A 72,089-nucleotide genomic window follows, 5' to 3' on the forward strand; every position below is an offset into this window, starting at 1 on the left:
ACACACGCAGGGAAGAGCAGACTGACCCCACTCTGTCAATGTAAGACACCCAGTGAAGAGTAGACTGACCCCACTCTGTCAATGTAACAAACCCAGGGAAGAGCAGACTGACCTCACTCTGTCAATGTAACACACCCAGGGAAGAGCAGACTGTCACCACTCTGTCAATGTAACACACCCAGGGAAGAGCAGACTGACCCCACTCTGTCAATGTAACACACCCAGGGAAGAGCAGACTGACCCCACTCTGTCAATGTAACACACCCAGGGAAGAGCAGACTGACCCCACTCTGTCAATGTAACACACCCAGGGAAGAGCAGACTGACCCCACTCTGTCAATGTCACGCACCCAGGGAAGAGCAGACTGACTGCGCACTTTCAATGTAACACACCCAGGGAAGAGCAGATTGACCCCACTGTGTCAATGTAACACACCCAGGGAAGAGCAGACTGACCCCACTCTGTCATTGTAACACACCCAGGGAAGAGCAGACGGACCTCAATCTGTCAATGTAACACACCCAGGGAAGAGCAGACTAACCTCACTCTGTCAATGTAACACACCCAGGGAAAGTCAGACGGACCCTGTTCTGTCAATGTAACACACCCAGGGAAGAGCATACCGACCCCACTCTGTCAATGTAACGCACCCAGGGAAGAGCAGACTGACCCCACTCTGTCAATGTAACACACCCAGGGAAGAGCAGACTGACCCCACTCTGTCAATGTAACACACCCAGGGAAGAGCAGACTGACCCCACTCTGTCAATGTAACACACTCAGGGAAGAACACACTGACCCCACTCTGTCAATGTAACGCACCCAGGGAAGAGAAGATTGACCCCCCTTGGTCAATGTAACGGACCCAGGGTAGAGCGGAATGACCCCACTCTGTCAATTTAAATCACCCAGGGAGGAGCAGACTGACCCCACTCTGTCAGTATATCACACCCAGGGACGAGCAGACTGACCCCACTCTGTCAATGTAACACACCCAGAGAAGAGTAGACTGACCCCACTCGGTCAATGTAATACACCCAGGGTAGAGCAGACTGACCTCACTCTGTCAATGTAACACACCCAGGGAAGAGCAGACTGTCCCCACTCTGTCAATGTAACACACCCAGGGAAGAGCAGACTGACCCCAATCTGTCAAAGTAAAACACCCAGGGAAGAGCAGACTGACCCCACTCTGTAAATGTCACGCACCCAGGGAAGAGCAGACTGACCCCACTCTGTCAATGTAACACACCCAGGGAAGAGCAAACTGACCCCACTCTGTCAATGTCACGCACCCAGGGAAGAGCACACTGACCGCACTCTGTCAATGTAACACACCCAGGGAAGAGCACACTGACCGCACTCTGTCAATGTAACACACCCTGGGAAGAGCAGACTGACCCCAATCTGTCAATGTAACACACCCTGGGAAGAGCAGACTGACCCCACTCTGTCACTGTAACACACCCAGAGAAGAGCAGAATGACCTCTTCTGCAAAGTTACTCACACAGTGAACTGCAGACTTACCCCACTCTGTCAATGTAACCCACCCAGTGAAGTGCACATTGACCCCACTCTGTCATTGTAACACACCCAGGGAAGAGCAGACTGACCCGACTCTGTCAATGTAACACACAATGGGAGAACAGACTGACCCCACTCTGTCAATGTAACACACCCAGGGAAGAGCAGACAGATACCACTCTGTCAATGTAACACACCAAGGGAAGAACAGACTGACCACACTCTGTCAATTTAACACACCCAGGGAAGAGCAGACTGACCCCACTCTGTCAATGGAACACACCCAGGGGAGAGCAGACTGACACCACCCTGTCACTGTTACACTCCCAGGGAAGAACAGACTGACGCCACTCTGTCAATGTAACACACCCAAGGAAGAGCAGACTGACCCAACACAGTCAATTCAACACACCCAAGGAAGAACAGACTGACCCCACTCTGTCAATGTAACACACTCAGGGAAGAGCAGACTGACCCCAATCTGTCAATGTAACACACCCAGGGAAGAGAAGACTGACCCCACTCTGTCAATGTAACAAACCCAGGGAAGAGCAGACGGACCTCACTCTGTCAATGTAACACACCCAGGGAAAGTCAGACGGACCCTGTTCTGTCAATGTAACACACCCAGGGACGAGCAGACTGACCCCACACTTTCAATGTAACACATCCAGGGAAGAGCAGACTGACCCCTCTCTGTCAATGTAACACACCCAGGGAAGAGCAGACTGACCCCACTCTGTCAATGTAACACACCCAGGGAAGAGCAGACTGACCCCACTCTGTCAATGTCACGCACCCAGGGAAGAGCAGACTGACCGCGCACTGTCAATGTAACACACCCAGGGAAGAGCAGATTGACCCCACTGTGTCAATGTAACACACGCAGGGAAGAGCAGACTGACCCATACTTTCAATGTAACTCACCGAGGGAAGAGCAGACTGACCTCTCTCTGTCAATGTAACACATCCAGGGAAGAGCAGACTGACCCCTTTCTCTCAACGTTATAAACCAAGGGAAGATCAGACTGACCCAACTCTGTCAATGTAACACACACTGGGAAGAGCAGACTGACCCCACTCTGTCAATGTAACACACCCAGGGAAGAGCAGACTGACCCCACTCTGTCATTGTAACACACCCAGGGAAGAGCAGACGGACCTCAATCTGTCAATGTAACACACCCAGGGAAGAGCAGACTAACCTCACTCTGTCAATGTAACACACCCAGGGAAAGTCAGACGGACCCTGTTCTGTCAATGTAACACACCCAGGGAAGAGCATACTGACCCCACTCTGTCAATGTAACGCACCCAGGGAAGAGCAGACTGACCCCACTCTGTCAATATCACAGACCCAGGGAAGAGCAGACTGACCCCACTCTGTCAATGTAACACACCCAGGGAAGAGCAGACTGACCCCACTCTGTCAATGTAACACACCCAGGGAAGAGAAGAATGACCCCCCTCTGTCAATGTAACGCACCCAGGGTAGAGCGGAATGACCCCACTCTGTCAATTTAAATCACCCAGGGAAGAGCAGACTGACCCCACTTTGTCAGTATATCACACCCAGGGAAGAGCAGACTGACCCCACTCTGTCAATGTAACACACCCAGGGAAGAGCAGACTGACCCCACTCTGTCAATGTAAGACACCCAGGGAAGAGTAGACTGACCCCACTCTGTCAATGTAATACACCCAGGGTAGAGCAGACTGACCTCACTCTGTCAATGGAACACACCCAGGGGAGAGCAGACTGACACCACCCTGTCACAGTAACACTCCCAGGGAAGAACAGACTGACGCCACTCTGTCAATGTAACACACCCAAGGAAGAGCAGACTGACCCAACACAGTCAATTCAACACACCCAAGGAAGAACAGACTGACCCCACTCTGTCAATGTAACACACTCAGGGAAGAGCAGACTGACCCCAATCTGTCAATGTAACACACGCAGGGAAGAGAAGACTGACACCACTCTGTCAATGTAACAAACCCAGGGAAGAGCAGACGGACCTCACTCTGTCAATGTAACACACCCAGGGAAGAGCAGACAGATACCACTCTGTCAATGTAACACACCAAGGGAAGAACAGACTGACCCCACTCTGTCAATTTAACACACCCAGGGAAGAGCAGACTGACCCCACTCTGTCAATGGAACACACCCAGGGGAGAGCAGACTGACACCACCCTGTCACAGTAACACTCCCAGGGAAGAACAGACTGACGCCACTCTGTCAATGTAACACACCCAAGGAAGAGCAGACTGACCCAACACAGTCAATTCAACACACCCAAGGAAGAACAGACTGACCCCACTCTGTCAATGTAACACACTCAGGGAAGAGCAGACTGACCCCAATCTGTCAATGTAACACACGCAGGGAAGAGAAGACTGACACCACTCTGTCAATGTAACAAACCCAGGGAAGAGCAGACGGACCTCACTCTGTCAATGTAACACACCCAGGGAAGAGCAGACTGACCCCACTCTGTCAATGTAACACACCCAGGGAAGAGCAGACTGAACTCACTCTGTCAATGTAACACAACCAGGGAAGATCAGACTGACCCCACTCTGTCAATGCAACACACGCAGGGAAGAGCAGACTGAATTCATTCTGTCAATGTAACCCACACATAAAAGAGCAGACTGAACCCACTCTGTCAATGTGACACGCCCTGGGAAGAGCAGACTGACCCCACTCTGTCAATGTAACACACCCAGGGAAGAGCAGACTGACCCCACTCTGTCATTGTAACACACCCAGGGAAGAGTAGACGGACCTCAATCTGTCAATGTAACACACCCAGGGAAGAGCAGACAAACCTCACTCTGTCAATGTAACACACCCAGGGAAAGTCAGACGGACCCTGTTCTGTCAATGTAACACACCCAGGGAAGAGCATACTGACCCCACTCTGTCAATGTAACGCACCCAGGGAAGAGCAGACTGACCCCACTCTGTCAATATAACAGACCCAGGGAAGAGCAGACTGACCCCACTCTGTCAATGTTACACACCCAGGGAAGAGCAGACTGACCCCACTCTGTCAATGTAACACACTCAGGGAAGAACACACTGACCCCACTCTGTCAATGTAACGCACTCAGGGAAGAGAAGATTGACCCCACTCTGTCAATGTAACGCACCCAAGATAGAGCGAAATGACCCCACTCTGTCAATTTAAATCAACCAGGGAAGAGCAGATTGACCCAACTCAGTCAATGTAACCATCCCATAAAAGAGCAGACTGACCCCACTCTGTCAATGTGACACGCCCTGGGAAGAGCAGACTGACCACACTCTGTCAATGCAACACACCCTGGGAAGAGCAGACTGACCCCCACTCTGTTAATGTAACACACCCAGGGAAGTGCGCACAGACCACACTCTGTCATTGTAACACAATAAGGGAAGAGCAGACTGACCCCACTGTGTCAATGTAAGACACTTGGGGAAGAGCAGACTGACCCCAATCAGTCAATGTAACACACCCAGGGAAGAGAAGACTGACCCCACTCTGTCAATGTAACCCTCCCAGGGAAGAGCAGACTGACCCCACTCTGTCAATGTAACACACCCAGGGAAGAGCAGACTGACCCCACTCTGTCAATGTAACCCACCCATAAAAGAGCAGACTGACCCCACTCTGTCAATGTAACACACCCAGGGAAGAGCAGACTGACCCCACTCTGTCAGTATATAACACCCAGGGAAGAGCAGACTGACCCCACTCTGTCAATGTAACCCACCCATAAAAGAGCAGACTGACCCCACTCTGTCAATGTAAAACAGCCAGGGAAGAACAGACTGACCCCACTGTGTCAATGTAACACACCCAGGGAAGAGCAGACTGACCCCACTCTGTCAGTATATCACACCCAGGGAAGAGCAGACTGACCCCACTCTGTCAATGTAACACACCCAGGGAAGATCAGACTGACCCCACTCTGTCAATGTAACACACCCAGGGAAGAGTAGACTGACCCCACTCGGTCAATGTAATACACCCAGGTTAGAGCAGACTGTCCCCACTCTGTCAATGTAACACACCCAGTGAAGAGCAGACTGACCCCACTCTGTCAATGTAAAACACCAAGGGAAGAGCTGACTGACCCCACTCTGTCAATGTCACGCACCCAGGGAAGAACAGACTGACCCCACTCTGTCAATGTAACACACCCAGTGAAGAGCAGACTGACCAAACTCTGTCAATCTCACACACCCAGGGAAGAGCAGACTGACCCCACTCTGTCACTGTAACACACCCAGGGAAGAGCAGACTGACCCCACTCTGTCAATGTAACAAACCCAGAGAAGAGCAGACTGACCCCACTCTGTCAATGTAACAGACGCAGGGAAGAGCAGACTGACCCCACTGTGTCAATGTAACCCAACCTGGGAAGAGCAGACTGACCCCACTCTGTCAATGTAACACACCCAGGGAAGAGCAGACTGACCCCACTCTGTCAATGTAACACACCCAGGGAAGAGCAGACTGACCCCACTCTGTCAATGTAAAACACCCAGGGAAGAGCAGACTGACCCCTTTCTGTCAACGTTTCACACCCAGGGAAGATCAGACTGACCCAACTCTGTCAATGTAACACATTCTGGGAAGAGCAGACTGACCCAACTCTGTCATTGTAACACACCCAGGGAAGAGCAGACTGACCCCTCTCTGTCATTGTAACACACCCAGGGAAGAGCAGACTGACCTCACTCTGTCAATGTAACACACCCAGGGAAATGCAGACTGAGCCCCCTCTGTCAATGTAACACACCCAGGGAACAGAAGATTGACCTGGCTAGGTCAATGTAACATACCCAGGGAAGAGCAGACTGACCCCACTCTGTCAATGTAACACACCCAGGGAAGAGCAGACTGACCCCACTCTGTCAATGTCACGCACCCAGGGAAGAGCAGACTGACCGCACTCTGTCAATGTCACGTCCCCAGGGAAGAGCAGACTGACCCCACTCTGTCAATGTAACACACCCAGGGAAGAGCAGACTGACCCCACACTTTCAATGTAACACATCCAGGGAAGAGCAGACTGACCCCTCTCTGTCAATGTAACACACCCAGGGAACAGCAGACTGACCCCACTCTGTCAATGTAACACACCCAGGGAAGAGCAGACTGACCCCACTCTGTCAATGTCACGCACCCAGGGAAGAGCAAACTGACCGCGAACTGTCAATGTAACACACCCAGGAAAGAGCAGATTGACCCCACTGTGTCAATGTAACACACCCAGGGAAGAGCAGACTGACCCCATACTTTCAATGTAACCCACAGAGGGAAGAGCAGACTGACCTCTCTCTGTCAATGTAATACACCCAGGGAAGAGCAGACTGACCTCTCTCTGTCAATGTAACACACCCAGGGAAGAGCAGACGGATCCCTTTCTCTCAACGTTATAATCCCAGGGAAGATCAGACTGACCCAACTCTGTCAATGTAACACACACTGGGAAGAGCTGAGTGACCCCACTCTGTCAATGTAACACACCCAGGGAAGAACAGACTGACCCCACTCTGTCATTGTAACACACCCAGGGAAGAGCAGACGGACCTCAATCTGTCAATGTAACAGTCCCAGGGAAGAGCAGACTAACCTCACTCTGTCAATGTAACACACCCAGGGAAAGGCAGACGGACCCTGTTCTGTCAATGTAACACACTCAGGGAAGAGCAGACTGACCCCATTTGTCACTGTAACACACCCAGGGAAGAGCAGACTGACCCCACTCTGTCAATGTAACAAACCCAGAGAAGAGCAGACTGACCCCACTCTGTCAATGTAACAGACGCAGGGAAGAGCAGACTGACCGCACTCAGTCAATGTAACCCACCCTGGGAAGAGCAGACTGACCCCACTCTGTCAATGTAACACACCCAGGGAAGAGCAGACTGACCCCACTCTGTCAATGTAACACACCCAGGGAAGAGCAGACTGACCCCACTCTGTCAATGTAAAACACCCAGGGAAGAGCAGACTGACCCCTTTCTGTCAACGTTTCACACCCAGGGAAGATCAGACTGACCCAACTCTGTCAATGTAACACATTCTGGGAAGAGCAGACTGACCCAACTCTGTCATTGTAACACACCCAGGGAAGAGCAGACTGACCCCTGTCTGTCATTGTAACACACCCAGGGAAGAGCAGACTGACCTCACTCTGTCAATGTAACACACCCAGGGAAATGCAGACTGAGCCCCCTCTGTCAATGTAACACACCCAGGGAACAGAAGATTGACCTGGCTAGGTCAATGTAACATACCCAGGGAAGAGCAGACTGACCCCACTCTGTCAATGTAACACACCCAGTGAAGAGCAGACTGACCCCACTCTGTCAATGCCACGCACCCAGGGAAGAGCAGACTGACCGCACTCTGTCAATGACACGTCCCCAGGGAAGAGCAGACTGACCCCACTCTGTCAATGTAACACACCCAGGGAAGAGCAGACTGACCCCACACTTTCAATGTAACACATCCAGGGAAGAGCAGACTGACCCCTCTCTGTCAATGTAACACACCCAGGGAAGAGCATACTGACCCCACTCTGTCAATGTAACACACACAGGGAAGAGCAGACTGACCCCACTCTGTCAATGTCACGCACCCAGGGAAGAGCAAACTGACCGCGAACTGTCAATGTAATACACCCAGGGAAGAGCAGATTGACCCCACTGTGTCAATGTAACACACCCAGGGAAGAGCAGACTGACCCCATACTTTCAATGTAACCCACAGAGGGAAGAGCAGACTGACCTCTCTCTGTCAATGTAACACACCCAGGGAAGAGCAGACTGACCCCACTCTGTCAATGTAACACACCCAGGGAAGAGCAGACTGACCCCACTCTGTCAATGTAAAACACCCAGGGAAGAGCAGACTGACCCCTTTCTGTCAACGTTTCACACCCAGGGAAGATCAGACTGACCCAACTCTGTCAATGTAACACATTCTGGGAAGAGCAGACTGACCCAAATCTGTCATTGTAACACACCCAGGGAAGAGCAGACTGACCCCTCTCTGTCATTGTAACACACCCAGGGAAGAGCAGACTGACCTCACTCTGTCAATGTAACACACCCAGGGAAATGCAGACTGAGCTCCCTCTGTCAATGTAACACACCCAGGGAACAGAAGATTGACCTGGCTAGGTCAATGTAACATACCCAGGGAAGAGCAGACTGACCCCACTCTGTCAATGTAACACACCCAGTGAAGAGCAGACTGACCCCACTCTGTCAATGTCACGCACCCAGGGAAGAGCAGACTGACCGCTCTCTGTCAATGTCACGTCCCCAGGGAAGAGCAGACTGACCCCACTCTGTCAATGTAACACACCCAGGGAAGAGCAGACTGACCCCACACTTTCAATGTAACACATCCAGGGAAGAGCAGACTGACCCCTCTCTGTCAATGTTACACACCCAGGGAAGAGCAGACTGACCCCACTCTGTCAATGTAACACACACAGGGAAGAGCAGACTGACCCCACTCTGTCAATGTCACGCACCCAGGGAAGAGCAAACTGACCGCGAACTGTCAATGTAACACACCCAGGGAAGAGCAGATTGACCCCACTGTGTCAATGTAACACACCCAGGGAAGAGCAGACTGACCCCATACTTTCAATGTAACCCACAGAGGGAAGAGCAGACTGACCTCTCTCTGTCAATGTAACACACCCAGGGAAGAGCAGACTGAAACCACTCTGGCAATGTAACACACCCAGGGAAGAGCAGACTGACCTCTCTCTGTCAATGTAACACACCCAGGGAAGAGCAGACTGACCCCTTTCTCCCAACGTTATAAACCCAGGGAAGATCAGACTGACCCAACTCTGTCAATGTAACACACACTGGGAAGAGCTGAGTGACCCCACTCTGTCAATGTAACACACCCAGGGAAGAACAGACTGACCCCACTCTGTCATTGTAACACACCCAGGGAAGAGCAGACGGACCTCAATCTGTCAATGTAACACTCCCAGGGAAGAGCAGACTAAACTCACTCAGTCAATGTAACACACCCAGGGAAAGACAGACGGACCCTGTTCTGTCAATGTAACACACTCAGGGAAGAGCAGACTGACCCCACTCTGTCAATGTAACGCACCCAGGGAAGAACAGACTGACCAAACTCTGTCAATAGCACAGACCCAGGGAAGAGCAGACTGACCCCACTCTGTCAATGTAACACACCCAGGGAAGAGCAGACTGACCCCACTCTGTCACTGTAACACACTCAGGGAAGAACACACTGACCCCACTGTGTCAATGTAACGCACCCAGGGAAGAGAAGATTGACCCCACTCTGTCAATGTAACGCACCCAGGGTAGTGCGGAATGACCCCACTCTGTCAATTTAAATCACCCAGGGAAGAGCAGACTGACCCCACTCTGTCAGTATATCACACCCAGGGAAGAGCAGACTGACCCAACTCTGTCAATGTAACTCACCCAGGGAAAAGCAGACTGACCCCACTCTGTAAATGTAACACACCCAGGGAACAGCAGACTGACCCCACTCTGTCAATGTCACGCACCCAGGGAAGAGCAGACTGACCCCACCCTGTCAAAGTAACACACCCAGTGAAGAGCAGACTGACCCCACTCTGTCAATGTAACCCACCCAGGGTAGAGCAGACTGACCCCACTCTGTTAATGTAACCCACCCAGGGAAGAGCAAACTGTTTCCACTCTGTCGATGTAACACACCCTGGGAAGAGCAGACTCACCCCACTCTCTCAATGTAACCCACCCAGGGAAGAGCAGACTGACCCCACTCTGTCAATGTAACACCCCCAGGGAAGAGCAGACTGACCCCACTCTGTCAATGTAACACACCCAAGGAAGAGCAGACTGACCACATTCTGTCAATGTAACACACCCAGGGAAGAACAGACTGACCCCACTCTGTCAATGTCACGCACTCAGGGAAGAGCAGACTGACCGCACTCGGTCAATGTAATACACCCAGGGAAGAGCAGATTGATCCCACTGTGTCAATGTAACACACCCAGGGAAGAGCAGACTGAGCCCAGTCTGTCAATGTAACTCACAAAGGGAAGAGCAGACTGACCCCACTCTGTCAATGTAACCCACCCAGGGAAGAGCAGACCGACCCCACTTCGTCAATGTAACACATCCAGGGAAAAGCAGACAGACCCCACTCTCTCAATGTAACAGACCCGGGGAAGAACAGACTGACCCCACTCTGTCAATGTAACGCACCCAGCGAAGAGCAGACTGACCCCACTCTGTCAATGTAACACACCCAGGGAAGAGCAGGCTGACCCCACTCTGTCAATGTAAGATACCCAGGGAAGTGCAGACTGACTCAACTCTGTCAATGTAACTCACCGAGGGAAGATACGATTGACCCCACTCTGTCAATGTAACACCCCACCGGGAAGAGCAGACTGACCGCACTCTGTCAATGTAACACACACAGTTAAGAACAGACTGATCCCACTGTGTCAATGTAACACTCCCAGGAAAGTGCACACTGACCCCTCTGTGTCAATGTAACACACCCAGGGAAGACAAGACTGACCCCACTCTGTCAATGTAACGCACCCAGCGAAGAGCAGACTGACCCCACTCTGTCAATGTAACCCAGTCAGGGTAGAGCAGACTGACCCCACTCTGTTAATGTAACCCACCCAGGGAAGAGCAAACTGTTTCCACTCTGTCTGTGTAACACACCCTGGGAAGAGCAGACTCACCCCACTCTGTCAATGTAACACATCCAGGTAAGAGCAGGCTGACCACACTCTGTCAATGTAAGACACCCAGGGAAGTGCAGACTGACCCAACTCTGTCAATGTAACTCACCGAGGGAAGATACGATTGACCCCACTCTGTCAATGTAACACCCCCTGGGAAGAGCAGACTGACCCCATTCTGTCAATGTAACTCACTCAGGGAAGAGCAGACTGACCCCACTCTGTCAATGTATCTCACAAAGGGAAGAGCAGACTGACCCCACCCTGTCAATGTAACATATCCAGGGAAGAGCAGACTGACCCCACTCTGTCAATGTAACACACCCAGGGAAGTGCAGACTGACTCCACTCTGTCAATGTAACACACCCAGGGAAGAGCAGGCTGACCACACTCTGTCAATGTAACACACCCAGGGAAGAGCAGACTGACCACACTCTGTCAAAGTAAAAACACCAGGGCATAGCCGACTGACCCCACTCTGTCAATGTAACACACCCAGGGAAGAGCAGACTGACCCCATTCTGTCAATGTAACGCACCCAGCGAAGAGCAGACTGACCCCACTCTGTCAATGTAACCCAGTCAGGGTAGAGCAGACTGACCACACTCTGTTAATGTAACCCACCCAGGGAAGAGCAAACTGTTTCCACTCTGTCTGTGTAACACACCCTGGGAAGAGCAGACTCACCCCACTCTGTCAATGTAACACATCCAGGTAAGAGCAGACTGACCCTTCACTGTCAATGTAAGACACCCAGGGAAGTGCAGACTGACCCAACTCTGTCAATGTAACTCACCAAGGGAAGATACGACTGACCCCACTCTGTCAATGTAACACCCCCTGGGAAGAGCAGACTGACCCCATTCTGTCAATGTAACTCACTCAGGGAAGAGCAGACTGACCCCACTCTGTCAAAGTAACACCACCAGGGCATAGCCGACTGACCCCACTCTGTCAATGTAACACACCCAGGGAAGAGCAGACTGACACCACTCTGTCAATGTAACACACCCAGGGCAGAGCAGACTGACCACAGTCTGTCAATGTAACTCACAAAGGGAAGAGCAGACTGACCCCACTCTGTCAATGTAACCCACCCAGGGAAGAGCAGACTGACTCCACTCTGTCAATGTAACACACCCAGGGAAGAGCAGACTGACCACACTCTGTCAATGTAACACACGCAGGGAAGTGCAGACTGACCCAACTCTGTCAATCTAACACACCCAGGGAAGAGCAGACTGACCCTAGTCTGTCAATGTAACTCAAAAAGGGAAGAGCAGACTGACCCCACTCTGTCAATGTAACACACCCAGGAAAGAGCAGACTGACTCCACTTTGTCAATGTAACACACCCAGGGAAGAGCAGACTGACCCCAGTCTGTCAATGTAACTCACAAAGGGAAGAGCAGACTGACCCCACTCTGTCAATGTAAATCACCCAGGGAAGAGCAGACCGACCCCACTGCGTCAATGTAACACACCCAGGGAAGAGCAGACTGATCCCACTCTGTCAATGTAACACACACAGGGAAGACCTGACTGACCCCACTCAGTCAATGTAACACACAGGGAAGAGCAGACTGACCTCACTCTGTTAATATAACACACACAGGGAAGGGCAGACCGACACCACTCTGTCAATGTAACACACCCAGGGAAGAGCACACTGACCTCACTCTGTCAATGTAACACCCACAGGGAAGAGCAGACTGACCTCATTCTTTCAATGTAACTCACAAAGGGAAGAGCAGACTGCCCCCACTCTGTCAATGTAACACACCCAGGGAAGAGCAGACTGACCTCACTCTGTCAATGTAACACACCCAGGGCAGACAAGACTGACCCCACTCTGTCAATGTAACGCACCCAGCGAAGAGCAGACGCACCCCACTTTGTCAATGTAACCCACCCAGGGTAGAGCAGACTGACCCCACTCTGTTAATGTAACCCACCCAGGGAAGAGCAAACTGTTTCCACTCTGTCGATGTAACACACCCTGGGAAGAGCAGACTCACCCCACTCTCTCAATGTAACCCACCCAGGGAAGAGCAGACTGACCCCACTCTGTCAATGTAACACCCCCAGGGAAGAGCAGACTGACCCAACTCTGTCAATGTAACTCACCCAGGGAAGATCCGACTAACCCCACTCTGTCAATGTAACACACCCAGGGAAGAGCAGACTGACCCCACTCTGTCAATGAAACACACCTAGGAAATAGCAGTCTGACCTCACTCTGTCAATGTCACACTCCAGGGAAGATCCGACTGACCCCACCCAGTCAATGTAACCCACCCAAGAAAGAGCAGACTGACCCCACTCTGTCAATGTAACACCCCCAGGGAAGAGCAGACTGACCACACTCTGTAAATGTAACACACACAGGGAACAGCAGACTGACACAACTCTGTCAATGGAACACACCCAGGGAAGATCAGATTGACCCCACTCTGTCAATGTAACACATCCGGGGAAGTGCAGACTGTCCCCACACTGTCAATGTAACACACCCAGGCGAGATCAGATTGACCCCACTCTGTCAATGTAACACACCCAGGGAAGAGCACACTGACCCCACTCTGTCAATGTAACACACCCAGGGAACAGCAGACTGACCACACTCTGTCAATGTAACACACCCAGGGAAGTGCAGACTGACCCCACTCTGTCAATGTAAAACACCCAGGGATGAGCAGACTCACCCCACTCTCTCAATGTAACCCACCCAGGGAAGAGCAGACTGACCCCACTCTGTCAATGTAACACCCCCAGGGAAGAGCAGACTGACCCCACTCTGTCAATGTAACACACCCAGGGAAGGGCAGACTGACCACATTCTGTCAATGTAACACACCCAGGGAAGAACAGACTGACCCCACTCTGTCAATGTCACGCACCCAGGGAAGAGCAGACTGACCGCACTCTGTCAATGTAATACACCCAGGGAAGAGCAGATTGATCCCACTGTGTCAATGTAACACACCCAGGGAAGAGCAGACTGACCCCAGTCTGTCAATGTAACTCACAAAGGGAAGAGCAGACTGACCCCACTCTGTCAATGTAACCCACCCAGGGAAGAGCAGACCGACCCCACTTCGTCAATGTAACACATCCAGGGAAAAGCAGACTGACCCCACTCTCTCAATGTAACACACCCGGGGAAGAACAGACTGACCCCACTCTGTCAATGTAACGCACCCAGCGAAGAGCAGACTGACCCCACTCTGTCAATGTAACACACCCAGGGAAGAGCAGGCTGACCCCACTCTGTCAATGTAAGATACCCAGGGAAGTGCAGACTGACTCAACTCTGTCAATGTAACTCACCGAGGGAAGATACGATTGACCCCACTCTGTCAATGTAACACCCCACTGGGAAGAGCAGACTGACCGCACTCTGTCAATGTAACACACACAGTTAAGAACAGACTGATCCCACTGTGTCAATGTAACACTCCCAGGAAAGTGCACACTGACCCCTCTGTGTCAATGTAACACACCCAGGGAAGACAAGACTGACCCCACTCTGTCAATGTAACGCACCCAGCGAAGAGCAGACTGACCCCACTCTGTCAATGTAACCCAGTCAGGGTAGAGCAGACTGACCCCACTCTGTTAATGTAACCCACCCAGGGAAGAGCAAACTGTTTCCACTCTGTCTGTGTAACACACCCTGGGAAGAGCAGACTCACCCCACTCTGTCAATGTAACACATCCAGGTAAGAGCAGGCTGACCACACTCTGTCAATGTAAGACACCCAGGGAAGTGCAGACTGACCCAACTCTGTCAATGTAACTCACCGAGGGAAGATACGATTGACCCCACTCTGTCAATGTAACACCCCCTGGGAAGAGCAGACTGACCCCATTCTGTCAATGTAACTCACTCAGGGAAGAGCAGACTGACCCCACTCTGTCAATGTATCTCACAAAGGGAAGAGCAGACTGACCCCACCCTGTCAATGTAACATATCCAGGGAAGAGCAGACTGACCCCACTCTGTCAATGTAACACACCCAGGGAAGTGCAGACTGACTCCACTCTGTCAATGTAACACACCCAGGGAAGAGCAGGCTGACCACACTCTGTCAATGTAACACACCCAGGGAAGAGCAGACTGACCACACTCTGTCAAAGTAAAAACACCAGGGCATAGCCGACTGACCCCACTCTGTCAATGTAACACACCCAGGGAAGAGCAGACTGACCCCATTCTGTCAATGTAACGCACCCAGCGAAGAGCAGACTGACCCCACTCTGTCAATGTAACCCAGTCAGGGTAGAGCAGACTGACCACACTCTGTTAATGTAACCCACCCAGGGAAGAGCAAACTGTTTCCACTCTGTCTGTGTAACACACCCTGGGAAGAGCAGACTCACCCCACTCTGTCAATGTAACACATCCAGGTAAGAGCAGACTGACCCTTCACTGTCAATGTAAGACACCCAGGGAAGTGCAGACTGACCCAACTCTGTCAATGTAACTCACCAAGGGAAGATACGACTGACCCCACTCTGTCAATGTAACACCCCCTGGGAAGAGCAGACTGACCCCATTCTGTCAATGTAACTCACTCAGGGAAGAGCAGACTGACCCCACTCTGTCAAAGTAACACCACCAGGGCATAGCCGACTGACCCCACTCTGTCAATGTAACACACCCAGGGAAGAGCAGACTGACACCACTCTGTCAATGTAACACACCCAGGGCAGAGCAGACTGACCACAGTCTGTCAATGTAACTCACAAAGGAAAGAGCAGACTGACCCCACTCTGTCAATGTAACCCACCCAGGGAAGAGCAGACTGACTCCACTCTGTCAATGTAACACACCCAGGGAAGAGCAGACTGACCACACTCTGTCAATGTAACACACGCAGGGAAGTGCAGACTGACCCAACTCTGTCAATCTAACACACCCAGGGAAGAGCAGACTGACCCTAGTCTGTCAATGTAACTCAAAAAGGGAAGAGCAGACTGACCCCACTCTGTCAATGTAACACACCCAGGGAAGAGCAGACTGACTCCACTCTGTCAATGTAACACACCCAGGGAAGAGCAGACTGACCCCAGTCTGTCAATGTAACTCACAAAGGGAAGAGCAGACTGACCCCACTCTGTCAATGTAAATCACCCAGGGAAGAGCAGACCGACCCCACTGCGTCAATGTAACACACCCAGGGAAGAGCAGACTGATCCCACTCTGTCAATGTAACACACACAGGGAAGACCTGACTGACCCCACTCAGTCAATGTAACACACAGGGAAGAGCAGACTGACCTCACTCTGTTAATATAACACACACAGGGAAGGGCAGACCGACACCACTCTGTCAATGTAACACACCCAGGGAAGAGCACACTGACCTCACTCTGTCAATGTAACACCCACAGGGAAGAGCAGACTGACCTCATTCTTTCAATGTAACTCACAAAGGGAAGAGCAGACTGCCCCCACTCTGTCAATGTAACACACCCAGGGAAGAGCAGACTGACCTCACTCTGTCAATGTAACACACCCAGGGCAGACAAGACTGACCCCACTCTGTCAATGTAACGCACCCAGCGAAGAGCAGACTCACCCCACTTTGTCAATGTAACCCACCCAGGGTAGAGCAGACTGACCCCACTCTGTTAATGTAACCCACCCAGGGAAGAGCAAACTGTTTCCACTCTGTCGATGTAACACACCCTGGGAAGAGCAGACTCACCCCACTCTCTCAATGTAACCCACCCAGGGAAGAGCAGACTGACCCCACTCTGTCAATGTAACACCCCCAGGGAAGAGCAGACTGACCCTTCTCTGTCAATGTAAGACACCCAGGGAAGTGCAGACTGACCCAACTCTGTCAATGTAACTCACCCAGGGAAGATCCGACTAACCCCACTCTGTCAATGTAACAAACCCAGGGAAGAGCAGACTGACCGCACTCTGTCAATGAAACACACCTAGGAAAGAGCAGTCTGACCTCACTCTGTCAATGTCACACTCCAGGGAAGATCCGACTGACCCCACCCAGTCAATGTAACCCACCAAAGAAAGAGCAGACTGACCCCACTCTGTCAATGTAACACCCCCAGGGAAGAGCAGACTGACCACACTCTGTAAATGTAACACACACAGGGAACAGCAGACTGACACAACTCTGTCAATGGAACACACCCAGGGAAGATCAGATTGACCCCACTCTGTCAATGTAACACACCCAGGGAAGTGCAGACTGACCCCACACTGTCAATGTAACACACCCAGGCGAGATCAGATTGACCCCACTCTGTCAATGTAACACACCCAGGGAAGAGCACACTGACCCCACTCTGTCAATGTAACACACCCAGGGAACAGCAGACTGACCACACTCTGTCAATGTAACACACCCAGGGAAGTGCAGACTGACCCCACTCTGTCAATGTAAAACACCCAGGGATGAGCAGACTGACCCCACTCTTTCAATGTAACTCACAAAGGGAAGAGCAGACTGACCCCACTCTGCCAATGTAACACACCCAGGGAAGAGCAGACTGACCTCACTCTGTCAATGTAACACACACAGGGAAGCGCAGACCGACCCCACTCTGTGAATGTAACACACCCAGGGAAGAGCAGACTGACCCCACTCTGTCAATGTAACACCCCCAGGGAAGAGCTGACTGACCCCACTCTGTCAATGTAACACCCCCAGGGAAGAGCACACTGACCACACTCTGTCAATGTAATACACCCAGGGAAGTGCAGACTGACCCCACTCTGTCAATGTAACACCCCCAGGGAAGAGCAGACTAACCCCACTCTGCCAATGTAACACACCCATTGATGAGCAGACTGACCCCACTCTGTAAATGTAACTCACAAAGGGAAGAGCAGACTGACCCTACTCTGTCAATGTAACACACAGGGAAGAGCAGACTGACCCCACTCTGTCAATGTAACACACCCATGGAAGAACAGCCTGACCCCACTCTGTCAAAGTAACACAACCTGTAAAGAGCAGACTGACCCCACTCTGTCAATGTAACACACACAGGGAAGGGCAAACCGATCCCACTCTGTCAATTTAACACAACCAGGGAAGAGCAGACTGACCCTACTCTGTCAATGTAACCCACCCAGGAAAGAGCAGACTAACCCCACTCTCTCAATGTAACACACACAGGGAAGAGCAGACTGACCCCACTCTGTCAATGTAACACACCCAGGGAAGAGCAGACCTACCCCACTCTTTAAATGTAACCCACCCAGGGAAGAGTAGACTGATCCCACTGTGTCAATGTAACACTACCAGGAAAGTGCAGACTGACGCCTCTGTGTCAATGTAACACACCTAGAGACGAGCAAACTTTTTCCACTCTGTCTATGTAACACACCCTGGGAAGAGCAGACTCACCCCATACTGTCAATGTAACCCACCCAGGGAAGAGCAGACTGACCCCACTCTGCCAATGTAACACACCCAGGGAAAAGCAGACTGACCCCACTCTGTCAAAGTAACACACCCGGGGAAGAGCAGACTGACGCCACTCTGTCAATGTAACACACCCAGGGAAGAACAGACTGACCCCACTCTGTCAATGAACCACAAACAGGGAAGAGCAGACTGACCCCACTCTGTCAATGTAACACCCCCAGGGAAGAGCAGACTGACCCAACTCTGTCAATGTAACCCACCCAAGGAAGAGCAGACTGACCCCACTCTGTCAATGTACCACACCCAGGGAAGAGCACACTGACCCCACTCTGTCAATGTAACACCCCCAGGGAAGAGCAGACTGACCACAAACTGTAAATGTAACACACACAGGGAAGAGCAGACTGACCCGACTCTGTCAATGTAACACACCCAGGCGAGATCAGATTGACCCCACTCTGTCAATGTAATACACCCAGGGAAGTTCTGACTGACCCGACTCTGTCAATTTAACACCCCCAGGGAAGAGCAGACGGACCACACTCTGTAAATGTAACACACACAGGGAAGAGCAGACTGACACAACTCTGTCAATGGAACACACCCAGGGAAGATCAGATTGACCCCACTCTGTCAATGTAACACACCCAGGGAAGTGCAGACTGTCCCCACACTGTCAATGTAACAGACCCAGGCGAGACCAGATTGACCCCACTCTGTCAATGTAACACACCCAGGGAAGCGCAGACTGACCCCACACTGTCAATGAAATACACCCAGGGAAGAGCACACAGACCCCACTCTGTCAATGTAACACACCCAGGGAACAGCAGACTGACCACACTTTGTCAATGTAACACACCCAGGGAAGTGCAGACTGACCCCACTCTGTCAATGTAAAACACCCAGGGATGAGCAGACTGACCCCACTCTGTCAATGTAACTCACAAAGGGATGAGCAGACTGACCCCACTCTGTCAATGTAACACACCCAGGGAACAGCAGACTGACCTCACTCTGTCAATGTAACACACACAGGGAAGGGCAGACCGACCCCACTCTGTGAATGTAACACACCCAGGGAAGAGCAGACTGTCACCACTCTGTCAATGTAACACCCCCAGGGAAGAGCTGACTGACCCCACTCTGTCAATGTAACACCCCCAGGGAAGAGCAGACTGACCACACTCTGTCAATGTAACACACCCAGGGAAGTGCAGACTGACCCCACTCTGTCAATGTAACACCCCCAGGGAAGAGCAGACTAACCCCACTCTGCCAATGTAACACACCCATTGATGAGCAGACTGACCCCACTCTGACAATGTAACACACAGGGAAGAGCAGACTGACCCCACTCTGTTAATGTAACACAACCTGTAAAGAGCAGACTGACCCCACTCTGTCAATGTAACACACACAGGGAAGGGCAGTCCGGTCCCACTCTGTCAATTTAACACACCCAGGGAAGAGCAGACTGAACCCAATCTGTCAATGTAACCCACCCAGGAAAGAGCAGACTAACACCACTCTGTCAATGTAAGACACCCAGGGAAGAGCAGACTGACCCCACTCTGTCAATGTAACACACCCCGTGAAGAGCAGACCTACCCCACTCTGTCAATGTGACCCACCCAGGGAAGAGTAGACTGATCCCACTGTGTCAATGTAACACTACCAGGAAAGAGCAGACTGACGCCTCTGTGTCAATGTAACACACCCAGAGACGAGCAAACTGTTTCCACTCTGTATATGTAACACACCCTGGGAAGAGCAGACTCACCCCATACTGTCAATGTAACCCACCCAGGGAAGAGCAGACTGACCCCACTGTGTCAATGTAACACACCCAGGGAAAAGCAGACTGACCCCACTCTGTCAATGTAACACACCCGAGGAAGAGCAGACTGACGCCACACTGTCAATGTAACACACACAGGGAAGAGCAGACTGACCCCACTCTGTCAATGTCCGACACACAGGGAAGAGCAGACTGACCCCACTCTGTCAATGTAACTCCCCCAGGGAAGAGCAGACTGACCCAACTCTGTCAATGTACCACACACAGGGAAGAGCACACTGACCCCACTCTGTCAATGTTACACACCCAGGGAAGAGCAGACTGACCACAAACTGTAAATGTAACACACACAGGGAAGAGCAGACTGACCCCACTCTGTCAATGTAACACACCCAGGCGAGATCAGATTGACCCCACTCTGTCAATGTAACACACCCAGGGAAGTGCTGACTGACCCGACTCTGTCAATTTAACACACCCAGGGAAGAGCAAACAAACCCCACTCTGTCAATGTAATACCCCCAGGGAAGAGCAGACTAACCACACTCTGTCAATGTAACACACCCAGGGAAGGGCAGACTGACCCCACTCTGTCAATGTAACTCACAAAGGGAAGAGCAGACTGACCCCACTCTGTCAATGTAACACACCCAGGGAAGAGCAGACTGACCCCAATCTGTCAATGTAACACCCCCTGGGAAGAGCAGACTGACCCCACTCTGTCAATGTAACACACCCAGGAAAGAGCAGACTGACTCCACTCTGTCACTGTAACACACCCAGGGAAGAGCAGACTGACCCCACTCTGTCAATATAACATCCCCACGGAAGACCTGACTGACCCAACTCTGTCAATGGAACACACCCATGGAAGAGCAGACTGACCCCACTCTGTCAATGTAACACACCCAGGGAAGAGCAGACTGACCCCACTCTGTCAATGTAACACCCCCAGGGAAGTGCAGACTGACCCCAGTCTGTCAATGTAACACACCCAGGCAAGAGCAGACTGACCCCACTCTGTCAATGTAACACACCCAGGGAAGAGCAGACTGACCCCACTCTGTCAATGTAACACACCCAGGGAAGAGTAGACTGATAACTCTGTATCAATGTAACACTACCAGGAAAGAGCAGACTGACCCCTCTGTGTCAATGTAATGCACCCAGGGAAGAGCAAACTTTTTCCACTCTGTCAATGTAACACACCCAGGGAAGAGCAGACTGACCCCACTCTGTCAATGTAACACACCCTGGGAAGAGCAGACTCACACCACTCTGTAAATGTAACCCACCCAGGGAACAGCAGACTGACGCCACTCTGTCAATGTAACACATCCAGGGAAGAGCAGACTGACCCTTCTCTGTCAACGTAAGACACCCAGGGAAGTGCAGACTGACCCCACTCTGTCAATGTAACACACCCGGGGAAGAGCTGACTGAACCCACTCTGTCTATGTAACACACCCTGGGAAGAGCAGACTCACACCTCTCTGTAAATGTAACCCACCCAGGGAAGAGCAGACTGACCCAACTCTGTCAATGTAACACACCCAGGGAAGGGCAGACTGACCCCATTCTGTTAATCTAACACACACAGTGAAGAGCAGACTGACCACACTCTGTCAATGTTACACACAGGGAATAGCAGACTGACCCCACTCTGACAATGTAACACACCCAGGGAAGAGCAGACTGACACAACTCTGTCAATGCAACACACCCATGGAAGAACAGACTGACCCCACTATGTCATTGTAACACACCCTGTAAAGAGCAGACTGACCCCACTCTGTCAATGTAACACACACAGGGAAGAGCTGACTGACCCCACTCTGTCAATGTAACACACCCAGGGAAGAGCAGACTGACCCCACTCTGTTAATATAACACACCCTGGGAAGAGCAGACTGGCCCCACTCTCTCAAAGTAACACACAGGGAAGAGCAGACTGACCCCCTCTCTCAATGTAACACACCCAGGGAAGAGCAGACTGACCCAACTCTGTCAATGTTACACAACCAGGAAAGAGCAGACTGACCCCACTCTGTCAATGTAACACACAGAGGGAAGAGCAGACTGAACCCACTCTGTCAATGAAACACACTGGCAAGTGCAGACTGACCCCACTCTGTCAATGTAACACACCCAGGGAAGAGCAGACTGACCCAACTCTGTCAATGTAACACACCCAGGAAAGAGCAGACTGACCCCACCCTGTCAATGTAACACACCCAGGGAAGTGCAGACTGACCCCACTCTGTCAATGTAATACACCCAGGGAAGAGCAGACTGACCCAACTCTGTCAATGTAACACACCCAGGAAAGAGCAGACGGACCCCACTCTGTCAATGTAACACACCCAGCGAAGAGCAGACTGACCCAACTCTGTCAATGTAACACACCCAGGAAAAAGCAGACTGACCCCCCCCTGTCAATGTAACACACCCAGGGAAGAGCAGACTGACCCGACTCTGTCAATGTAACACACCCAGGAAAGAGCAGACGGACCCCACTCTGTCAATGTAACACACCCAGCGAAGAGCAGACTGACCCAACTCTGTCAATGTAACACACCCAGGAAAAAGCAGACTGACCCCCCCCTGTCAATGTAACACACCCAGGGAAGAGCAGACTGACCCGACTCTGTCAATGTAACACACCCAGGGAAGAGCAGACTGACCCCACTCTGTCAATGTAATACACCCGGGGAAGAGCAGACTGACCACACTCTGTCAATGTAACCCACCCAGGGAAGAGCAAACTGATTCCACTGTGTCGATATAACACACTGAGGGAAGAGCAGACTCACCACACTCTGTCAATGTAACACACCCAGGGAAGAGCAGACTGCTCCTTCTCTGTCAATGTATCACACCCAGGGAAGAGCAGACTGATCCCACTCTGTCAATGTAACACACCCAGGGAAGAGCAGACTGACCCAACTCTGTCAATGTAACACACCCAGGGAAGTGCAGACTGACCCCACTCTGTCAATGTAACACCCCCAGGGAAGAGCAGACTGACCACACTCTGTCAATGTAACACACACAGGGAAGAGCAGACTGTCCCCCTCTGTCAATGTAACACACCCAGGGAAGATCAGATTGACACCACTCTGTCAATGTAACACACAGGGAAGAGCAGACTGACCCCACTCTGTCAATGGAACACACCCAGGGAAGAGCAGACTGACCCAACACTGTCAATGTAACACACACATGGAAGAACAGACTGACCCCACTCTGTCAATGTAACACACTCTTTAAAGAGCAGACTGACCCCACTCTGTCAATGTAAAACACACAGGGAAGGGCAGACCGACCCCCCCGCTGTCAATGTAACACACCCAGTGAAGAGCAGACTGACCCGACTCTGTCAATGTAACACACCCAGGGAAGGGCAGACTGACCCCACTCTGTCAATGTAATACACCCGGGGAAGAGCAGACTGACCCCACTCTGTCAATGTAACACACTCTGTAAAGAGCAGACTGACCCCACTCTGTCAATGTAAAACACACAGGGAAGGGCAGACCGACCCCACTCTGACAATGTAACACACCCAGGGAAGAGCAGACTGACCCTTCTCTGTGAATGCAACACATCCAGGGAAGGGCAGACTGACCCAATTCTGTTAATTTAACACCCCCAGGGAAGAGCAGACTGACCCCACTCTTTCAATGTAACACACACAGGGAAGTGCAGACTTAACCCACTCTGTCAATGTAACCCACCGAGGGAAGAGCAGACTGACCCTTCTCTGTGATTGCAACACATCCAGGGAAGGGCAGACTGACCCCATTCTGTCAATGTTACACACAGGGAATAGCAGACTGACCCCACTCTGTCAATGTAACACACCCATGGAAGAACAGACTGACCCCACTATGTCAATGTAACACACCCTGTAAAGAGCAGACTGACCCCACTCTGTCAATGTAACACACACAGGGAAGAGCTGACTGACCCCACTCTGTCAATTTAACGCAAAACGTTTTGAGCAGACTGGCCCCACTCTGTCAACGTAACACACACAGGGAAGGGCAGACCAACCTAACTCTGTCAATGTAACACAACCTGTAAAGAGCAGACTGACCCCACTCTGTCAATGTAACACACCCAGGTTTGAGCACACTGACCCCACTCTGTCAATGTAACACACCCAGGAAAGAGCAGACTGACCCCACTCTGTCAATGTAACACACACAGGAAAGAGCAGACTGACCCCACTCTGTCAATGTAACACACCCAGGGAAGAGCAGACTGACCCCACTCTGTCAATATAACACACCCAGGGAAGAGCAGACTGGCCCCACTCTATCAATACAACACCCCCAGGGAAGAGCAGACTGACCCCACTCTGTCGATGTAACACACCCAGGGAAGATCAGACTGACCCCATTCTATCAAAGTAACACACCCAGGGAAGAGCAGACTGACCCCACTCTGTCACTATAACACCCCCAGGGAAGAGTAGACTGACCCCACTCTTTCAATGTAACACCCCCAGGGAAGAGCAGACTGACCCCACTCTGTCAATGTCACACCCCCAGGTAAGGGCAGACTGAGCACACTCTGTCAATGTAAGACCCCCAGGGAAGAGCAGACTGAGCACACTCTGTCAATGTAACACACCCAGGGAAGAGCAGACTGACCCCACTCTGTCAATGTATCAGACCCAGGGAAGAGCAGACTGACCCCAATCTGTCCGTGTAACAAACCCAGGGAAGGGCAGACTGACCCCACTCTGTCAATATAACACACCCAGGGAAGAGCAGACGGACCCCACTCTGTCAATGTAACACACCCAGGGAAGAGCAGACGGACCCCACTCTGTCAATGTAACACACCCAGGGAAGAGCAGACTGACCCCTCTCTGTCAATGTAACAAACCCAGGGAAGAGCAGACTGACCACAATCTGTCAATGTAACTCAAAAAGGGAAGAGCAGACTCACCCCGCTCTGTCAATGTAACACACCCAGGGAAGAGCAGACTGACCCCACTCTGACAATTTAACACACCCAGGGAATTGCACACTGACCCCACTCTGTCAATGTAACCCACCCAGGAAAGAGCAGACTTAACGCACTCTGTCAATGTAACACTCCCAGGAAAGAGCAGACTGACCCCACTGTGTCAATGTAACACACCCAGGGAAGAGCAGACTGACCCCACTCTGTCAATGAAACTCACAAAGGGAAGAGCAGACTGACCCCACTCGGTTAATGTAACACACCCAGGGAAGAGCAAACTGATTCCACTCTGTCGATATAACGCACCCAGGGAAGAGCAGACTCACCCCACTCTGTCAATGTAACCCACCCAGGGAAGAGCAGACTGACCCTTCTCTGTCAATATAACACACCCAGGGAACAGCAGACTGACCCTTCTCTGTCAATGTAACACACCCAGGGAAGGGCAGACTGACCCCATTCTGTCAATCTAACACACCCAGGGAAGGGCAGACTGACCCCACACTGTCAATGTAACACACGCAGGGAAGAGCAGACTGACCCCACTCTGTCAATGTAACACACAGGGAAGAGCAGACTGACCCCCCTCTGTCAATGTAACACACCCAGGGAAGAGCAGACTGACCCAACTCTGTCAATGTAACACACCCATGGAAGAACAGACTGACCCCATTCTGTCAATGTAACACACCCTGTAAAGAGCAGACTTACCCCACTCTATCAATGTAACACATACAGTGAAGGGCAGTCTGACCCCACTCTGTCAATGTAACACACCCAGCGAAGAGCTGACGAACCCCACTCTGTCAATTTAACGCACCCACGTTTGAGCACACTGACTCCACTCTGTCAATGTAGCCCACCCAGGAAAAAGCAGACTGACCCCACTCTGTCAATGTAACCCACTCAGTTTAGAGCAGACTGACCCCACTTGGTCAATGTAACCTTCCCAGGGAAGAGCAAACAAACCGCACTCTGTCAATGGAACACACCCAGGGAAGAGCAGACTGACCCAACTCTGTCAATGTAACAAACTCAGGGAAGAGCAGACTGACCCTTTCTGTGAATGCAACACGTCCAGGGAAGTGCAGACTGACCCCATTCTGTTAATTTAACACCCCCAGGGAAAAGCAGACTGGCCCCACTCTTTCAATACAACACCCCCAGGGAAGAGCAGACTGACCCCACTCTGTCAATATAACACACCCAGGGAAGAGCAGACTGACCCCACTCTGACGATGTAACGCCCCAAGGGAAGAGCAGACTGACCCAACTCTGTCAATATAACACAGCCAGGGAAGAGCAGACTGACCCCATTCTATCAAAGTAACACACCCAGGGAAGAGCAGACTGACCCCACTCTGTCAATGTAACACCCACAGGGAAGAGCAGACTGATCCCACTCTTTCAATGTAACACCCCCAGGGAAGTGCAGACTGACCCCACTCTGTCAATGTAAGACCCGCAGGGAAGAGCAGACTGAGCACATTCTGTCAATGTAACACACCCTGTAAAGAGCAGACTGACCCCACTCTGTCAATGTAACACATACAGTGAAGGGCAGACTGACCCCCCTCTTTCAATGTAACACACCCAGGGAAGAGCAGACTGACCCCAATCTGTCAACGTAACACACCCAGGAAAGGGCTGACTGACCCCCCTCTGTCAATGTAACACACCCAGGGAAGAGCAGACCGACCCCACTCTGTCAATGTAACACACCCAGGGAAGAGCACACTGACTCCACTCTGTCAACGTAACCCACCCAGGAAAGAGCAGACTGACCCCACTCTATCAATGTAACACCCCCAGGGAAGGGCAGACTGACCCCACACTGTCAATGTAACACACGCAGGGAAGAGCAGACTGACCCCACTCTGTCAATGTAACACACAGGGAAGAGCAGACTGACCCCCCTCTGTCAATGTAGCACACCCAGGGAAGAGCAGACTGACCCAACTCTGTCAATGTAACACACCCATGGAAGAACAGAATGACCCCATTCTGTCAATGTAACACACCCTGTAAAGAGCAGACTGACCCCACTCTGTCAATGTAACACATACAGTGAAGGGCAGTCCGACCCCACTCTGTCAATGTAACACACCCAGGGAAGAGCTGACGGACCGCACTCTGTCAATTTAACGCACCCAGGTTTGAGCAGACTGATCCCACTCTGTCAATGTAACCCACCCAGGGAAGAGCAGACCGACCCCACTGCGTCAATGTAACACACCCAGGGAAGAGCAGACTGATCCCACTCTGTCAATGTAACACACACAGGGAAGACCTGACTGACCCCACTCAGTCAATATAACACACAGGGATGAGCAGACTGACCTCACTCTGTTAATATAACACACACAGGGAAGGGCAGACCGACACCACTCTGTCAATGTAACACACCCAGGGAAGAGCACACTGACCTCACTCTGTCAATGTAACACCCCCAGGGAAGAGCAGACTGACCTCATTCTTTCAATGTAACTCACAAAGGGAAAAGCAGACTGCCCCCACTCTGTCAATGTAACACACCCAGGAAAGAGCAGACTGACCCCTCTGTGTCAATGTAACACACCCAGGGCAGACAAGACTGACCCCACTCTATCAATGTAACACACCCAGGGTAGAGCAGACTGACCCCACTCTGTTAATGTAACCCACCCAGGGAAGAGCAAACTGTTTCCACTCTGGCGATGTAACAAACCCTGGGAAGGGCAGACTCACCCCACTCTCTCAATGTAACCCACCCAGGGAAGAGCAGACTGACCCCACTCTGTGAATGTAACACCCCCAGGGAAGAGCAGACTGACGCTTCTCTGTCAATGTAAGACACCCAGGGAAGTGCAGACTGACCCAACTCTGTCAATGTAACTCACCCAGGGAAGATCCGACTAACCCCACTCTGTCAATGTAACACACCCAGGGAAGAGCAGACTGACCCCACTCTGTCAATGAAACACACCTAGGAAAGAGCAGACTGACCTCACTCTGTCAATGTCACACTCTCAGGGAAGATCCGACTGACCCCACCCAGTCAAAGTAACCCACACACGGAAGAGCAGACTGACCCCACTCGGTCAATGTAACCCTCCCAAGAAAGAGCAGACAGACCCCACTCTGTCAATTTAACACCCCCAGGGAAGAGCAGACTGACCACACTCTGTAAATGTAACACACACAGGGAAGAGCAGACTGACACAACTCTGTCAATGGAACACAACCAGGGAAGATCAGATTGACCCCACTCTGTCAATGTAACACACCCAGGGAAGTGCAGACTGTCCCCACACTGTCAATGTAACACACCCAGGCGAGATCAGATTGACCCCACTCTGTCAATGTAACACACCCAGGGAAGAGCACACTGACCCCACTCTGTCAATGTAACACACCCAGGGAAAAGCAGACTGACCACACTCTGTCAATGTATCACACCCAGGGAAGAGCAGACTGTTCCCACTCTGTCAATGTAACACACCCAGGCAATAACAGACTGACCCAACTCTGTCAATGTAACACACCCAGGGAAGTGCAGACTGACCCCAATCTGTCAATGTAACACCCCCAGGGAAGAGCAGACTGACCACACTCTGTCAATGTAACACACACAGGGAAGAGCAGACTGACCCCCCTCTGTCAATGTAACACACCCAGGAAAGAGCAGACTGACCCCCCCCTGTCAATGTAACACACCCAGGGAAGAGCAGACTGACCCGACTCTGTCAATGTAACACACCCAGGGAAGAGCAGACTGACCCCACTCTGTCAATGTAATACACCCGGGGAAGAACAGACTGACCCCACTCTGTCAATGTAACCCACCCAGGGAAGAGCAAACTGATTCCACTCTGTCGATATAACACACCCAGGGAAGAGCAGACTCACCCCACTCTGTCAATGTAACACACCCAGGGAAGAGCAGACTGACCTCATTCTTTCAATGTAACTCACAAAGGGAAGAGCAGACTGCCCCCAGTCTGTCAATGTAACAGACCCAGGGAAGAGCAGACTGACCCAACTTTGTCAATGTAACACACCCAGGAAAGAGCAGACTGACCCCACTCTGTCAATGTAACACACCCAGGGAAGAGCAGACTGACCCAACTCTGTCAATGTAACACACCCAGGAAAGAGCAGCCTGACCCCCCCCCCCCCCTGTCAATGTAACACACCCAGGGAAGAGCAGACTGAACCGACTCTGTCAATGTAACACACCCAGGGAAGAGCAGATTGACCCCACTCTGTCAATGGAAAACACCCGGGGAAGAGCAGACTGACCCCACTCTGTCAATGTAACCCACCCAGGGAAGAGCCAACTGATTCCACTCTGTCGATATAACAAACCCTGGGAAGAGCAGACTCACCCCACTCTGTCAATGTAACACACCCAGGGAAGAGCAGACTGACCCTTCTCTGTCAATGTATCAGACCCAGGGAAGAGCAGACTGATCCCACTCTGTCAATGTAACACACCCAGGGAAGAGCAGACTGACCCAACTCTGTCAATGTAACACACCCAGAGAAGTGCAGACTGACCCCACTCTGTCAATGTAACACCCCCAGGGAAGAGCAGACTGACCACACTCTGTCAATGTAACACACACAGGGAAGAGCAGACTGACCGCCCTCTGTCAATGTAACACACCCAGGGAAGATCAGATTGACCCCACTCTGTCAATGTAACACACCCAGGGAAGTGCAGACTGACCCCACACTGTTAATGTAACACCCACAGGGAAGAGCAGACTGACCCCACTCTGTCAATGTAACACACAGGGAAGAGAAGACTGACCACACTCTGTCAATGTAACCCACCCAGGGAAGAGCAAACTGATTCCACTCTGTCGATATAACACACCCAGGGAAGAGCAGACTGACGCAACTCTGTCAAGACAACACACCCAGGAAAGAGCAGACTGACCCCCCCCCCCCCCCGTCAATGTAACACACCCAGCGAAGAGCAGACTGACCCGACTCTGTCAATGTAACACACCCAGGGAAGAGCAGACTGACCCCCCCCCTGTTAATGTAACCCACCCAGGGAAGAGCAAACAGATTCCACTCTGTCGATATAATACAGCCAGGGAAGAGCAGACTCACCCCACTCTGTCAATGTAACACACCCAGGGAAGAGCAGACTGACCCCACTCTGTCAATGTATCACACCCAGGGAAGAGCAGACTGATCCCACTCTGTCAATGTAACACACCCAGGGAAGAGCAGACTGACCCAACTCTGTCAATGTAACACACCCAGGGAAGTGCAGACTGACCCCACTCTGTCAATGTAACACCCCCAGGGAAGAGCAGACTGACCACACTCTGTCAATGTAACACACACAGGGAAGAGCAGACTGACCCCCCTCTGTCAATGTTACACACCCAGGGAAGATCAGATTGACCCCACTCTGTCAATGCAACACACCCAGGGAAGTGCAGACAGACCCCACACTGTTAATGTAACACCCCTAGGGAAGAGCAGACTGACCCCACTCTGTCAATGTAACACACAGGGAAGAGCAGACTGACCCAACTCTGTCAATGTAACACACCCAGGGAAGTGCAGACTGACCCCACTCTGTCAATGTAACACCCCCAGGGAAGAGCAGACTGACCACACTCTGTCAATGTAACACACACAGGGAAGAGCAGACTGACCCCCCTCTGTCAATGTTACACACCCAGGGAAGATCAGATTGACCCCACTCTGTCAATGTAACACACCCAGGGAAGTGCAGACTGACCCCACACTGTTAATGTAACACCCCTAGGGAAGAGCAGACTGACCCCACTCTGTCAATGTAACACACAGGGAAGAGAAGACTGACCCCACTCTGTCAATGTAACCCACCCAGGGAAGAGCAAACTGATTCCACTCTGTCGATATAACACACCCAGGGAAGAGCAGACTGACGCAACTCTGTCAAGACAACACACCCAGGAAAGAGCAGACTGACCCCCCCCCCCTGTCAATGTAACACACCCAGTGAAGAGCAGACTGACCCGACTCTGTCAATGTAACACACCCAGGGAAGAGCAGACTGACCCCCCCCTGTTAATGTAACCCACCCAGGGAAGAGCAAACTGATTCCACTCTGTCGATATAACACACCCAGGAAAGTGCAGACTCACCCCACTCTGTCAATGTAACCCACCCAGGGAAGAGCAAACTGATTCCACTCTGTCGATATAACACACCCAGGGAAGAGCAGACTCACCCCAGTCTGTCAATGTAACACACCCAGGGAAAGGCAGACTGACCCTTCTCTGTCAATGTATCACACCCAGGGAAGAGCAGACTGTTCCCACTGTGTCAATGTAACACAACCAGGGAAGAACAGACTGACCCAACTCTGTCAATGTAACACACCCAGGGAAGTGCAGACTGACCCCACTCTGTCAATGTAACACCCCCAGGGAAGAGCAGACTGACCCCCCCACCTGTCAATATAACACACCCAGTGAAGAGCAGACTGACCCGACTCTGTCAATGTAACACACCCAGGGAAGAGCAGACTGACCCGTCTCTGTCAATGTAACACACCCAGTGAAGAGCAGACTGACCCCACTCTGTCAATGTAATACACCCGGGGAAGAGCAGACTGACCCCACTCTGTCAATGTAACACACTCTGTAAAGAGCAGACTGACCCCACTCTGTCAATGTAAAACACACAGGGAAGGGCAGACCGACCCCACTCTGACAATGTAACACACCCAGGGAAGAGCAGACTGACCCTTCTCTGTGAATGCAACACATCCAGGGAAGGGCAGACTGACCCAATTCTGTTAATTTAACACCCCGAGGGAAGAGCAGACTGACCCCACTCTTTCAATGTAACACACACAGGGAAGTGCAGACTTACCCCACTCTGTCAATGTAACCCACCGAGGGAAGAGCAGACTGACCCTTCTCTGTGATTGCAACACATCCAGGGAAGGGCAGACTGACCCCATTCTGTCAATGTTACACACAGGGAATAGCAGACTGACACAACTCTGTCAATGTAACACACCCATGGAAGAACAGACTGACCCCACTATGTCAATGTAACACATCCTGTAAAGAGCAGACTGAACCCACTCTGTCAATGTAACACACACAGGGAAGAGCTGACTGACCCCACTCTGTCAACGTAACACACACAGGGAAGAGCAGACTGACCCCACTCTGTCAATGTAACACACACTGGGAAGAGCAAACTGACCCCACTCTGTCAATGTAACACATCCAGGGAAGGGCAGACTGACCCCATTCTGTTAATCTAACACACACAGTGAAGAGCAGACTGACCCCACTCTGTCAATGTAACACACCGAGGGAAGAGCAGACTGACCCCACTCTGTCAATGTAACACACCCAGGTTTGAGCAGACTGACCCCACTCTGTCAATGTAACCCACCCAGGAAAGAGCAGACTGACCCCACTCTGTCAATGTAACACACACTGGGAAGAGCAAACTGACCCCACTCTGTCAATGTAACACACCCAGGGAAGAGCAGACTGGCCCCACTCTATCAATGTAACCCACCCAGGAAAGAGCAGACTTAACGCACACTGTCAATGTAACACTACCAGGAAAGAGCAGACTGACCCCACTGTGTCAATGTAACACACCGAGGGAAGAGCAGACTGACCCCACTCTGTCAATGAAACTCACAAAGGGAAGAGCAGACTGACCCCACTCGGTTAATGTAAAACACCCAGGGAAGAGCAAACTGATTCCACTCTGTCGACATAACACACCCAGGGAAGAGCAGACTGACCCCACTCTGTCACTATAACACCCCCAGGGAAGAGTAGACTGACCCCACTCTTTCAATGTAACACACCCAGGGAAGAGCAGACTGGCCCCACTCTATCAATACAACACCCCCAGGGAAGAGCAGACTGACCCCACTCTGTCGATGTAACACACACAGGGAAGATCAGACTGACCCCATTCTATCAAAGTAACACACCCAGGGAAGAGCAGACTGACCCCACTCTGTCACTATAACACCCCCAGGGAAGAGTAGACTGACCCCACTCTTTCAATGTAACACCCCCAGGGAAGAGCAGACTGACCCCACTCTGTCAATGTAACACCCCCAGGGAAGAGCAGACTGAGCACACTCTGTCAATGTAAGACACCCAGGGAAGAGCAGACTGAGCACACTCTGTCAATGTAACACACCCAGGGAAGATCAGACTGACCCCACTCTGTCAATGTAACAGACCCAGGGGGCATACTGACCCCAATCTGTCAGTGTAAAACCCCCAGGGAAGGGCAGACTGACCCCCCTCTGTCAATATAACACACCCAGGGAAGAGCAGACGGACCCCACTCTGTCAATGTAACACACCCAGGGAAGAGCAGACGGACCCCACTCTGTCAATGTAACACACCGAGTGAAGAGCAGACTGACCCCACTCTGTCAATGTAACACACCCAGGCAAGAGCAGACAGACCCCAATCTGTCAATGTAACTCAAAAAGGGAAGAGCAGACTGACCCCGCTCTGTCAATGTAACACACCCAGGGAAGAGCAGACTGACCCCACTCTGTCAATTTAACACACCCAGGGAATAGCACACTGACCCCACTCTGTCAATGTAACCCACCCAGGAAAGAGCAGACTTAACGCACTCTGTCAATGTAACACTACCAGGAAAGAGCAGACTGACCCCACTGTGTCAATGCAACACACCGAGGGAAGAGCAGACTGACCCCACTCTGTCAATGAAACTCACAAAGGGAAGAGCAGACTGACCCCACTCGGTTAATGTAAAACACCCAGGGAAGAGCAAACTGATTCCACTCTGTCGACATAACACACACAGGGAAGAGCAGACTCACCCCACTCTGTCAATGTAACCCACCCAGGGAAGAGCAGACTGACCCTTCTCTGTCAATGTATCACACCCAGGGAAGAGCAGACTCACCCCACTCTGTCAATGTAACCCACCCAGGGAAGAGCAGACTGACCCTTCTCTGTCCATGTATCACACCCAGGGAAGAGCAGACTGATCCGACTCTGTCAATCTAACACACCCAGGGAAGGGCAGACTGACCCCACACTGTCAATGTAACACACGCAGGGAAGAGCAGACTGACCCCACTCTGTCAATTTAACACACAGGGAAGAGCAGACTGACCCCCCTCTGTCAATGTAACACACCCAGGGAAGAGTAGACTGACCCAACTCTGTCAATGTAACACACCCATGGAAGAACAGACTGACCCCATTCTGTCAATGTAACACACCCTGTAAAGAGCAGACTGACCCCACTCTGTCAATGTAACACATACAGTGAAGGGCAATCCGACCCCACTCTGTCAATGTAACACACCCAGGGAAGAGCTGACGGAACCCACTCTGTCAATTTAATGCACCCAGGTTTGAGCACACTGACTCCACTCTGTCAATGTAGCCCACCCAGGAAAGAGCCGACTGACCCCACTCTGTCAATGTAACACACACAGGGAAGAGCAGATTGACCCAGCTCTCTCAATGTAACCCACTCAGTTTAGAGCAGACTGACCCCACTCGGTCAATGTAATCTTCCCAGGGAAGAGCAAACAAACCGCACTCTGTCAATGGAACACACCCAGGGAAGAGCAGACTGACCCAACTCTGTCAATGTAACAAACTCAGGGAAGAACAGACTGACCCCACTCTGTCAATGGAACACACTCTGCAAAGAGCAGACTGACCCCACTCTGTCAATGTAAAACACACAGGGAAGAGCAGACTGACCCTTCTCTGTGAATGCAGCACGTCCAGGGAAGGGCAGACTGACCCCATTCTGTTAATTTAACACCCCCAGGGAAGAGCAGACTGACCCCACTCTTTCAATGTAACACCCACAGTGAAGTGCAGACTGACCCCACTCTGTTAATGTAACTCACCCAGGGAAGATCCAACTGACCCCACTCTGTCAATGTAACACATCCAGGGAAGAGCAGACTGACCCCACTCTGTCAATGTTACACACAGGGAATAGCAAACTGACCCCACTCTGTCAATGCAACACAACCAGGGAAGAGCAGACTGACACAACTCTATCAATGTAACACACCCATGGAAGAACAGACTGACCCCAATATGTCAATGTAACAGACCCTGTAAAGAGCAGACTGACCCCACTCTGTCAATGTAACACACCCAGGGAAGAGCAGACTGGCCCCACTCTGTCAATATAACACACCCAGGGAAGAGCAGACTGGCCCCACTCTTTCAATACAACACCCCCAGGGAAGAGCAGACTGACCCCACTCTGACGATGTAATGCCCCCAGGGAAGAGCAGACTTACCCAACTCTGTCAATATAACACACCCAGGGAAAAGCAGACTGATCCCATTCTATCAAAGTAACACACCCAGTGAAGAGCAGACTGACCTCACTCTGTCAATTTAACACCCCCAGGGAAGAGCAGGCTGACCCCACTCTTTCAATTTAACACCCACAGGGAAGAGCAGACTGACCCCACTCTTTCAATGTAACACACACAGGGAAGGGCAGACTGACCCCCACTCTGTCAATGTAACAAACCCTGGGAGAACAGACTGACCCCACTCTGTCAATGTAACCCACCCAGGAAAGAGCAGACTGACCCCACTCTGTCAATGTAACACACCCAGGGAAGAGCAGACTGACCCCATTCTGTCAATATAACACACCCAGGGAAGAGCAGACTGGCCCCACTCTGTCAATAAAACACCCCCAGCGAAGAGCAGACTCACCCCACTCTGTCGATGTAACACCCCCAGGGAAGAGCAGACTGACTCCACTCTGTCAATGTAAGACCCCCAGGGAAGAGCAGACTGAGCACACTCTGTCAATGTAACACACCCAGGGAAGATAGACTGAACCCACTCTGTCAATGTAACAGACCCAGGGAAGAGCAGACTGACCCCAATCTGTCAGTGTAACACACCCAGGGAAGGGCAGACTGACCCCCCTCTGTCAATGTAACACACCCAGGGAAGAGCAGACCGACCCCACTCTGCCAATGTAACACACCCAGGGAAGAGCAGACTGACCCCACTCTGTCAATGTAACCCACCCTGGAAAGAGCAGACTGACCCACTCTGTCAATGTAACACACCCAGGAAAGAGCAGACTGACCCCACTGTGTCAATGTAACACACCCAGGGATGAGCAGACTGACCCCACTCTGTCAATGAAACTCACAAAGGGAAGAGCAGACTGACCCTTCTCTGTCAATGTAACACACCCAGGGAAGGGCAGACTGACCCCATTCTGTCAATCTAACACACCCAGGGAAGTGCAGACTGACCCCACTGTGTCAATGTAACACACACAGGGAAGAGCAGACTGACCCCACTCTGTCAATGTAACACACAGGGAAGAGCAGACTGACCCCACTCTGTCAATGTAACACACCCAGGGAAGAGCAGACTGACCCCACTCTGTCAATGTAACACACCCTGTAAAGAGCAGACTGACCCCACTCTGTCAATGTAACACATACAGTGAAGGGCAGACCGACCCCACTCTGTCAATGTAACACACCCAGGGAAGAGCTGACGGACCCCACTCTGTCAATTTAACGCACCCTGGTTTGAGCACACTGACCCCACTCTGTCAATGAAGCCCACCCAGGAAAGAGCAGACTGACCCCCTCTGTCAATGTAACACACACAGGGATGAGCAGATTGACCAAACTCTGTCAATGTAACCCACTCAGTTAAGAGCAGACTGACCCCAATCGGTCAATGTAACCTTCCCAGGGAAGAGCAAACAGACCGCACTCTGTCAATGGAACACACCCAGGGAAGAGCAGACAGACCCAACTCTGTCAATGTAACACACTCAAGGAAGAACAGACTGACCCCACTCTGTCAATGTAACACACTCTGTAAAGAGCAGACTGACCCCACTCTGTCAATGTAAAACACACAGAGAAGGGCAAACCGACCCCACTCTGACAATGGAACACACCCAGGGAAGAGCAGACTGACCAAACTCTGTCAATGTAACACACCCAGGGAAGAGCAGACTGACCCTTCTCTGTGAATGCAACACATCCAGGGAAGGGCATACTGACCCCATTCTGTTAATTTAACACCCCCAGGGAAGAGCAGACTGACCCCACTCTTTCAATGTAACACCCACAGTGAAGTGCAGACTGACCCCACTCTGTTAATGTAACTCATCCAGGGAAGTGCAGACTGACCCCACTCTGTCAATGTAACACATCCAGGGAAGGTCAGACTGACCCCATTGTGTCAATCTAACACACACAGGGAAGAGCAGACTGACTCCACTCTGTCAATGTTACACACAGGGAATAGCAGACTGACCCCACTCTGTCAATGTAACACTCCCAGGGAAGAGCAGACTGACACAACTCTGTCAATGTAACACACCCATGGAAGAACAGACTGACCCAACTCTGTCAATGTAACACACACATGGAAGAACAGACTGACCCCACTCTGTCAATCTAACACACACAGGGAAGAGCAGACTGACCCCACTCTGTCAATGTTACACACAGGGAATAGCAGACTGACCCCACTCTGTCAATGTAACACACCCATGGAAGAACAGACTGACCCCACTATGTCAATGTAACACACCCTGTAAAGAGCAGACTGACCCCACTCTGTCAATGTAACACACACAGGGAAGAGCTGACTGACCCCATTCTGTCAATTTAACGCATCCAGGTTTGAGCACACTGACCCCACTCTGTCAACGTAACACACACAGGGAAGGGCAGACCAAACTAATTCTGTCAATGTAACACACCCTGTAAAGAGCAGACTTACCCCACTCTGTCAATGTAACCACCCAGGTTTGAGCACACTGACCCCACACTGTCAATGTAACCCACCCAGGAAAGAGCAGACTGACCCCACTCTGTCAATGTAACACACACAGGGAAGAGCAGACTGACCCCACTCTGTCGATGTAACACCCCCAGGGAAGAGCAGACTGACCCAACTCTGTCAATATAACACACCCAGGGAAGAGCAGACTGACCCCATTCTGTCAAAGTAATACACGCAGGGAAGAGCAGACAGACCCCACTCTGTCAATGTAACACACCCAGTGAAGAGCAGACTGACCTCACTCTGTCAATTTAACACCCCCAGGGAAGAGCAGACTGACCCCACTCTGTCAATTTAACACCCCCAGGGAAGAGCAGACTGACCCCACCCTTTCAATGGAACACCCCCAGGGAAGAGCAGACTGACCCCACTCTGTCAACGTAACACACACAGGGAAGGGCAGACCAACCTAACTCTGTCAATGTAACACACCCTGTAAAGAGCAGACTGACCCCACTCTGTCAATGTAACACACCCAGGTTTGAGCACACTGACCCCACTCTGTCAATGTAACCCACCCAGGAAAGAGCAGACTGACCCCACTCTGTCAATGTAACACACACTGGGAAGAGCAAACTGACCCCACTCTGTCAATGTAACACACCCAGGGAAGAGCAGACTGACCCCACTCTGTCATTATAACACACCCAGGGAAGAGCAGACTGGCCCCACTCTATCAATACAACACCCCCAGGGAAGAGCAGACTGACCCCACTCTGTCGATGTAACACACACAGGGAAGATCAGACTGCCCCATTCTATCAAAGTAACACACCCAGGGAAGAGCAGACTGACCCCACTCTGTCACTATAACACCCCCAGGGAAGAGTAGACTGACCCCACTCTTTCAATGTAACACCCCCAGGGAAGAGCAGACTGACCCCACTCTGTCAATGTAACACCCCCAGGGAAGAGCAGACTGAGCACACTCTGTCAATGTAAGACACCCAGGGAAGAGCAGACTGAGCACACTCTGTCAATGTAACACACCCAGGGAAGATCAGACTGACCCCACTCTGTCAATGTAACAGACCCAGGGAAGAGCATACTGACCCCAATCTGTCAGTGTAAAACCCCCAGGGAAGGGCAGACTGACCCCCCTCTGTCAATATAACACACCCAGGGAAGAGCAGACGGACCCCACTCTGTCAATGTAACACACCCAGGGAAGAGCAGACGGACCCCACTCTGTCAATGTAACACACCGAGGGAAGAGCAGACTGACCCCACTCTGTCAATGTAACACACCCAGGGAAGAGCAGACAGACCCCAATCTGTCAATGTAACTCAAAAAGGGAAGAACAGACTGACCCCGCTCTGTCAATGTAACACACCCAGGGAAGAGCAGACTGACCCCACTCTGTCAATTTAACACACCCAGGGAATAGCACACTGACCCCACTCTGTCAATGTAACCCACCCAGGAAAGAGCAGACTTAACGCACTCTGTCAATGTAACACTACCAGGAAAGAGCAGACTGACCCCACTGTGTCAATGTAACACACCGAGGGAAGAGCAGACTGACCCCACTCTGTCAATGAAACTCACAAAGGGAATAGCAGACTGACCCCACTCGGTTAATGTAAAACACCCAAGGAAGATCAAACTGATTCCACTCTGTCGACATAACACACACAGGGATGAGCAGACTCACCCCACTCTGTCAATGTAACCCACCCAGGGAAGAGCAGACTGACCCTTCTCTGTCAATGTATCACACCCAGGGAAGAGCAGACTCACCCCACTCTGTCAATGTAACCCACCCAGGGAAGAGCAGACTGACCCTTCTCTGTCCATGTATCACACCCAGGGAAGAGCAGACTGATCCGACTCTGTCAATCTAACACACCCAGGGAAGGGCAGACTGACCCCACACTGTCAATGTAACACACGCAGGGAAGAGCAGACTGACCCCACTCTGTCAATGTAACACACAGGGAAGAGCAGACTGACCCCCCTCTGTCAATGTAACACACCCAGGGAAGAGCAGACTGACCCAACTCTGTCAATGAAACACACCCATGGAAGAACAGACTGACCCCATTCTGTCAATGTAACACACCCTGTAAAGAGCAGACTGACCCCACTCTGTCAATGTAACACATACAGTGAAGGGCAATCCGACCCCACTCTGTCAATGTAACACACCCAGGGAAGAGCTGACGGAACCCACTCTGTCAATTTAACGCACCCAGGTTTGAGCACACTGACTCCACTCTGTCAATGTAGCCCACCCAGGAAAGAGCCGACTGACCCCACTCTGTCAATGTAACACACACAGGGAAGAGCAGATTGACCCAGCTCTCTCAATGTAACCCACTCAGTTTAGAGCAGACTGACCCCACTCGGTCAATGTAATCTTCCCAGGGAAGAGCAAACAAACCGCACTCTGTCAATGGAACACACCCAGGGAAGAGCAGACTGACCCAACTCTGTCAATGTAACAAACTCAGGGAAGAACAGACTGACCCCACTCTGTCAATGGAACACACTCTACAAAGAGCAGACTGACCCCACTCTGTCAATGTAAAACACACAGGGAAGAGCAGACTGACCCTTCTCTGTGAATGCAACACATCCAGGGAAGGGCAGACTGACCCCATTCTGTTAATTTAACACCCCCAGGGAAGAGCAGACTGACCCCACTCTTTCAATGTAACACCCACAGTGAAGTGCAGACTGACCCCACTCTGTTAATGTAACTAACCCAGGGAAGATCCAACTGACCCCACTCTGTCAATGTAACACATCCTGGGAAGAGCAGACTGACCCCACTCTGTCAATGTTACACACAGGGAATAGCAAACTGACCCCACTCTGTCAATGCAACACAACCAGGGAAGAGCGGACTGACACAATTCTATCAATGTAACACACCCATGGAAGAACAGACTGACCCCAATATGTCAATGTAACACACCCAGGGAAGAGCAGACTGACCCCACTCTGTCAATGTAACACACCCAGGGAAGAGCAGACTGGCCCCACTCTGTCAATATAACACACCCAGGGAAGAGCAGACTGGCCCCACTCTTTCAATACAACACCCCCAGGGAAGAGCAGACTGACCCCACTCTGACGATGTAATGCCCCCAGGGAAGAGCAGACTTACCCAACTCTGTCAATATAACACACCCAGGGAAAAGCAGACTGACCCCATTCTATCAAAGTAACACACCCAGTGAAGAGCAGACTGACCTCACTCTGTCAATTTAACACCCCCAGGGAAGAGCAGGCTGACCCCACTCTTTCAATTTAACACCCACAGGGAAGAGCAGACTGACCCCACTCTTTCAATGTAACAACCCCAGGGAAGTGCAGACTGACTCCACTCTGTCAATGTAAGACCCCCAGGGAAGAGCAGACTGACCCCACTCTGTCAATGTAACACACACAGGGAAGGGCAGACTGACCCCCACTCTGTCAATGTAACAAACCCTGGGAGAACAGACTGACCCCACTCTGTCAATGTAACCCACCCAGGAAAGAGCAGACTGACCCCACTCTGTCAATGTAACACACCCAGGGAAGAGCAGACTGACCCCATTCTGTCAATATAACACACCCAGGGAAGAGCAGACTGGCCCCACTCTGTCAATAAAACACCCCCAGCGAAGAGCAGACTCACCCCACTCTGTCGATGTAATACCCCCAGGGAAGAGCAGACTGACTCCACTCTGTCAATGTAAGACCCCCAGGGAAGAGCAGATTGAGCACACTCTGTCAATGTAACACACCCAGGGAAGATAGACTGAACCCACTCTGTCAATGTAACAGACCCAGGGAAGAGCAGACTGACCCCAATCTGTCAGTGTAACACACCCAGGGAAGGGCAGACTGACCCCCCTCTGTCAATGTAACACACCCAGGGAAGAGCAGACCGACCCCACTCTGCCAATGTAACACACCCAGGGAAGAGCAGACTGACCCCACTCTGTCAATGTAACCCACCCTGGAAAGAGCAGACTGACCCCACTCTGTCAATGTAACACACCCAGGAAAGAGCAGACTGACCCCACTGTGTCAATGTAACACACCCAGGGATGAGCAGACTGACCCCACTCTGTCAATGAAACTCACAAAGGGAAGAGCAGACTGACCCTTCTCTGTCAATGTAACACACCCAGGGAAGGTCAGACTGACTCCATTCTGTCAATCTAACAACCCAGGGAAGTGCAGACTGACCCCACTGTGTCAATGTAACACACACAGGGAAGAGCAGACTGACCCCACTCTGTCAATGTAACACACAGGGAAGAGCAGACTGACCCCACTCTGTCAATGTAACACACCCAGGGAAGAGCAGACTGACCCCACTCTGTCAATGTAACACACCCTGTAAAGAGCAGACTGACCCCACTCTGTCAATGTAACACATACAGTGAAGGGCAGACCGACCCCACTCTGTCAATGTAACACACCCAGGGAAGAGCTGACGGACCCCACTCTGTCAATTTAACGCACCCTGGTTTGAGCACACTGACCCCACTCTGTCAATGAAGCCCACCCAGGAAAGAGCAGACTGACCCCCTCTGTCAATGTAACACACATAGGGATGAGCAGATTGACCAAACTCTGTCAATGTAACCCACTCAGTTAAGAGCAGACTGACCCCAATCGGTCAATGTAACCTTCCCAGGGAAGAGCAAACAGACCGCACTCTGTCAATGGAACACACCCAGGGAAGAGCAGACTGACCCAACTCTGTCAATGTAACAAACTCAAGGAAGAACAGACTGACCCCACTCTGTCAATGTAACACACTCTGTAAAGAGCAGACTGACCCCACTCTGTCAATGTAAAACACACAGGGAAGGGCAGACCGACCCCACTCTGACAATGGAACACACCCAGGGAAGAGCAGACTGACCCTTCTCTGTGAATGCAACACATCCAGGGAAGGGCATACTGACCCCATTCTGTTAATTTAACACCCCCAGGGAAGAGCAGACTGACCCCACTCTTTCAATGTAACACCCACAGTGAAGTGCAGACTGACCCCACTCTGTTAATGTAACTCACCCAGTGAAGTGCATACTGACCCCACTCTGTCAATGTAACACATCCAGGGAAGGTCAGACTGACCCCATTCTGTCAATCTAACACACACAGGGAAGAGCAGACTGACTCCACTCTGTCAATGTTACACACAGGGAATAGCAGACTGACCCCACTCTGTCAATGTAACACTCCCAGGGAAGAGCAGACTGACACAACTCTGTCAATGTAACACACCCATGGAAGAACAGACTGACCCTACTCTGTCAATGTAACACACACATGGAAGAACAGACTGACCCCACTCTGTCAATCTAACACACACAGGGAAGAGCAGACTGACCCCACTCTGTCAATGTTACACACAGGGAATAGCAGACTGACCCCACTCTGTCAATGTAACACACCCATGGAAGAACAGACTGACCCCAATATGTCAATGTAACACACCCTGTAAAGAGCAGACTGACCCCACTCTGTCAATGTAACACACACAGGGAAGAGCTGACTGACCCCATTCTGTCAATTTAACGCATCCAGGTTTGAGCACACTGACCCCACTCTGTCAACGTAACACACACAGGGAAGGGCAGACCAACCTAATTCTGTCAATGTAACACACCCTGTAAAGAGCAGACTGACCCCACTCTGTCAATGTAACCACCCAGGTTTGAGCACACTGACACCACACTGTCAATGTAACCCACCCAGGAAAGAGCAGACTGACCCCACTCTGTCAATGTAACACACACAGGGAAGAGCAGACTGACCCCACTCTGTCGATGTAACACCCCCAGGGAAGAGCAGACTGACCCAACTCTGTCAATATAACACACCCAGGGAAGAGCAGACTGACCCCATTCTATCAAAGTAATACACGCAGGGAAGAGCAGACAGAACCCAATCTGTCAATGTAACACACCCAGTGAAGAGCAGACTGACATCACTCTGTCAATTTAACACCCCCAGGGAAGAGCAGACTGACCCCACTCTTTCAATGTAACACACCCAGGGAAGAGCAGACTGACCCCACTCTGTCAATTTAACACCCCCAGGGAAGAGCAGACTGACCCCACCCTTTCAATGGAACACCCCCAGGCAAGAGCAGACTGACCCCACTCTGTCAATGTAAGACCCCCAGGGAAGAGCAGACTGAGCACACTCTGTCAATGTAACACACACAGGGAAGGGCAGACTGACCCCCCTCTGTCAATGTAGCACACCCAGGGAAGAGCAGACTGACCCCAATCTGTCAATGTAACACACCCAGGAAAGGGCGGACTGACCCAACTCTGTCAATGTAACACACCCAGGTAAGAGCAGACCGACCCCACTCTGTCAATGTTACACACAGGGAATAGCAGACTGACCCCACTCTGACAATGTAACACACCCATGGAAGAACAGACTGACCCCACGATGTCAATGTAACACACCCTGTAAAGAGCAGACTGACCCCACTCTGTCAATGTAACACACACAGGGAAGAGCTGACTGACCCCACTCTGTCAATTTAACGCATCCAGGTTTGAGCACACTGACCCCACTCTGTCAATGTAACACCCCCAGGGAAGAGCAGACTGACCCCACTCTGTCAATGTAACACCCCCAGGGAAGAGCAGACTGACCACACTCTGTCAATGTAAGACACCCAGGGAAGAGCAGACTGAGCACACTCTGTCAATGTAACACACCCAGGGAAGATCAGACTGACCCCACTCTGTCAATGTAACAGACACAGGGAAGAGCATACTGACCCCAATCTGTCAGTGTAAAACCCCCAGGGAAGGGCAGACTGACCCCCCTCTGTCAATATAACACACCCAGGGAAGAGCAGACGGACCCCACTCTGTCAATGTAACACACCCAGGGAAGAGCAGACGGACCCCACTCTGTCAATGTAACACACCGAGGGAAGAGCAGACTGACCCCACTCTGTCAATGTAACACACCCAGGGAAGAGCAGACAGACCCCAATCTGTCAATGTAACTCAAAAAGGGAAGAGCAGACTGACCCCGCTCTGTCAATGTAACACACACAGGGAAGAGCAGACTGACCCCACTCTGTCAATTTAACACACCCAGGGAAGAGCACACTGACCCCACTCTGTCAATGTAACCCACCCAGGAAAGAGCAGACTTAACGCACTCTGTCAATGTAACACTACCAGGAAAGAGCAGACTGACCCCACTGTGTCAATGTAACACACCGAGGGAAGAGCAGACTGACCCCACTCTGTCAATGAAACTCACAAAGGGAAGAGCAGACTGACCCCACTCGGTTAATGTAAAACACACAGGGAAGAGCAAACTGATTCCACTCTGTCGGCATAACACACACAGGGAAGAGCATACTCACCCCACTCTGTCAATGTAACCCACCCAGGGAAGAGCAGACTGACCCTTCTCTGTCAATGTATCACACCCAGGGAAGAGCAGACTCACCCCACTCTGTCAATGTAACCCACCCAGGGAAGAGCAGACTGACCCTTCTCTGTCCATGTATCACACCCAGGGAAGAGCAGACTGATCCGACTCTGTCAATCTAACACACCCAGGGAAGGGCAGACTGACCCCACACTGTCAATGTAACACACGCAGGGAAGAGCAGACTGACCCCACTCTGTCAATGTAACACACAGGGAAGAGCAGACTGACCCCCCTCTGTCAATGTAACACACCCAGGGAAGAGCAGACTGACCCAACTCTGTCAATGTAACACACCCATGGAAGAACAGACTGACCCCATTCTGTCAATGTAACACACCCTGTAAAGAGCAGACTGACCCCACTCTGTCAATGTAACACATACAGTGAAGGGTAATCCGACCCCACTCTGTCAATGTAACACACCCAGGGAAGAACTGACGGAACCCACTCTGTCAATTTAACGCACCCAGGTTTGAGCACACTGACTCCACTCTGTCAATGTAGCCCACCCAGGAAAGAGCCGACTGACCCCACTCTGTCAATGTAACACACACAGGGAAGAGCAGATTGACCCAGCTCTCTCAATGTAACCCACTCAGTTTAGAGCAGACTGACCCCACTCGGTCAATGTAATCTTCCCAGGGAAGAGCAAACAAACCGCACTCTGTCAATGGAACACACCCAGGGAAGAGCAGACTGACCCAACTCTGTCAATGTAACAAACTCAGGGAAGAACAGACTGACCCCACTCTGTCAATGGAACACACTCTGCAAAGAGCAGACTGACCCCACTCTGTCAATGTAAAACACACAGGGAAGAGCAGACTGACCCTTCTCTGTGAATGCAACACGTCCAGGGAAGGGCAGACTGACCCCATTCTGTTAATTTAACACCCCCAGGGAAGAGCAGACTGACCCCACTCTTTCAATGTAACACCCACAGTGAAGTGCAGACTGACCCCACTCTGTTAATGTAACTCACCCAGGGAAGATCCAACTGACCCCACTCTGTCAATGTAACACATCCAGGGAAGAGCAGACTGACCCCACTCTGTCAATGTTACACACAGGGAATAGCAAACTGACCCCACTCTGTCAATGCAACACACCCAGGGAAGAGCAGACTGACACAACTCTATCAAAGTAACACACCCATGGAAGAACAGACTGACCCCAATATGTCAATGTAACACACCCAGGGAAGAGCAGACTGGCCCCACTCTGTCAATATAACACACCCAGGGAAGAGCAGACTGGCCCCACTCTTTCAATACAACACCCCCAGGGAAGAGCAGACTGACCCCACTCTGACGATGTAATGCCCCCAGGGAAGAGCAGACTTACCCAACTCTGTCAATATAACACACCCAGGGAAAAGCAGACTGACCCCATTCTATCAAAGTAACACACCCAGTGAAGAGCAGACTGACCTCACTCTGTCAATTTAACACCCCCAGGGAAGAGCAGGCTGACCCCACTCTTTCAATTTAACACCCACAGGGAAGAGCAGACTGACCCCACTCTTTCAATGTAACAACCCCAGGGAAGTGCAGACTGACTCCACTCTGTCAATGTAAGACCCCCAGGGAAGAGCAGACTGACCCCACTCTGTCAATGTAACACACACAGGGAAGGGCAGACTGACCTCCACTCTGTCAATGTAACAAACCCTGGGAGAACAGACTGACCCCACTCTGTCAATGTAACCCACCCAGGAAAGAGCAGACTGACCCCACTCTGTCAATGTAACACACCCAGGGAAGAGCAGACTGACCCCACTCTGTCAATATAACACACCCAGGGAAGAGCAGACTGGTCCCACTCTGTCAATAAAACACCCCCAGCGAAGAGCAGACTCACCCCACTCTGTCGATGTAACACCCCCAGTGAAGAGCAGACTGACCCAACTCTGTCAATATAACACACCCAGGGAAGAGCAGACTGACCCCATTCTAGCAAAGTAACACACCCAGGGAAGAGCAGACTGATCCCAATTCTCTGTCACTGTAACACACCCACGGAAGAGCAGACTGACCTCACTCTGTCAATTTAACACCCCCAGGGAAGAGCAGACTGACCGCACTCTTTCAATGTAACACCCCCATGGAAGAGCAGACTGACTCCACTCTGTCAATGTAAGACCCCCAGGGAAGAGCAGACTGAGCACACTCTGTCAATGTAACACACCCAGGGAAGATAGACTGAACCCACTCTGTCAATGTAACAGACCCAGGGAAGAGCAGACTGACCCCAATCTGTCAGTGTAACACACCCAGGGAAGGGCAGACTGACCCCCCTCTGTCAATGTAACACACCCAGGGAAGAGCAGACCGACCCCACTCTGCCAATGTAACACACCCAGGGAAGAGCAGACTGACCCCACGATGTCAATGTAACACACCCTGTAAAGAGCAGACTGACCCCACTCTGTCAATGTAACACACACAGGGAAGAGCTGACTGACCCCACTCTGTCAATTTAACGCATCCAGGTTTGAGCACACTGACCCCACTCTGTCAATGTAACACCCCCAGGGAAGAGCAGACTGACCCCACTCTGTCAATGTAACACCCCCAGGGAAGAGCAGACTGACCACACTCTGTCAATGTAAGACACCCAGGGAAGAGCAGACTGAGCACACTCTGTCAATGTAACACACCCAGGGAAGATCAGACTGACCCCACTCTGTCAATGTAACAGACACAGGGAAGAGCATACTGACCCCAATCTGTCAGTGTAAAACCCCCAGGGAAGGGCAGACTGACCCCCCTCTGTCAATATAACACACCCAGGGAAGAGCAGACGGACCCCACTCTGTCAATGTAACACACCCAGGGAAGAGCAGACGGACCCCACTCTGTCAATGTAACACACCGAGGGAAGAGCAGACTGACCCCACTCTGTCAATGTAACACACCCAGGGAAGAGCAGACAGACCCCAATCTGTCAATGTAACTCAAAAAGGGAAGAGCAGACTGACCCCGCTCTGTCAATGTAACACACACAGGGAAGAGCAGACTGACCCCACTCTGTCAATTTAACACACCCAGGGAAGAGCACACTGACCCCACTCTGTCAATGTAACCCACCCAGGAAAGAGCAGACTTAACGCACTCTGTCAATGTAACACTACCAGGAAAGAGCAGACTGACCCCACTGTGTCAATGTAACACACCGAGGGAAGAGCAGACTGACCCCACTCTGTCAATGAAACTCACAAAGGGAAGAGCAGACTGACCCCACTCGGTTAATGTAAAACACACAGGGAAGAGCAAACTGATTCCACTCTGTCGGCATAACACACACAGGGAAGAGCATACTCACCCCACTCTGTCAATGTAACCCACCCAGGGAAGAGCAGACTGACCCTTCTCTGTCAATGTATCACACCCAGGGAAGAGCAGACTCACCCCACTCTGTCAATGTAACCCACCCAGGGAAGAGCAGACTGACCCTTCTCTGTCCATGTATCACACCCAGGGAAGAGCAGACTGATCCGACTCTGTCAATCTAACACACCCAGGGAAGGGCAGACTGACCCCACACTGTCAATGTAACACACGCAGGGAAGAGCAGACTGACCCCACTCTGTCAATGTAACACACAGGGAAGAGCAGACTGACCCCCCTCTGTCAATGTAACACACCCAGGGAAGAGCAGACTGACCCAACTCTGTCAATGTAACACACCCATGGAAGAACAGACTGACCCCATTCTGTCAATGTAACACACCCTGTAAAGAGCAGACTGACCCCACTCTGTCAATGTAACACATACAGTGAAGGGTAATCCGACCCCACTCTGTCAATGTAACACACCCAGGGAAGAACTGACGGAACCCACTCTGTCAATTTAACGCACCCAGGTTTGAGCACACTGACTCCACTCTGTCAATGTAGCCCACCCAGGAAAGAGCCGACTGACCCCACTCTGTCAATGTAACACACACAGGGAAGAGCAGATTGACCCAGCTCTCTCAATGTAACCCACTCAGTTTAGAGCAGACTGACCCCACTCGGTCAATGTAATCTTCCCAGGGAAGAGCAAACAAACCGCACTCTGTCAATGGAACACACCCAGGGAAGAGCAGACTGACCCAACTCTGTCAATGTAACAAACTCAGGGAAGAACAGACTGACCCCACTCTGTCAATGGAACACACTCTGCAAAGAGCAGACTGACCCCACTCTGTCAATGTAAAACACACAGGGAAGAGCAGACTGACCCTTCTCTGTGAATGCAACACGTCCAGGGAAGGGCAGACTGACCCCATTCTGTTAATTTAACACCCCCAGGGAAGAGCAGACTGACCCCACTCTTTCAATGTAACACCCACAGTGAAGTGCAGACTGACCCCACTCTGTTAATGTAACTCACCCAGGGAAGATCCAACTGACCCCACTCTGTCAATGCAACACACCCAGGGAAGAGCAGACTGACACAACTCTGTCAATTTAACACACCCAGGGAAGAGCAGACTGAGCACACTCTGTCAATGTAACACACCCAGGGAAGATCAGACTGACCCCACTCTGTCAATGTAACAGACACAGGGAAGAGCATACTGACCCCAATCTGTCAGTGTAAAACCCCCAGGGAAGGGCAGACTGACCCCCCTCTGTCAATATAACACACCCAGGGAAGAGCAGACGGACCCCACTCTGTCAATTTAACACACCCAGGGAAGAGCAGACGGACCCCACTCTGTCAATGTAACACACCGAGGGAAGAGCAGACTGACCCCACTCTGTCAATGTAACACACCCAGGGAAGAGCAGACAGACCCCAATCTGTCAATGTAACTCAAAAAGGGAAGAGCAGACTGACCCCGCTCTGTCAATGTAACACACACAGGGAAGAGCAGACTGACCCCACTCTGTCAATTTAACACACCCAGGGAAGAGCACACTGACCCCACTCTGTCAATGTAACCCACCCAGGAAAGAGCAGACTTAACGCACTCTGTCAATGTAACACTACCAGGAAAGAGCAGACTGACCCCACTGTGTCAATGTAACACACCGAGGGAAGAGCAGACTGACCCCACTCTGTCAATGAAACTCACAAAGGGAAGAGCAGACTGACCCCACTCGGTTAATGTAAAACACACAGGGAAGAGCAAACTGATTCCACTCTGTCGGCATAACACACACAGGGAAGAGCATACTCACCCCACTCTGTCAAAGTAACCCACCCAGGGAAGAGCAGACTGACCCTTCTCTGTCAATGTATCACACCCAGGGAAGAGCAGACTCACCCCACTCTGTCAATGTAACCCACCCAGGGAAGAGCAGACTGACCCTTCTCTGTCCATGTATCACACCCAGGGAAGAGCAGACTGATCCGACTCTGTCAATCTAACACACCCAGGGAAGGGCAGACTGACCCCACACTGTCAATGTAACACACGCAGGGAAGAGCAGACTGACCCCACTCTGTCAATGTAACACACAGGGAAGAGCAGACTGACCCCCCTCTGTCAATGTAACACACCCAGGGAAGAGCAGACTGACCCAACTCTGTCAATGTAACACACCCATGGAAGAACAGACTGACCCCATTCTGTCAATGTAACACACCCTGTAAAGAGCAGACTGACCCCACTCTGTCAATGTAACACATACAGTGAAGGGTAATCCGACCCCACTCTGTCAATGTAACACACCCAGGGAAGAACTGACGGAACCCACTCTGTCAATTTAACGCACCCAGGTTTGAGCACACTGACTCCACTCTGTCAATGTAGCCCACCCAGGAAAGAGCCGACTGACCCCACTCTGTCAATGTAACACACACAGGGAAGAGCAGATTGACCCAGCTCTCTCAATGTAACCCACTCAGTTTAGAGCAGACTGACCCCACTCGGTCAATGTAATCTTCCCAGGGAAGAGCAAACAAACCGCACTCTGTCAATGGAACACACCCAGGGAAGAGCAGACTGACCCAACTCTGTCAATGTAACAAACTCAGGGAAGAACAGACTGACCCCACTCTGTCAATGGAACACACTCTGCAAAGAGCAGACTGACCCCACTCTGTCAATGTAAAACACACAGGGAAGAGCAGACTGACCCTTCTCTGTGAATGCAACACGTCCAGGGAAGGGCAGACTGACCCCATTCTGTTAATTTAACACCCCCAGGGAAGAGCAGACTGACCCCACTCTTTCAATGTAACACCCACAGTGAAGTGCAGACTGACCCCACTCTGTCAATGCAACACACCCAGGGAAGAGCAGACTGACACAACTCTATCAAAGTAACACACCCATGGAAGAACAGACTGACCCCAATATGTCAATGTAACACACCCAGGGAAGAGCAGACTGGCCCCACTCTGTCAATATAACACACCCAGGGAAGAGCAGACTGGCCCCACTCTTTCAATACAACACCCCCAGGGAAGAGCAGACTGACCCCACTCTGACGATGTAATGCCCCCAGGGAAGAGCAGACTTACCCAACTCTGTCAATATAACACACCCAGGGAAAAGCAGACTGACCCCATTCTATCAAAGTAACACACCCAGTGAAGAGCAGACTGACCTCACTCTGTCAATTTAACACCCCCAGGGAAGAGCAGGCTGACCCCACTCTTTCAATTTAACACCCACAGGGAAGAGCAGACTGACCCCACTCTTTCAATGTAACAACCCCAGGGAAGTACAGACTGACTCCACTCTGTCAATGTAAGACCCCCAGGGAAGAGCAGACTGACCCCACTCTGTCAATGTAACACACACAGGGAAGGGCAGACTGACCTCCACTCTGTCAATGTAACAAACCCTGGGAGAACAGACTGACCCCACTCTGTCAATGTAACCCACCCAGGAAAGAGCAGACTGACCCCACTCTGTCAATGTAACACACCCAGGGAAGAGCAGACTGACCCCACTCTGTCAATATAACACACCCAGGGAAGAGCAGACTGGTCCCACTCTGTCAATAAAACACCCCCATCGAAGAGCAGACTCACCCCACTCTGTCGATGTAACACCCCCAGTGAAGAGCAGACTGACCCAACTCTGTCAATATAACACACCCAGGGAAGAGCAGACTGACCCCATTCTAGCAAAGTAACACACCCAGGGAAGAGCAGACTGATCCCAATTCTCTGTCACTGTAACACACCCACGGAAGAGCAGACTGACCTCACTCTGTCAATTTAACACCCCCAGGGAAGAGCAGACTGACCGCACTCTTTCAATGTAACACCCCCATGGAAGAGCAGACTGACTCCACTCTGTCAATGTAAGACCCCCAGGGAAGAGCAGACTGAGCACACTCTGTCAATGTAACACACCCAGGGAAGATAGACTGAACCCACTCTGTCAATGTAACAGACCCAGGGAAGAGCAGACTGACCCCAATCTGTCAGTGTAACACACCCAGGGAAGGGCAGACTGACCCCCCTCTGTCAATGTAACACACCCAGGGAAGAGCAGACCGACCCCACTCTGCCAATGTAACACACCCAGGGAAGAGCAGACTGACCCCACTCTGTCAATGTAACCCACCCTGGAAAGAGCAGACTGACCCACTCTGTCAATGTAACACACCCAGGAAAGAGCAGACTGACCCCACTGTGTCAATGTAACACACCCAGGGATGAGCAGACTGACGACACTCTGTCAATGAAACTCACAATGGGAAGAGCAGACTGACCCTTCTCTGTCAATGTAACACACCCAGGGAAGGGCAGACTGACCCCATTCTGTCAATCTAACACACCCAGGGAAGTGCAGACTGACCCCACTGTGTCAATGTAACACACACAGGGAAGAGCAGACTGACCCCACTCTGTCAATGTAACACACAGGGAAGAGCAGACTGACCCCACTCTGTCAATGTAACACACCCAGGGAAGAGCAGACTGACCCCACTCTGTCAATGTAACACACCCTGTAAAGAGCAGACTGACCCCACTCTGTCAATGTAACACATACAGTGAAGGGCAGACCGACCCCACTCTGTCAATGTAACACACCCAGGGAAGAGCTGACGGACCCCACTCTGTCAATTTAACGCACCCTGGTTTGAGCACAATGACCCCACTCTGTCAATGAAGCCCACCCAGGAAAGAGCAGACTGACCCCCTCTGTCAATGTAACACACACAGGGATGAGCAGATTGACCCAACTCTGTCAATGTAACCCACTCAGTTAAGAGCAGACTGACCCCAATCGGTCAATGTAACCTTCCCAGGGAAGAGCAAACAGACCGCACTCTGTCAATGGAACACACCCAGGGAAGAGCAGACTGACCCAACTCTGTCAATGTAACACACTCAAGGAAGAACAGACTGATCCCACTCTGTCAATGTAACACACTCTGTAAAGAGCAGACTGACCCCACTCTGTCAATGTAAAACACACAGGGAAGGGCAGACCGACCCCACTCTGACAATGGAACACACCCAGGGAAGAGCAGACTGACCCCACTCTGTCAATGTAACACACCCAGGGAAGAGCAGACTGACCCTTCTCTGTGAATGCAACACATCCAGGGAAGGGCATACTGACCCCATTCTGTTAATTTAACACCCCCAGGGAAGAGCAGACTGACCCCACTCTTTCAATGTAACACCCACAGTGAAGTGCAGACTGACCCCACTCTGTTAATGTAACTCACCCAGGGAAGTGCAGACTGACCCCACTCTGTCAATGTAACACATCCAGGGAAGGTCAGACTGACCCCATTCTGTCAATCTAACACACACAGGGAAGAGCAGACTGACCCCACTCTGTCAATGTTACACACAGGGAATAGCAGACTGACCCCACTCTGTCAATGTAACACTCCCAGGGAAGAGCAGACTGACACAACTCTGTCAATGTAACACACCCATGGAAGAACAGACTGACCCAACTCTGTCAATGTAACACACACATGGAAGAACAGACTGACCCCACTCTGTCAATCTAACACACACAGGGAAGAGCAGACTGACCCCACTCTGTCAATGTTACACACAGGGAATAGCAGACTGACCCCACTCTGTCAATGTAACACACCCATGGAAGAACAGACTGACCCCACTATGTCAATGTAACACACACTGTAAAGAGCAGACTGACCCCACTCTGTCAATGTAACACACACAGGGAAGAGCTGACTGACCCCATTCTGTCAATTTAACGCATCCAGGTTTGAGCACACTGACCCCACTCTGTCAACGTAACACACACAGGGAAGGGCAGACCAACCTAATTCTGTCAATGTAACACACCCTGTAAAGAGCAGACTGACCCCACTCTGTCAATGTAACCACCCAGGTTTGAGCACACTGACCCCACACTGTCAATGTAACCCACCCAGGAAAGAGCAGACTGACCCCACTCTGTCAATATAACACACACAGGGAAGAGCAGACTGACCCCAATCTGTCGATGTAACACCCCCAGGGAAGAGCAGACTGACCCAACTCTGTCAATATAACACACCCAGGGAAGAGCAGACTGACCCCATTCTCTCAAAGTAATACACGCAGGGAAGAGCAGACAGACCCCACTCTGTAAATGTAACACACCCAGTGAAGAGCAGACTGACCTCACTCTGTCAATTTAACACCCCCAGGGAAGAGCAGACTGACCCCACTCTTTCAATGTAACACACCCAGGGAAGAGCAGACTGACCCCACTCTGTCAATTTAACACCCCCAGGGAAGAGCAGACTGACCCCACCCTTTCAATGGAACACCCCCAGGGAAGAGCAGACTGACCCCACTCTGTCAATGTAAGACCCCCAGGGAAGAGCAGACTGAGCACACTCTGTCAATGTAACACACACAGGGAAGGGCAGACTGACCCCCCTCTGTCAATGTAGCACACCCAGGGAAGAGCAGACTGACCCCAATCTGTCAATGTAACACACCCAGGAAAGGGCGGACTGACCCCCCTCTGTCAATGTAACACACCCAGGTAAGAGCAGACCGACCCCACTCTGTCAATGTTACACACAGGGAATAGCAGACTGACCCCACTCTGGCAATGTAACACACCCATGGAAGAACAGACTGACCCCACGATGTCAATGTAACACACCCTGTAAAGAGCAGACTGACCCCACTCTGTAAATGTAACACACACAGGGAAGAGCTGACTGACCCCACTCTGTCAATTTAACGCATCCAGGTTTGAGCACACTGACCCCACTCTGTCAACGTAACACACACAGGGAACGGCAGACCAACCTAACTCTGTCAATGTAACACACCCTGTAAAGAGCAGACTGACCCCACTCTGTCAATGTAACCACCCAGGTTTGAGCACACTGACCCCACACTGTCAATGTAACCCACCCAGGAAAGAGCAGACTGACCCCACTCTGTCAATGTAACACACACAGGGAAGAGCAGACTGACCCCACTCTGTCGATGTAACACCCCCAGGGAAGAGCAGACTGACCCAACTCTGTCAATATAACACACCCAGGGAAGAGCAGACTGACCCCATTCTATCAAAGTAATACACGCATGGAAGAGCAGACAGACCCCACTCTGTCAATGTAACACACCCAGTGAAGAGCAGACTGACCTCACTCTGTCAATTTACCACCCCCAGGGAAGAGCAGACTGACCCCACTCTTTCAATGTAACACACCCAGGGAAGAGCAGACTGACCCCACTCTGTCAATTTAACACCCCCAGGGAAGAGCAGACTGACCCCACCCTTTCAATGTAACACCCCCAGGGAAGAGCAGACTGACCCCACTCTGTCAATTTATGACCCCCAGGGAAGAGCAGACTGACCCCAATCTGTCAATGTAACACACCCAGGAAAGGGATGACTGACCCCCCTCTGTCAATGTAACACACCCAGGTAAGAGCAGACCGACCCCACTCTGTCAATGTAACACACCCAGGGAAGAGCACACTGACACCACTCTGTCAACGTAACCCACCCAGGAAAGAGCAGACTGACCCCACTCTATCAATGTAACACACCCAGGGAAGAGCAGACTGACCCCACTCTGTCAATGTAACACCGACAGGGAAGATCAGATGGCCCCACACTGTCAATGTAACACACCCAGCGAAGAGCAGACTGACCCCAATCTGTCAATGTAACTCAAAAAGGGAAGAGCAGACTGACCCCACCCTTTCAATGTAACACCCCCAGGGAAGAGCAGACTGACCCCACTCTGTCAATGTAAGACCCCCAGGGAAGAGCAGACTGAGCACACTCTGTCAATGTAACACACACAGGGAAGGGCAGACTGACCCCCCTCTGTCAATGTAGCACACCCAGGGAAGAGCAGACTGACCCCAATCTGTCAATGTAACACACCCAGGAAAGGGCGGACTGACCCCCCTCTGTCAATGTAACACACCCAGGTAAGAGCAGACCGACCCCACTCTGTCAATGTTACACACAGGGAATAGCAGACTGACTCCACTCTGACAATGTAACACACCCATGGAAGAACAGACTGACCCCACGATGTCAATGTAACACACCCTGTAAAGAGCAGACTGACCCCACTCTGTCCATGTAACACACACAGGGAAGAGCTGACTGACCCCACTCTGTCAATTTAACGCATCCAGGTTTGAGCACACTGACCCCACTCTGTCAACGTAACACACACAGGGAACGTCAGACCAACCTAACTCTGTCAATGTAACACACCCTGTAAAGAGCAGACTGACCCCACTCTGTCAATGTAACCACCCAGGTTTGAGCACACTGACCCCACACTGTCAATGTAACCCACCCAGGAAAGAGCAGACTGACCCCACTCTGTCAATGTAACACACACAGGGAAGAGCAGACTGACCCCACTCTGTCGATGTAACACCCCCAGGGAAGAGCAGACTGACCCAACTCTGTCAATATAACACACCCAGGGAAGAGCAGACTGACCCCATTCTATCAAAGTAATACACGCAGGGAAGAGCAGACAGATCCCACTCTGTCAATGTAACACACCCAGTGAAGAGCAGACTGACCTCACTCTGTCAATTTACCACCCCCAGTGAAGAGCAGACTGACCCCACTCTTTCAATGTAACACAACCAGGGAAGAGCAGACTGACCCCACTCTGTCAATTTAACACCCCCAGGGAAGAGCAGACTGACCCCACCCTTTCAATGTAACACCCCCAGGGAAGGGCAGACTGACCCCCCTCTGTCAATGTAGCACACCTAGGGAAAAGCAGACTGACCCCAATCTGTCAATGTAACACACCCAGGAAAGGGATGACTGACCCCCCTCTGTCAATGTAACACACCCAGGTAAGAGCAGACCGACCCCTCTCTGTCAATGTAACACACCCAGGGAAGAGCACACTGACACCACTCTGTCAACGTAACCCACCCAGGAAAGAGCAGACTGACCCCACTCTATCAATGTAACACACCCAGGGAAGAGCAGACTGACCCCACTCTGTCAATGTAACACCGACAGGGAAGATCAGATGGCCCCACACTGTCAATGTAACACACCCAGCGAAGAGCAGACTGACCCCAATCTGTCAATGTAACTCAAAAAGGGAAGAGCAGACTGACCCCACTCTGTCAATGTAACACACCCAGGGAAGAGCAGACTGACCCCACTCAGTCAATTTAAGACACCCAGGGAAGAGCACACTGACCCCTCTCTGTCAATGTAACCCACCCAGGAAAGAGCAGACTGACCACACTCTGTCAATGTAACACTACCAGGAAAGAGCAGACTGACCCCACTGTGTCAATGTAACACACCCAGGGAAGAGCAGACTGACCCCACTCTGTCAATGTTACACACAGGGAATAGCAGACTGACCCCACTCTGTCAATGTAACACACCCATGGAAGAACAGACTGACCCCACTATGTCAATGTAACACACACTGTAAAGAGCAGACTGACCCCACTCTGTCAATGTAACACACACAGGGAAGAGCTGACTGACCCCACTCTGTCAATGTAACACACCCAGGGAAGAGCAGACTGACCCCACTGTGTCAATGTAACACACCCAGGGAAGAGCAGACTGACCCCACTCTGTCAATGTAACACACCCAGGGAAGAGCAGACTGACCCCACTCAGTCAATTTAAGACACCCAGGGAATAGCACACTGACCCCTCTCTGTCAATGTAACCCACCCAGGAAAGAGCAGACTGACCACACTCTGTCAATGTAACACTACCAGGAAAGAGCAGACTGACCCCACTGTGTCAATGTAACACACCCAGGGAAGAGCAGACTGACCCCACTCTGTCAATGTTACACACAGGGAATAGCAGACTGACCCCACTCTGTCAATGTAACACACCCATGGAAGAACAGACTGACCCCACTATGTCAATGTAACACACACTGTAAAGAGCAGACTGACCCCACTCTGTCAATGTAACACACACAGGGAAGAGCTGACTGACCCCATTCTGTCAATTTAACGCATCCAGGTTTGAGCACACTGACCCCACTCTGTCAACGTAACACACACAGGGAAGGGCAGACCAACCTAATTCTGTCAATGTAACACACCCTGTAAAGAGCAGACTGACCCCACTCTGTCAATGTAACCACCCAGGTTTGAGCACACTGACCCCACACTGTCAATGTAACCCACCCAGGAAAGAGCAGACTGACCCCACTCTGTCAATATAACACACACAGGGAAGAGCAGACTGACCCCAATCTGTCGATGTAACACCCCCAGGGAAGAGCAGACTGACCCAACTCTGTCAATATAACACACCCAGGGAAGAGCAGACTGACCCCATTCTCTCAAAGTAATACACGCAGGGAAGAGCAGACAGACCCCACTCTGTAAATGTAACACACCCAGTGAAGAGCAGACTGACCTCACTCTGTCAATTTAACACCCCCAGGGAAGAGCAGACTGACCCCACTCTTTCAATGTAACACACCCAGGGAAGAGCAGACTGACCCCACTCTGTCAATTTAACACCCCCAGGGAAGAGCAGACTGACCCCACCCTTTCAATGGAACACCCCCAGGGAAGAGCAGACTGACCCCACTCTGTCAATGTAAGACCCCCAGGGAAGAGCAGACTGAGCACACTCTGTCAATGTAACACACACAGGGAAGGGCAGACTGACCCCCCTCTGTCAATGTAGCACACCCAGGGAAGAGCAGACTGACCCCAATCTGTCAATGTAACACACCCAGGAAAGGGCGGACTGACCCCCCTCTGTCAATGTAACACACCCAGGTAAGAGCAGACCGACCCCACTCTGTCAATGTTACACACAGGGAATAGCAGACTGACCCCACTCTGGCAATGTAACACACCCATGGAAGAACAGACTGACCCCACGATGTCAATGTAACACACCCTGTAAAGAGCAGACTGACCCCACTCTGTCAATGTAACACACACAGGGAAGAGCTGACTGACCCCACTCTGTCAATTTAACGCATCCAGGTTTGAGCACACTGACCCCACTCTGTCAACGTAACACACACAGGGAACGGCAGACCAACCTAACTCTGTCAATGTAACACACCCTGTAAAGAGCAGACTGACCCCACTCTGTCAATGTAACCACCCAGGTTTGAGCACACTGACCCCACACTGTCAATGTAACCCACCCAGGAAAGAGCAGACTGACCCCACTCTGTCAATGTAACACACACAGGGAAGAGCAGACTGACCCCACTCTGTCGATGTAACACCCCCAGGGAAGAGCAGACTGACCCAACTCTGTCAATATAACAAACCCAGGGAAGAGCAGACTGACCCCATTCTATCAAAGTAATACACGCATGGAAGAGCAGACAGACCCCACTCTGTCAATGTAACACACCCAGTGAAGAGCAGACTGACCTCACTCTGTCAATTTACCACCCCCAGGGAAGAGCAGACTGACCCCACTCTTTCAATGTAACACACCCAGGGAAGAGCAGACTGACCCCACTCTGTCAATTTAACACCCCCAGGGAAGAGCAGACTGACCCCACCCTTTCAATGTAACACCCCCAGGGAAGAGCAGACTGACCCCACTCTGTCAATTTATGACCCCCAGGGAAGAGCAGACTGAGCACACTCTGTCAATGTAACACACACAGGGAAGGGCAGACTGACCCCCCTCTGTCAATGTAGCACACCCAGGGAAGAGCAGACTGACCCCAATCTGTCAATGTAACACACCCAGGAAAGGGATGACTGACCCCCCTCTGTCAATGTAACACACCCAGGTAAGAGCAGACCGACCCCACTCTGTCAATGTAACACACCCAGGGAAGAGCACACTGACACCACTCTGTCAACGTAACCCACCCAGGAAAGAGCAGACTGACCCCACTCTATCAATGTAACACACCCAGGGAAGAGCAGACTGACCCCACTCTGTCAATGTAACACCGACAGGGAAGATCAGATGGCCCCACACTGTCAATGTAAAACACCCAACGAAGAGCAGACTGACCCCAATCTGTCAATGTAACTCAAAAAGGGAAGAGCAGACTGACCCCACCCTTTCAATGTAACACCCCCAGGGAAGAGCAGACTGACCCCACTCTGTCAATGTAAGACCCCCAGGGAAGAGCAGACTGAGCACACTCTGTCAATGTAACACACACAGGGAAGGGCAGACTGACCCCCCTCTGTCAATGTAGCACACCCAGGGAAGAGCAGACTGACCCCAATCTGTCAATGTAACACACCCAGGAAAGGGCGGACTGACCCCCCTCTGTCAATGTAACACACCCAGGTAAGAGCAGACCGACCCCACTCTGTCAATGTTACACACAGGGAATAGCAGACTGACTCCACTCTGACAATGTAACACACCCATGGAAGAACAGACTGACCCCACGATGTCAATGTAACACACCCTGTAAAGAGCAGACTGACCCCACTCTGTCCATGTAACACACACAGGGAAGAGCTGACTGACCCCACTCTGTCAATTTAACGCATCCAGGTTTGAGCACACTGACCCCACTCTGTCAACGTAACACACACAGGGAACGTCAGACCAACCTAACTCTGTCAATGTAACACACCCTGTAAAGAGCAGACTGACCCCACTCTGTCAATGTAACCACCCAGGTTTGAGCACACTGACCCCACACTGTCAATGTAACCCACCCAGGAAAGAGCAGACTGACCCCACTCTGTCAATGTAACACACACAGGGAAGAGCAGACTGACCCCACTCTGTCGATGTAACACCCCCAGGGAAGAGCAGACTGACCCAACTCTGTCAATATAACACACCCAGGGAAGAGCAGACTGACCCCATTCTATCAAAGTAATACACGCAGGGAAGAGCAGACAGATCCCACTCTGTCAATGTAACACACCCAGTGAAGAGCAGACTGACCTCACTCTGTCAATTTACCACCCCCAGTGAAGAGCAGACTGACCCCACTCTTTCAATGTAACACAACCAGGGAAGAGCAGACTGACCCCACTCTGTCAATTTAACACCCCCAGGGAAGAGCAGACTGACCCCACCCTTTCAATGTAACACCCCCAGGGAAGGGCAGACTGACCCCCCTCTGTCAATGTAGCACACCTAGGGAAAAGCAGACTGACCCCAATCTGTCAATGTAACACACCCAGGAAAGGGATGACTGACCCCCCTCTGTCAATGTAACACACCCAGGTAAGAGCAGACCGACCCCTCTCTGTCAATGTAACACACCCAGGGAAGAGCACACTGACACCACTCTGTCAACGTAACCCACCCAGGAAAGAGCAGACTGACCCCACTCTATCAATGTAACACACCCAGGGAAGAGCAGACTGACCCCACTCTGTCAATGTAACACCGACAGGGAAGATCAGATGGCCCCACACTGTCAATGTAACACACCCAGCGAAGAGCAGACTGACCCCAATCTGTCAATGTAACTCAAAAAGGGAAGAGCAGACTGACCCCACTCTGTCAATGTAACACACCCAGGGAAGAGCAGACTGACCCCACTCAGTCAATTTAAGACACCCAGGGAATAGCACACTGACCCCTCTCTGTCAATGTAACCCACCCAGGAAAGAGCAGACTGACCACACTCTGTCAATGTAACACTACCAGGAAAGAGCAGACTGACCCCACTGTGTCAATGTAACACACCCAGGGAAGAGCAGACTGACCCCACTCTGTCAATGTAACACACCCAGTGAAGAGCAGACTGACCCCACTCTGTCAATATAACACACCCAGGGAAGACCAGACTGGCCCCACTCTGTCAATGTAACACACCCAGGGAAGTGCAGACTGACCCCACTGTGTCAATGTAACACAGCCAGGGAAGAGCAGACTGACCGAACTCTGTCAATGTAACACACCCAGGGAAGAGCAGACTGGCCCCACTCTGTCAATAAAACACCGCCAGGTAAGAGCAGACTCACCCCACTCTGTCGATGTAACACCCCCAGGGAAGAGCAGACTGACCCAACTCTGTCAATATAACACACCCAGGGAAGAGCAGACTGACCCCATTCTATCAAAGTAACAGCCCCAGGGAAGAGCAGACTGACCCCACTCTGTCAATGTAACACACAGGGAAGAGCAGACTGACCCCACTCTGTCAATGTAACACACCCAGGGAAGAGCAGACTGACCCAACTCTGTCAATGTAACACACACATGGAAGAACAGACTGACCCCACTCTGTCAATGTAACACACTCTGTAAAGAGCAGACTGACCCCACTCTGTCAATGTAAAACACACAGGGAAGGGCAGACCGACCCTACTCTGACAATGTAACACACCCAGGGAAGAGCAGACTGACCCTTCTCTGTGAATGCAACACATCCAGGGAAGGGCAGACTGACCCCATTCTGTTAATTTAACACCCCCAGGGAAGAGCAGACTGACCCCACTCTTTCAATGTAACACACACTGGGAAGTGCAGACTGACCCCACTCTGTTAATGTAACACACCCATGGAAGAACAGACTGACCCTACTATGTCAATGTAACACACCCTGTAAAGAGCAGACTGACCCCACTCTGTCAATGTAACACACACAGGGAAGAGCTGACTGACCCCACTCTGTCAATTTAACGCACCCAGGTTTGAGCACACTGACCCGACTCTGTCAACGTAACACACACAGGGAAGGGCAGACCAACCTAACTCTGTCAATGTAACACACCCTGCAAAGAGCAGACTGACCCCACTCTGTCAATGTTACACACCCAGGTTTGAGCACACTGACCCCACTCTGTCAACTTAACCCACCCAGGAAAGAGCAGACTGACCCCACTCTGTCAATGTAACACACACAGGGAAGAGCAGACTGACCCCACTCTGTCAATGTAACACACCCAGGGAAGAGCAGACTGACCCCACTCTGTCAATATAACACACCCAGGGAAGAGCAGACTCACCCCAATCTGTCGATGTAACACCCCCAGGGAAGAGCAGACTGACCCAACTCTGTCAATATAACACACCCAGGGAAGAGCAGACTGACCCCATTCTAGCAAAGTAACACACCCAGGGAAGAGCAGACTGACCCCTCAATATATATTCAACCAGGAGACTTACCCTCTGCACAGTTTAGTGCACTAAGTCTGCGCTGTCTGGTTGAATAAACATTACCAGAAGATTTACACTCTCCTCAATTTAGGTCACTGAAACTGTGCTGGCTGGTTAAATGTATTTAACCAGGATATTTGCACTCTCCTCAGTTTAAGGCACTGACTCCGTGCTGGCTGGTTTAATATATATTTAACCACGAGATTTAAAGTCTCCTCTGTTAAGGGCACTAAGTCTGTGCTGGCAGGTTAAATATATATAACCAGGAGATTTACACTGTCCACAGTTTAGGGCAACGACTCTGTGTTGGCTGATTCAATATATACATCCAGGGGATTTACCCTCTCCTCAGTTTAGATCACTGAATCTGTACTGGCTGGTTAAATATATATAACCAGGAGATTTACACTCTCCTCAGGACAGGGCACTGAACTCTGCTGGCTGGTTGAATATATATAGCCAGGAGATTTACACTATCCTCAGTACAGGGCATTGACTCTGTGCTGGCTGGTTAAATACATATATATATAACCATGAGATTTACCCTCTCCTCAGTTTAGGGCACTGATTTTGTGCTGGCTGGTTAAATATATATTTAACCAGGAGATTTCCACTCACCTCAGTTTAGGGCACTGAATTTGAGCTGGCTGGTTAAATATATTTAACCAGGATATGTACCCTCTCCTCAGTTTAGGTCACTGAATCTGTGCTGACTCGTTAAATATATATAACCAGGAGATTTACACTCACCTCAGTTTAGGGCACTGAATCTGTGCTGGCTGGTAAAATATATATCACCAGGAGATTTACACTCTCCTCAGTTTAGTGCAATTACTCTGTTCTGGCTGGTTTAATATAGAAAACCAGGAGATTTAAACTCTCCTCAGTTATGGGCACTGATTCTGTGCTGGCTGTTTAAATATCTATAACCAGGAGATTTACACTCTCCTCAGTTTAGGGCACTGACTCTGTGCTGGCTGGTTAAAAATAAAAAACAAGGAGATTTCTTCTCTCCTCAGTTTATGGCCCTGAATATGTGCTGGCTGGTTGAATATATCTAGCCAGGAGATTTACACTCTCCTCATTTTAGGGCACTGACTGTGAATTGTCTGGTAAAATTTATAGAACCAGGAGATTTACAGTCTCCTCAGTGTATAGCACTGACTCTGTGCTGGTTGGTTAAATATATATAACTAGGAGATTTACATTCGCCTCTGTTTTGGGCACTGACTCTGCGCTGGATATTTAAATATATATCACCAGGAGATTTATGCTCTCCTCAGTTTAGGGCACTGACTCTGCGCTCGATGTTTAAATGTATATTACCAGGAGATTTAAGCTCTCCTCAGTTTAGGTCACTGAATCTGTGCTGGCTGGTTAAATGTATCTAACCAGGAGATTTACACTCTCCTCAGTTTAGGGCACTGACTCTGTGCTGGCTGCTTAAATATATATAACCAGGAGATTTAGCCTCTCCTCAGTTTAGGGCAATGATTCTGTACTGGCTGTTTAAAAATATATAGCCAGGAGATTTACACTCACCACCGTTTAGGGCAATGACTGTGCTGGCTGGTTCAATACATATAACCAGGAGATTTGCCCTCTCCTCAGTTTAGGGCACTGACTCTGTGCTGATTGGTTCAATATTTATAACCACGGGATTTACCCTCTCCTCACTTTAGATCACTGAATCTGTACTGGCTGGTTAAATATATATAACCAGGAGATTTACACTCTCCTCAGTGCAGAGCACTGACTCTGCTGGGTGGTTGAATATATATAGCCAGCAGATTTACACTCTCCTCAGTTTAGGGCATTGACTCTGTGCTGGCTGCTTAAATATATCTATACAACCAGGAGATTTACCCTCTCCTCAGTTTCGGGCACTGACTTTGTGCTGGCTGGTTAAATACATATAACCAGGAGATTTACCCTCTCCTCAGTTTAGGGCAAAGAATCTGTGCTCGTTGTTTAAATTGATATCCGGGAGATTTCCCCTCTTCTAAGTTTAGGGCAATGACTCAATGTTGTCTGGTGAAGTATACATAACCAGGAGATTTACACTCGACTCAATTTAGGGCACTGAGTCTGTGCTGGCTATTTAGATATCTATCAGCAGGAGTTTACACTCCTCAGTTTAAGGCAATGACTCTGTGGTGGCTGGTTAAATGTATATAACCAGGAGATTTACACTCTGCTCAGTTTAGGTCAATGACTATGTGCTGGCTGGTTAAATATATATACTTAAAACCAGGAGATTTACCCTCTCCTCAGTTTATGGCACTGACTTTGTGCTGGCTGGTTAAATATATATTACCAGGAGATTTACCCTCTCCTCAGTTGAGGGCACTGACTCTGTGCTGGCAGTTTAAATATATATAACCAGAAGATTTATACGCTCCTCAGTTTAGGGCAATGACTCTGTGTTGGCTGGTTAAATATATATAACCAGGTGATTTACACTCTCCTCAGTTTAGTGCAATGACTCTGTGCTGGCTTGTTAAATATATGTAACCAGGAGAATAACACTCTCCTTGGTTTAGGGCACTGACTCTGTGCCAGCTGTTAAAATATATATAACCACGGGTTTTACAAACTCCTCAGTTTTGTGCACTGACTCTGTGCTGGCTGGTAAAACGTATATATCCAGCAGATTTACACTCTCCTCAGTTGAGGGCAATGATTCTGCACTGTCTTGTAAAATATATATAACCAGGAGATTTACACTCTCCTCAGTTTAGGGCACTCAATCTGCACTGGCTGGTTAAATATATATTACCAGGAGATTTACACTCTCCTTAGTTTCGGGCACTGTCTCTGCGCTGGCCTGTTTAATATATATATAACCCAGAGATTTTCCCTCTCCTCAGTTTAGGGGACTGTCTCTGTGCTGGCTGTTTAAAAAGATATTTCCCGGAGATTTAGAATCTCCTCAGTTTAGGGCACTGACTCTGTGTTGGCTCGTTAAATATATATTTCCCGGAGATTTAGAGTCTCCTCAGTTTCGGGCACTGATTGTATGGAGGCTGGTTAAACATTTTAAAACGTGAATATTTAGAGTCTCCTCAGTTTGGGGCATTGACTCTGGGCTGGCTGGTTAAATAAACATATACAAACAGGTGATTTAGAGTCGCTAGTTTAGGGCACTGACTGTGTGTTGGCTGGTTTAATATATATAACCAGGAGATTTAGAGTCTTCTCAGTTTAGGGCACTGACTTTCTGCTGATGAGTTAAATAAATACATGTAACCAGGAGATTTAGAGTCTCCTCACTTCAGGGCACTGAATCTGTGATGTCTGGTTAAATATGTATAACCAGAATATTTATAGACTCCTCAGATTAGGGCACTGACATTGTGCTGGCTGGTTAAATAAATACATATAATCAGGAGATTTAATGTCTTCTCAGTTTAGGGCACTGACGCTGTGCTGGCTTGTTAAATAAATTTTTATAACCAGGAGATTTAGAGTCTCCTCATTTTAAGGCACTGATTCTATGCTGGTTGATTAAATAAATATGTACAACCACGAGATTTAGATTCTGCCCATTGTCGGTCACCGACTTTGTGCTGGTTGGTTAAATAAATATCTAAAACCAAGAGATTTAGATTCTCTTCATTTAAGGGCACTGACTCTGCGCTGTCCATATATATAACCAGGAGATTTAGAGTCTCCTCAGCTTAGGCCACTGACTGTGGACTGGCGGGTTACATACATTTATACAACTAGGAGATTTACAGTTTCCTCAGTTTAGGGCTCAGACTATGTGCTATATAGATATATAACCAGCAGATTCAGAGTCTCCTCAGTTTAGGGCACTGACTCTGTGCTGATGTTTAACTATATACAACCAGGAGATTCAGAGTCTCCTCAGTTTAGGGCACTGACTCTATATATTTATTTAACAAGGAAGCATAATCAGGAGATTTAGTGTCTCCTCAGGTTAGGGCACTGACTGTGTTGGCTGGTTAAATATACACAACCAGGAGATTTAGAGTCTCCTCATTTTGGGGCACTGAATCTGTGCTGGCTGACTAAATAAATATACATCACCAGGAGATTTAGAACCTGCTCATTGTAGGGCACTGACACTGAGCTTGATAGTTAAGGAAAAACATATAACCAGGATATTTAGAGTCTCCTTAGTTTCGGGCACTGACTGAAGCTGGCGGGTTAAATAAATATATAACCAGGAGATTTAGAGTCACCTCAGTTTAGTGCTCAGACTATGTGATGGATGAATAAATACATATATATAAAACCAGGAGAAAGTCAGTGCCCAAAACTGAGAGACTCTAAATCTCCTGGTTACATATAATTAACCAGACAACACAGAGTCAGTGCCCTAAACTGAGGAGACTCAAACTCTTGGTTATTTATGTGTATTTATCCATCCAGCACGTAGTCTGAGCCCTAAACTAAGGAGATTCGAAATCTCTTAGTTATAAATATATTTAATTAACCCACCAGCACAGAGACAGTGCCCTAAACTGAGGAGACTCTAAATTTCTGGTTATATATATTTAAACAGACAGCACAGAGACAGTGCCCTTTACAGAGGAGACTCTAAATCTCCTGTTGTTTAGAAATTCGTCAGCCAGCATAAAGTCAATGCTGACTCTGTGTTGGTTGGTTAAATAAATATATGTAACCAGGACATTTAGAGTCTCCTCAGTTTGGGGCACTGATTCTGGACTGGCTGGGTAAATCAATATATAACCAGGAGATATAGAGTCTGCTCATTTTAGGATCCAGACAATGTGCTGGCTGTGCCCATAACTGTGCAGACTCTAATTCTCCTGGTTATATATATTAAACCAGCCAGCACAGAGTCAGTGCCCTAAACTGAGGAGACTCTAAATCTCCTGATTATATATATATTTATGTAACCAGCCAGCACAATGTCAGTGCCCTAACGTGTGGAGAATTTAAATCTCCTGGATATGGATGTTTATTTAACCATCCTGCACAGAGTCTCTGCCTTGACTGGGGAGAATCTGAATCTCGTGGTTATATATATTTAAACAGAGAGCACAGAGTCAGTGCCCTCACCTGAGGAGACTCTAAATCTCCAGGTTATACATATTTGTTTAACCAGCTTACACAGAGTCAGTGCCCAAACTGAGGAGAATTTAAATCTCCTGGTAATTTATATGTATTTATAAATTCAGCACATAGTCTGAGCCCTAAAATGAGGCAACTCTAAATCTCCTGGTTATATCTATTTATTTAATCCGCCAGCCCGCAATCAGTGCCCCAAAATGAGGAGAATCTAAATCTCCTGGTTATATACATTTAACCAGATAGCGCAGAGTCAGTGCATTAACTGAGGAGATTCGAATCTCCTCGTTATATATGTTTATTTAATCGTAGAGTTGAGAGTCAGTGCCCAAAACTGGGGAAACCCTAAATATCCTGGTTATATATATTTAAACAGTAGGCACAGAGCCATTACCCTAAATTGAACAGACACTAAATCTCCTGGTTGTATCTATTTGTTTAACCAGCCAGCGCAGAGTCAGTATCCCAAACTGAGGAGACTCTAACCCTCCTGGCTGTATACATTTAACCAGCCAGCACAGAGTCAGTGCCCTAAATTGAACAGAATTTAAATCTCCTGGTTACATGCATATATTTAACCAGCCAGTACAGAGTCAGTGACCTCAAGTGACGATTCTCTACATCTCCTGGTTATGTTTCTTGACCCAGCCAGCCCAGAGTCAGTGCTCCAAACTGAGGAGACTCCAAATATCCTGGTTATAAAAGTTTTAACCAGCCACCACACAGTCAGTGCCTTAAAATGAGGAGTCTCTACATCTCCAGATTATATTTAATTAACTATCTCGCACAGAGTCGGGGCCTTAAAATGAGGAGACTCTAAATCTCCTGGTTATATATATTTAACCTGCGTGCACAGAGTCTGTGCCCCAAACTTAGGAGACTCTAAATATCTTGGTACTATTTCAGTATTTAACCAGCCAGCACAGGGTCACTGCCCTATAATGAGCAGAGTCTAAATGTGCTGCTTATATTTATTTATTAAACCATCCAGCACAGAGTCAGTGCCCTAGACTGAGAACATTCTGAATCTCCTAGTTAGATATGCTTATTTAACTAGCCAGCCAAAAGTCAGTGCCCAAAACTGAGGAGACTCTAAATATAAAGGTTATATATATATATAAAAAGACAGCACACAGTCAATGCCTTAAACTGAGAAGATTCTAAATTTCCTAGTTATACATATTTAAACAGACACCACAGAGTCAGTGCCCCAAACTGAGGAGATTCTAATACATATATTTATCGATCCAGCACATAATCTGAACCCGAACTGAGACGACTCTAAGTCTCCTAGCTATATCTATTTATTTAAACCGCCAGCGCACAATCCGTGCCCCAAAATGAGGATAATCTAAATTGACCTGGTTATATATATTTAACCAGATAGTGCCGATTCATTGCATTAACTGAGGAGATTCTAAATCTCCTGGTTACATATATTTATTTAATCAGTCAGCACAGAGTCAGTGCCCTAAACTGAGGAGACTCTAAATCTCCTGGTTATATTTCTGTATTTAACCAGCCAGCACAGGGTCAATGCCCTATAATGAGTAGACTCTAAATCTTTGGTGATATATATTTAACCATCCAGCACAGAGTCAGTGCCCTAAACTGAACAGACTCTAAATCTCTGGGTTTTACATATATTTATTAAACCATCCAACACAGAGTCAGTCCCCTAGACCGAGGAGACTCTGAATATCCTGTTTTTATATATATATATATATATATTAAAACAGCAGGCACAGAGTCAGTGCTCTAAACTGAGGAGACACTAAACCTCCTGGATATATCTATTTATTTAACCAGCCAGCCCAGAGTCAGTGCCCCAAAATGAGGAGACTCTAAATCTCCTGGTTATATATATTTAAACAGACAGGACAGAGTAAATGCCCTTATCTGAGGAGACTCTAAATTTCCTGAACAGCATAGAGTCAGTGCAGTAAACTGAGGAGACACTAAATCCCCTGGTTGTAAACATGTATTTAACCAGCCAGCACAGAGATAGTGCCCTATTATGAGCTGACTCTACATCTCCTGGTTACATATATTCAGTTAATCAGCTAGCACAGGCTCAGTCACCAAAACATGACGAGACCCTAAATCTCTGGGTATATATATATTTATTTAACCACCCAGCACAGAGTCAATGCCCTAAACTGAGGAGAATCTGATTCACCTGGTTATATATATATATATTTATTCCAACAGCCAACAGAAACTCAGTCGCCTTCAATGACGAGGCTCTGAATCTCCAGGTCACATATATTTAACCAGTCAACGGAGTTAATGCCCTAAACTGAGGAGACTCTAAATTTTCTCGTTATATATATTTATTAAAATGTAGAGTTGAGAGTCAGTGCCCAAAACTGGGGAAACCCTAAATATCCTGGTTATATATAAATTAAAACAGCAGGCACAGAGTCAGTGCTCTAAACTGAGGAGACACTAAATCTCCTGGATATATCTATTTATTTCACGAGCCAGCCAAGAGTCAGTGCCCCAAACTGAGGAGACTCTAAATCTCCTGGTTATATATATTTAAACAGACAGCACAGAGTTAATGCTGAGAAGAATCTGAATCTAATGGTTATATATATTTATGTAACCAGCCAGCAGAATGTCAATGCCCTAACCTGAGGAGACTCTAAATCTCCTGTTTATATGTATTTATTTAACCAGCCAGCACAGTGTCAGTGCCCCATAACGTGCAGACTCTAAAACTTTGGTGATATATATTTAACCATCCAGCATAGAGTCTGTGCCCTAAACTGAACAGACTCTAAATTCCCTGGTTTTACATATATTTATTGAAACATTCAGCACAA

The sequence above is a fragment of the Chiloscyllium punctatum genome, chromosome 23 (assembly GCF_047496795.1).
Source record: "Chiloscyllium punctatum isolate Juve2018m chromosome 23, sChiPun1.3, whole genome shotgun sequence".
NCBI classification, from domain to species: domain Eukaryota; kingdom Metazoa; phylum Chordata; class Chondrichthyes; order Orectolobiformes; family Hemiscylliidae; genus Chiloscyllium; species Chiloscyllium punctatum.